Source organism: Papaver somniferum, chromosome 5 (assembly GCF_003573695.1).
Source record: "Papaver somniferum cultivar HN1 chromosome 5, ASM357369v1, whole genome shotgun sequence".
In the NCBI taxonomy this organism is placed as follows: Eukaryota; Viridiplantae; Streptophyta; class Magnoliopsida; order Ranunculales; family Papaveraceae; genus Papaver; species Papaver somniferum.
The window spans coordinates 129,794,473-129,866,561 of record NC_039362.1 but is presented as its reverse complement, the minus strand read 5'-3'; the positions used below and the strand labels follow the sequence as shown (position 1 = coordinate 129,866,561).

The window sequence follows — 72,089 nt, the reverse complement described above, 5'->3', positions numbered from 1 at the left end:
AGTGCAACCAAAAATGCATAATAACACAAATGTCAGGCTTAAATTCAGTTACCAACTGGTACGCAAAAAAAGGTTGACTAATATTGGGTTCTAAAACGAATTAAGTAAAGATGCGCGTAATATTGCATGTCCCCAAAGAAATAAAAGGTAGGTTGGTACGCATAGCCTATTCCTTAGACACCATCTGTAACCTTTGATGATAGCCTCTGCGAGACCATATTGGGTATAAGATGTTCTATATTGATCTTATTAAACATGCAATATTCATCAAGTCTTTTGATGTAAATTCTCTAGAATCAAGGGGTGGTGAGACTTTGCACTTTGCTTTGTGTAATATGTGTTAGGAATTCTACAAAAATTAAACGCATCGTTTGTTATGAACAACAACTGATTCAATGAGTCGAATCATCCATCAGAGCCATAAATCACTTTGAATGGTCCGCATTATGCGTGTTATATGTTAATTAACAACACTTTATTTCTTTGGAGAATGAGCTATTTATCATTTGCATCTAAGTAAAACAGAATGGTCTCAATCATGTTTCACTAAAGAGAGACTTTGTAAGATGAGTGACGTGTTTTCTTACTCTAAATCATAATGCGGAGAGATAGTTCAAATCTAGTAACTTTAGAAATCACTGATTATGATAGATGTCATAACTTCGCATTCTATTAGTTCATTTTCTTATACACTCAAATGAAGTGATGCTCGTGTTAGTACTTTCAAAATGGAACATCGTGTCACAACCAATGTGCCTTATGGTTATGTCACAGTCTTTATGAATCAATCTCAATCATTTCATTGTTGGGGTTAATAAGGATTCAGTAATTCAAGTTCTAGTGATCTACAATTCACTAGATTGACGCGTTAATTTTTCTAAGAATATGCTTCCTTCCACATTCATTAGAAATAATTTATAGATGCAATCAAATCCATTTTCACTATGAGGGCAGACATATGATCTAGTTCAATTAAATAGTCAATTATCCAGGAAAAGTTCTTGTTGCCATTAAAGTTGATGTGAAAATTGGTTTCTACTATGATACACATTACATTGTATATATCAACACCTATGACCAGGTGCATTTCCAACTATTTCATTTATGAAGGGAGCTAGAATTACATCTTAGCTTCATCCCATATTCAACTGATACCGGTATTTTAATGTCATTACTACTGGGAAAAAATACATTTCTGTCTCATGATATATATGTCCCTTTTCACATGCTCTATATGAGTACGACTAACCCTTATCGCTTCAGGGTTCTTTCCATTTTCAATTTTGCTACATTTAGCTTAATTTGAGAAATTTCTTTATCTCAATAGGCCAAGAGAATCTCACTACACATGTCAACCACTTACTTTAGGTTGAATATATTATTAAAAATAATTAATTCTTTTGTTGTCATATTTCAACATATACCGGTTCGTTAGTATTATGGATGAAGTAGAGAAATGAAAATTTTCTGTCTCATATCATCTTTTGCGAGTTCTTCCACAAAAATTGGAATACATGTGATTTTATTTGAACGTATGTTTTGAAACAACTGACATATTAATAGTCGAGCAAGTGGATACATTTCAAGGAACATTCAAATTTTGGGAGAAAAATATCAAGTACATAATAATGGTGCTTAGGTCCTTTTAAACCCCAAATAAATACATTGAAATAGAGTTGGTACAACCAATTGAACAAAAGACACCATTCAACTATAGCCAATATCATATTCAAAAGAACAAAATAGAATCAAGACCAAATTTCTTAATGATCGAGATCACAATCATAATTTAAACTGACTTTTAATATACCGTGGACTTATCTTAAGAAAAAAATAAACAAAGCTAGATATGTTCTAAAAACAAATAAATATGCTTAGCAAATATACAATGTAAAAACCCACGTTATAGTTACGTACCTCGAACTTTTGTTCCCACAGTATATACACAAAACCCTTGGTCGCGCACAGCCCAGAACTGGGTCGGCACAGCTGAAACAGGACAGGCTAGGTTGGTCTGGAACTGGTTGGACCGGAACTGGTTGGGCCGAAATTTGTTGGAATGGAACTGGACCGGATTGGGCTGGGCCAGTTTGGATCGGACCAGGTAGGACCGGTTTTGGCAGGACCGGGAGGGACTTCTCCTCTTTCCTAGATCTGAACATACGAGATGTCTGTGTTGGAACTTTTCTTTCACTTTTCCCCAGGTGCTGATTCCAAGATATTACCACCTAAATATAATAATGGATCACATAAACATTCGTACGCATAAACATACATACTCATATTATAATATTAATATTTCAAGAAAAAATATACAATTCCAGGGAAAAGAAAATTTTAAGTAAAACTTAGGAGAAAACAATCCCTAATTTCTGATTAGTGCATATGATTAATATACCCAACGATTAATTTAATCCCGAATTCTCATCGATTTGATACCTGATTAGTACATATGATTAATCAAACTAATCCCTAATTCCTCGCAGATTTAATATACCCATCTATATTTTCAAAATCAAAATCAAAAATAGGGGGAAAGAAAAAAAGATTATGTAGGAAAAAGTAGATGCAACTTAGCTGTGATTTGATTTCAGCGATTTTCACATTTGCTTGACGATAATTACATAGCTACGTTGATGTAAATCATCCATGTTGCAAAAAAAAAAAAAAAAACCCTTCCAAACCCAATCTAGCCAAGCGGCACAGCATCGTGCGTGATAACGTGTTGTAGTGGAAATGTAGGGAAGACAAAGAGGAAAGAGAGTTTCTAATCATTTTAGTCTCTTAGGGTTACATGGATACAATATATAATGGGGAAACACTAGGTAACTATATGGACCGCACATCCATGGGCTGTAGGCACTGTAACAAAATAAAGATCTAGGAATTACTAGGTAGTCCAGGAAACCCAGTACCGGTTACTCTCTAATCCACCCCTAGAATAAAATTATCCGCTGGTCCAAAAACATGTTTTTGGACCAGAATATTTATTCCCTAGTCCAAAACGTGCGGGTCACACAAGACAAGTTTTTCAAAAGTACCAAAATACCCTTTCTGCAACTCCACGAACAAACAATCAAATTCAGTTTCTTTCTCTTTTTTTTCATCTCAGATTTGTTTCTCTTTGGTTTTCTCTGCTCCTGCGTTTTGGTTCATCACAGTATATGGTAGCGTCTTTCAATTAGGCTCATCACATCTATTATCTCGTAAATCATTTGTGCTTCGAAATCAGATTCGAACAAGGTATTTATCTCGTAAATCATCTTCCTCTGCTGTTGTTCTTGGAATGTTGATGAATAATTAGGTTTATTCTGATCCGATTTCTATCAGAATAGTTTTCTATGATGTACATTGTTATCTTTCTTTTATGATTGCAGTTTTGTGATGATTTACATTGTTCAATTCAGTTTCCGTTCGATTTACATTGTGATTTTTGTGTGTTTCAATTAGGTATCTTAAAATCGAATTAGGTTAATCTCAGATTCGAACAAGGTATGTTACTATAATCACCTTTTCTCTGCTGCTGTTCTGTTTTAGTTTCTTTGTAATCTGATATAGGTTTGTTTTAATGTATTTTTTGATATAGGTTTGTTTTGTTAGATAGATCGTGTAGTAATTTTGTATTCTCTTTTTGATATAGCTGCAGTTATTCTATTTATAGAAGATGAAACTCAAAACATATTGATATGTTGTAAAATATATTCTACATGTTACATACCAATACGTACTGCATATAGCCTGCAAATATATCTTACTAAAATACAGTAGATGCCAATACATATCAATATGTATAACGTATATGAATTCAGAGACTTAGTTATTCTACATGTTACATACCAATACGTACTACATATAGCCTGCGCTCTTAGTATGTATCGTGCAATACAGTAGATGCCAATACATATCAATATGTATAACTTATATCCATTCAGAGACTTAGTTAATTTTTTGATCATTTACAGGGTTAACATGTCTGACGTTGCTCCCAAACCAGACTTCTCCATCTATTCTCATTTATACCATAAGCAATATCATTTTGCATATGAGGTTACATCGTTTTCAATTTTAGAGGATTTGAAATTTTGCATCTGTAATATGTGGAGCTGATTGACTCACCGACAGTATGAACTTTGCATGCAATCTTATCCGACAGTATGAACTTTCTGAAGAATGATTTTGTGTCAGGTATGTATTTCAGTCAGATACATATTAATGTCTTAATTAAGTAAGTTTGATACAATACAATGTACTTTTAAGCAAGTAGTGTTCTGATTTCTCTTTTTCTTTTATCACAGGCTTTAACGTGCAGCAGAATGTTATATCGATGATGTTGCCAGATTCCTTTTCCACAATTCTTTCCTCTAGCCCTTGTTCTATTCTACCGTTTTTCTTTTTGATTCTGTTAGTACCAACTGAATTTGGTTAATAAGCATTTCATTTACAGTACATACATTACAAGTGTACTGAAAATACTGTTTTTGTTGTTTCTTAGAACATCTTTTGGTTTTTGAAACATTATAAGTCTATCAAAATGTAGTTATTGTAGTTATTTTCGAATAATGAAATATGTTGTTAAGTCTATCAAAATGTCAGTATCTATCACCAGTAGTGAAGTATTTACATACTGAAGTATTTTCTGGTTATGCATCAGTTTTTTTAGATGCATAATACATTATGCATTATTTTTGTTTTAGCTGCATAATGTCTTATGCATTACTTTTTTTCACTTTTCTGGTTATGCGTCAGTTTTTTTTAGATGCATAAGACATTATGCATTATTTTGTTTTAGCTGCATAATGTCTTATGCATTACTTTTCTCACTTTTCTGGTTAGGCATCAGTTTTTTTTTAGATGCATAAGACATTATGCATTAATTTTTTTTTGCTGCATAATGTCTTATGCATTACTTTTCTCACTTTTTCTGGTTATGCATCAGTTTTTTTAGATGCATAAGACATTATGCATTATTTTGTTTTAGCTGCATATTGTCTTATGCATTACTTTTTTCTCTTTTCTGATTTATGGATTTTTATGCACGTGCATAATGTCTTCTGCATCATTTTGTTTAGTGCATAAGACATTATGCATTATTTTGTTTTAGCTGCATAATGTCTTATGCATTACTTTTTTTCACTCTTCTGGTTATGCATCAGTTTTTTTAGATGCATAATACATTATGCATTATTTTTGTTTTAGCTGCATAATGTCTTATGCATTACTTTTTTTTCACTTTTCTGGTTATGCATCAGTTTTTTTTAGATGCATAAGACATTATGCATTATTTTGTTTTAGCTACATAATGTCTTATGCATTACTTTTCTCACTTTTCTGGTTATGCATCAGTTTTTTTTTTAGATGCATAAGACATTATGCATTATTTTGTTTTAGCTGCATAAGACATTATGCATTATTTTGTTTTATTTTGTTCCCCTTTGCTGGTGGTGAAGGAGTAGCAGCCTTTGTCACTTTTTTTCCTTTTGCTTTAGTAGTTGCCGCAGCTGTTTTTCTTTTTCTTTTTGCTTCAGGAGCATCATCTGCTTTCTTTCCCTTGGTTTTTGCTGTTTTTGTAAACCAAAAGTTTTGTACACATTACATATCAGTATGGTACAACATATAACTTGTAAAAATGAAGTACAAATTGCAGACAACATATTGATATGTAGTACACATATAAATTGACATACTAAATTTTAGTATGTATTAGTTAAACAACAATACATTTCAATATGTAACAGTACATATTTTAGGTTTTGGGAATATTGCATGTCAATATGAAGTACATATTAGGCTTTGTTTTTGATTTGATTTACTTTTTTCCTGAGGAACCTTACTCATATAACTTGTCAAAATGAAGTACAAATTGCAGACTACATATCAAAAAGTTTTGTACACATTACATATCAGTATGGTACAACATATAACTTGTCAAAATGAAGTACAAATTGCAGACAACATATTGATATGTAGTACACATATAAATTGACATACTAAATTTTAGTATGTATTAGTTAAACAACACTACATTTCAATATGTAACAGTACATATTTTAGGTTTTGGGAATATTGCATGTCAATATGAAGTACATATTTGGCTTTGTTTTTGATTTGATTTACCTTTTTCCTGAGGAACCTTACTCATACTTCTTATTGTTGGAGATTTAGCAGTAGTGGAGGTTCCTGTTGGTGAATCATCGGTAGACTTCCTTCTTCTTTTCACTGGTGTACGAGATTTATCAGTAGGGGAGGTTTCTGTTGCTGAATCATCGACAGATTTGTTTCTTCTTTTCAATAGTGTAGGAGATTTAGCAGTAGGGGAGGTTCCTATTGGTGAATCATCGGTAGACTTCCTTCTTCTTTTCACTGGTGTACGAGATTTAGCAGTAGGGGAGGTTTCTGTTGCTGAATCATCGACAGATTTGCTTCTTCTTTTCAATAGTGTAGGAGATTTAGAAGCAGGGGACGCTTCTGTTGGTGAATCATCGTCAGATTTCTTTCTTCTTTTCACTGGTGATGGAGATACTTCAGTAATTTCTTCTGTAATCGTCCTCTTAATTTTTCTACTTGTACCCATTTCTTCTTCAATTGAATTTAATGAAAATTAGGTCAGATACTGAAAGAAGAAGCAGTTTTTGTTTCTGATAATGGTGATTTTTCGATCTTTTTCTGATAATGGTGATTAATTGAGTTAGGTTGCAGAAGAGAGACGGGAGCAGTTTTCTGAATGTGAAGAAAGACGAAGCAGTTTGCGTTTTTCAATTGAGAGTTAGGTTGCAGAAGGTAAAATAACATGTTTTTAAACTTTATTGGACTAGCCATTAATTGTTATATCCCGCTGGACCAGCCAGTAATCCGGGTCGGGTTTTCTGGACTAAATAGTAAAGATCTCAATAAAGATACCGTAGTAAAAAAAGAGAAACCAGCCGGGTTTGGACCGGTCTTCTCTACCCGTTTTGTTTGTTAAAGATGTGTATAAATATGAAAGCCAGCGGCAGGAAAGGATCCTAGGGTTTGAGGATCGTTTAGTTGTTTTACTGCTAAGACTCTCTATCTCACTCTCAACCTCGGTCGGCTGTTTTTTATCTCAGAATCAGAGTGATTTTTTCGTGTAATTGAATTTTCCTAATGAAATTTTTGTTTCTTATAAGTTTCGGGTGCAGGAGGAGATCTGTAGAGGTGAAATACCTGCTGCTTCTTTCAAATCTATACTTAATTTTTCGTAACGATGAAATTAAGGAAGTATTCGTTCTTCTTATGATCTATTAACTGATTTTGAATTCATATGTTTTTTTTGTTTGATGTTACACATTTTATATGACTCAGACCTGGCTAACTATCAAGTCTCAGATGGCAGTTATATATTATTGGGTGTGTCTTCATGATTTATTTATTTAAATAACAAATCATTTGTGGTGTCTGTGCAACAATTGCTCATAGTCTCTTCTTATCTTTTCTCTTAAATCTTCAGCAACCGTGTTTACAAATGGCCCCGTGTAGAAAAAGAAGAAGAATTGGTTGCAAGCGCTGTGGATGCTGCTAAGACTGTTTGGGAAACAGTTCAACGCCCTGCATCTTCATATGGTGTTGCTGCTGTTGGCACCGGTGCCAATGTATCTCTTGAACAAGAAACAGAAGATGATGACTGCCTTTCTACTACTAGTACTATAGAATATCATTACTCAGAAGAAGAAAAGTATTACTCAGAAGGTGAAGAAGATTCAAGGGAGAATGCTTGTGAAGATGATCATTACGACGAAGAAGATTCAAGGGAGAATGCTTGTGAAGATGATCATTACGATGAAGAAGATCCAACCAAGAATGTGGACAATAACTTGGAAGTATTAGAAATGGAAGTGAACGACCAAGGAACTATTTTCTCCGATCCATCAGATGTTGAAGAATTCTCCATGGAAGAGATCAATGAAGCCGTACCAACACCTGTGAGTAATATTAAATACTCAATTAATTTTTTTTTTCCCAATATTTTTTGATGCTATTATAAAAACAAGAGGTGTGCACGCGTCTTGCGCGTTTGTTTCCCGTTTATCTTATTCCGTTTCATATTACAACTCTTTACTGCATGATGATCCAATGGGTGTGAACAATAGTTCACACTGAATATTTCCTAGATCCAATGGTTTAATTTTATTCCCTGTTCAGATTGGTTAGCGATTTCAATTTTTCCTTTCCAGTATAGTTCTTGATGATGTAATGACAATAAAGAGGTTTGCAGGATGAGGAGTGGGACAGTAGCAGCGATGTTGAAAAGCCAAGCAAGGAGGACTGGATTGCTTCATGGAATAAGGGAGATCCTCAAAAGCATTTGACTTGGATTAATGTGTATGCTTATTATAGAAAGAAGGGAAAGGGAAAAGGCTGCGGAGGATATGGAGTTATTATACGATATGCAGATGCGAAGCCAGTCACTGCTACTGCCAAGTATTCAAAAGTTGTAATATCTTTTTTTTCATCAGTTGTTGATGGGAATAAAGGCTGGTGTCGAACTTGCTAAGGGACACAACCTTTCAGGTCGTTATGTCATCTGCAATTCTACTGATGTTGAAAGGCTCATTAAGTTGCATTGATAAATGCAGAACCTCATATAGTGAAAACGTTTTGCAAGGGGTGTAAGGATTATCTTGATTCTTGTGTGGGTTGTGATATGGGGTTGTGGCCTCTTATCCAGGACCTTAAACACGAAGAAGGACTGGATTTGGTAAAATATCCAAGGACATCTAATGAAGCTGCGCATTTTCTGGCAAAAATGGCAAAAGCAAAGCATGGTGGGAAGAAGTTAAAAGGGATTGCCCGTGATGATGAGGATCTCGGTGAGATTAAACCAGATAAATTTCCACCAAAGCTAAAAGATGTTCTCTGGAAAGATTCTATTGGTGGTATGACATGCTACAGGGCGGCATCTCGCTGAAGATATTTAAGAAATGACAGTAGAAAAGAAGCTTGAAAACTAGTTTCAGTTACTATCTTCAGCTACTATCTTCAAATTTGTAAGACCATTGCCTGTGAAAACAGTATGAGATGCAATATAAAAATGTTACTTCTCTTGACTATTTTAATATTGCACTTTGAACTTCACAGATCAGTCCAACCACAGGAGAAATTTAACCACTAAAATATATACAGACTGTGTGAGCTCACATAAGAAGCTGCAAAGATCTACATAACCAAAGTCTGGAGTCTGGACAACAGATAGGACCAATGACTATCGAACTAGAAATTGTTTAGTATAAACATGATGACGTCGTTCTCTAGCATAGATTACCCAGAAAATCAGTAGATCCATTTACTATATCGTCCTAAACCCGGACAATAATCCTTGCTGATTGTTGAGAATGTGTCCCTCACAAATGAGCAATCTTCAAGGTTAACTAGGAATGGACCGTAAGTATAAAGCCCGTAACTTACATTAACTGCTGCATTCATCTGGGTGTAGAAGTCGGGGGTTATACGGCCAACTGTCGCACAAATTCCTGTTGCTGAAATCTGGCACACATAACTCTGCCAAACCTGTATAAGATCCAATATAAAAAACATGTTACAGTGCATCTATCAGAAGAGGAGCGTGTCTTTGCTCCTAGGAAGGGTAAGAACTGGGAAGCCATTTTGGCTAAGCAGAAGTCCGCCAGTAAGGTTAGACAAAGCACCTCTCCTTACGTTGATGTCGCCTCTCTCTTGGATGATGGTTTCCTTCGTCAGATTAGTAAACCTACTTCTTTCAACCCGCCTGTTGTTGACGAAGAGGTCAGTGATTGGTTGTTGGCGGAGGAAGTCCAAGAACCGCCCCTTCTCCCAATTTCTGCCCTTTCACGCCTACGACTTTCTCATGGTGACTTCACACTTCCTAAGATAGACTTTTTTTTATCTCGGGCGAACTCTTGTCCAGAATGGCGCCCATGGGTAGAGTATATGCTTTCAATTCCTTACTGTAGAGATATAATTGTTAAACTGAACTTGATGGAGGCGCTTTCTTCGTCTCGGTATCGGTATCGGCGCCTTACTAGAAATAACAGGGATATGATTCGTTTGTTCTTGAGATGGATTCCGGTATCATACATATGTCTTTGCGTGGGGGGAGGTGTCCCCTACACTGGAGGATGTAGTATGTCTGACTGGCCTCCCTCTTTATGGAAGCCATGATTTTAAGGAGGTGTCTGGCGATCTATCTGCCAGTGACGATCTTATATTACGCTTCTTAAAGCAAGCACGCACAGACTCAAGGAAACGGGTCGTTGAGGCAGACGCGCCCTCCGAGATCCAAACTCCCATAAAATCGTCTAAGAGGGGCGCCAGAGAAGTTGCTCCTAGAAAGGGGAAAGATGCGCTTCCTGCTGAGGAAGTCGAAACCACCCCTACATCCTCCCGGGAACCTGCCAGGCGTGCGACTTTGAATCTATGGGTCAAGATGTGGGCACCTAAGTTGGTAGGTGAGTCTGGTTGGGAACGCCCTTCTCCTCCTGCTGGATCCACCGAGTGCCACGAGTTAGCCGCTTTCTTATCTTACTGGTTGTCTCATGAAGTCTTTGAACACCCCCCGCGGATGCAGTCAGGGACAAGTCGATGGTCATGGCGGTTCTCATGTCGCGCGATATTTCCTTTCCATTGGCGCCTATGTTTCTTGGCGGATTATATCATCATCTTGATTTGTTGGTGAGTGATATTCAGAAGGCCAATGACGCCTCCTTCACAATAGAGACGTATCTCCCCACCAATTTCATGCAGATGTGGGGTTGGGAGCACTACCGCCGGTATAGATCAGAAGTGAATGACTTTGAGCTTGAACGGAAACGGATTGTTGTTGATGAAGATGGCACGGAACAAGTCATCACTTGCCCTATTTCTTATCCCCTGACGGCTTTGTATGAGAAGGCTATCACCAAGTCGGTTCGTTTAGCGCCTCTACTATATCATTTGGATGAATTTAAATTCCGCCCATATGATGATAACGAGTGTGGAGAGGAGTCCCAGCGGTTTTTGTCTCTTTTTCCTGAGGATTTCGTGGATGCAGATTTAGATCCTCCTACCTTTGATGCTTGCAATTTCGTGGCCGCGGTGACGCCCGGGTATCTCCCTGGTTTTTACAAAGATGAATATTTTGCTGAAGCTTACAACTTGAACCGCGTTTCTCGTCAGGAGGGTTTCAACCAAGGGACCGACTCTTATCTCACTCCCTCCCTCGTGCGTGTCGGATCCGCAGTTAGTGGAACAGAGTTTTATGCGCTTTTTTTTAGTGACAATAAGCCACGTTTTTGTCGTCCGCCTTTCATTCCTTTGAAGGTCCCGCAACTTGGTAGGGAATTGAAGGTTACTCATGGCTGGTATATATATTGGATCAGAGAGATGGAAGATGTTCATCATGCTTTGTCGGCGGATGCTGTGATGGTTCCCCCACCAGAGCCGAGGGAGATTTATCGCTTAGAGCGCACTAGGCTACCTGCCGAGGTCATGCGCTCTCATGGGCTTGTTTCAGGCGCCAAAAGTAAGCGCCTTGAAGTCCCCCTCACCCAAGGAAAAGTTAAGGGGAAGCCGCCCTCTTCATCAAAGATCCAAGATGCTATCCGCAACCTTTGTGGGACTATACCCCAGGAGGGCGAGGTATATATACATATATATTTTTATTATTATTTATATACATTTCATTTCTTTTATATAATTTCCTTGGGTACTTTTTTTTTTTTTTTTTTGATTCACACAAATTTTATTATGAACACTAAAGAATTACAGACAACAATAAAGGAAAAAAGAAAAAAAAAAAGAAAACAACAAAAAAGAAAACCTAAAGGAGCAGGCCCAAAAGAACACTATACTGGACATGCCCAGTAAAAGCTCACTGCTAACAATTTTCCAGTTTAAAGTTCAGCTGAACCTGTAGTAGTTAATGCCTGGCATCTCAATTATAGAAAGATTAGGAGGTCTTCCCATGTGAATCTGTCTTTCACCCTCTCTAAGTTGAGCTCCCTTCTTAGCAACAGAAAAAATGGTTTCCCTATAGCAGTGAGAAAAGCTGATGGATGATAACTTCCTACTGCACTTCTACATCTCATTATGACAAACCAAGGGATATTACCAGAAGCATGACATTCTTAGAATCAGAATTGATGATTATGTTTTCTAGTTTCCAATCAACAACAAGTTCAGCAGCACAAGTAACAACAAAGACTTATGCAATGTAATTTGTAGTAATTCCTAAACCACCAGTAAGAGTGCATATTACCTGACACAGGTGATCTCTGACAACCACTCCAAAACCTGCTTGTCCTGGATTTCCATATGAAGCTCCATCACAACAGAATAATGTTGCACCAATGCTGGGAGGTAACCAATGACATATTTTAATTTCTTGGAATTTACTTCTTCTCACACCAAGATTGAAGAAAGAAATGATTTCATGATCATAATTTTGAGCCCATTTGTTAGCTTTAATTCTCAAACCACCTTCATAAACCATTTTCATAATTCTGCATTTGAATTGTTGAGCATTTGGTTTTATGTTGTCAAAGAATTTTCTATTTTTATGAAACCATAACTCCTTCAAAATAGAGCAGCTGGAAGTAATCCATACCTCTTTGACTAGAGGACTTTTGTTCTTTGCAGCCTTCCATATGTCTTCAAAAGATTTTGGACAGTTAAATCCAAAAATGTTGCAAATCCAGCTCCAAATTTCCTTGCTGAAACTGCATCTCCATAACAGATGATCCATGTTGTCTTGATCCCTTTCACAGATGCAACACATTGAAACCATTTCATAGCCCTTTTGAACCATCACTAAGTCATCCACATAAATACCCTGTATTAGCTTCCACACATTACTGGCAGTACTTGGATGAAGGAAGGAATTCCAAATTTTCTTAGGCCATTGTAATTTTGGCTTCTTAGTTCTTATGGATTCAATTGTTGAGGAGGTAGTAAACTTTCCCTTGAGATATGTTGTCAATATCAGTTCATCATTACCACCTCCTACCTCTGGCATAGTCAAAGATGCTAAAATTTGTTTGATATCATTTGACATTGTCCATTCATTATCCACACGGATATCAACAACCTTAAGTTGGATGTTATCTTTAACTAATGCAGTGAAGCCCAGAGATTCAATGAGGGGAGAAACACCAATACAATGATCAAGCCACAATGAAATTCTTTGACCATCTCCAACGCACCACCTAATGGTCTCTTTCAAAGCCTCCCAAGCCCATTTTAAACCTGTCCAGATAGAAGACATGTGCCAATTTGTGCTCCATTGTCGATTTATGTCTTGGAATTTGGCCTTGATAAAGAGAGCCCACTCCTCAGTAGAGTTAAGAATTTTCCACATCATTTTTATTAGTAAAGATCTATTGAGAATCTCTAACCTTTGAATACCCATGCCTCCTTCACAAAGAGGAGTGCAAACATTTTCCCAAGCCAGAGTAATAAATTTCCTTGTTTCACTGTCACCAGCCCATAAAAAATTCCTTATTATTCTTTCACACACTTTAATAACTGAAGATGGCCACTTATATATTGCCATGTTGTAGATGGGTATACTGCACAAAACTGACCTGACAAGCACCAACCTCTCCTGAAATGACAGCAGTTTCCCCTTCCATGCTGCTAACTTTTTCTGCATCATTTCCACCATTGGCCATATAGTAGAAGCTTTAACTCTGCCATGATGTAATATACAAGATATTTGTCAGGGAACTTACTTAGATCCATCTGCATTATTTGCTGAATTTGATTCCTCTTAACATTGGAAGTACCATCAATAAAAAGTTTACTCTTTGCTGTATTGATAAGCTGGCCTGATTCTTTTTGATAAGACTCCAATAAAATTAGAAGATTTTAGATGCTTTTCTTACCACCATTTGCAAAAGATAAACACATCATTGATAGGTGTCATAAACACCTTAATTTATTATCTATTGTTTATGCTTTCTTTGCTATTTTTCATGTGAATTATGTATCTTTTTGAGTTTATAGGTGTTTTGGAGTTATTGACATGAAATAAGAGAAATACAGGCAAAATTCATCACTCGGAGGCTGTGTGTGTTCACGGACTTGGAGCTAGCAGGACACTGGTCTCAATTGTGCCTCAAACAAGGATTGATGGAGCACCAGAACAGTTGGATCAGGGCAGCCACCTAACACCATCCAATATGCTTTGATCGAATCAGGTCGAGATTAAGGGTGCACACGGTACGGTTCGGCTCGGTTCTTGACAATACCGAGTACCTGTACCTCCCTAGCCTCGGTTCCAAAATTTTGGACCGGTACCTGTACCTTGTACCTCGGTTACGGTTCCATTCGGTACCAGGTACGGTACCGGTTCCAATCGGTTCTTTTCCAGACAGAAATATGTCTTTTTCTCTAAAAATCTAAGTACATGTTTTTTACATGTTTTTCAATATATTAAGTAATAACTCATACTTAGAACAAAGCAACAATTAATAAGTAGCTATTTTACTAGCAAACCAAACAAACAAAGTCTTGAAAACCTGAGTAGCAGTAGGCAGTAGCAGTGTAGCACACAAACTGACAATCTCACAATCACACACACTAAAGTCTGGGAAATCCGAAAAAAAAAAAAAGAAAAAAAAAAAAAACAACAATTAGCAGTAGGCAGTAGCCACAGACACACACACTGAGTCTTGAAAATGAGAGAAAATCTGAAAAAAGAACAACTAGCAGTGCAGCTAGTGATGCAGTAGTCTTGAATCTTGATCTTCTAATCCATATCAGCAGCACTTGTGGTGTCATCAGTGTTGATAGGACCAAGTAACGCTGCCAAACAAATAATAGTAGTTAGTAACTCAATATCATCTCAGCTTGCATCACAACTCATTTAACCCATCAACATACATAACAACTCTTCATTAGACTCAATTCATTAATCAGCTAAACATCCTAGAATGATCAACATCTAGAAGACCAAACTTCAATTCATAATTAAGATGAGAACTACAAAACCACCACCAAAACAAATTAACAACCTAATTTCTATCACCCTAATTTCTCAAATTAACTACACACATCAAGATACACATTACCAGATCAATAACAAAACATGAACCCTGAATTAAGACAAGTACTAGCTTGTTATTAGCAATTCAGCTAAACTTTCAATCCAAAGATTTTGCAGCTCATACTCAAAATCAAGATAACATCTGGATCTCCTCAACATCATTCAATTGATCAATTCTCATCCAAACAAATCCAAAAACAAAACCCTAACCCTAAAATCACAAATTCAGTAACATAAAACAGAGCATAGCATCACAATTCAATGAAACACACATCAATTAGATAAGATCTCAATCTTTCAAACATTAAACAACAAAACTAAAGCAAAACCCAGATTTTATTTAACACCCTAATTTCATTAACAAAAGTAATGAAAAATCAAAAGAAAAAATTAAGAAGATGGAATTCTTACCAAATCCAAGCCAAATCAATCAACTCTTGCAAATCTGATGAACAAGTCTTAATTACAAATCTGAAAAATCAAAAGATTAAAGGTAGAATTATTAGATTCAGATTCTCAGAAGATTCAGAATTATTACAAATCTCAATTACAAAACCCTAGGTTCAGTTCACTTACCCTTTGAATCAACACTTGAGATTCAAAGTAGGTTCAGTTCGCTTACAAATCTTAATTACTTACCGTTTGAATCAACACTTACCCTTTGAATCAACACGTGTAATGGAGAAGAGAAGATTGTCGCTCGTCTCTGTTAATCAACATTTGTAATGGAGAAGATTGTCGCTCGTCCCTTCTCAGACAGAGAGGAGACGGAAAAAAGAAGAAGAAGAAGAAGAAAATGAGAAGAGAAACGGAAACCCTATAATGTTCGCTTATATACCCCCTCTAATCTAACGGCTAATACTGATCCCTTATCCCCTAAATCTAACGGTTCTAATCATTTGGGACATTCGGTCCGGTACGGCACGGTACTTGTACAGGACCGTGTACCTGTATCCCCAGACCTCGGTTCCTATTTTTTAGACCGGTACCTGTACCTTGTACCTCGGTTCGGTCCAAAACCAGCTACGATTCCACCGATTCCGATTCGATCCATCGGTCCGGCTCGGTTCCTGCCCATCCTTAGTCGAGATTCAGAAAACACAAAGTTCTGTCTCGTTTCTTCTAACACAGACTTGGACGCTGTAATAAGGGTTCTCGCCGGCTATCAGATTAGGTCATGGATTCGATGTCAGAGAAAGAGGAATTGGTGCTGCCGTGAAATGAATGAATGGGTTTCTGAAGAAATATATGATTTAGGGTTTATGTGAAGAGACCTGGGTTATGATTGAATTGATGAGTTGCGTTTGCTGCTCGAAATTCAGGAGATCTGAAGCCGAGTTTGATATGGAAATTGATGAGTTCTGGTATTGTTGAAGAATTGAGGACTCGAGATGAACAAGGAAAATCAAGGGACTGGTGATGGCTGTGTGAGCTAAAATAATCGATGGGATGAAAGATTGATGAAGACCTTGATGATGTTGAATCTGTAATGGAGTTGAGGGACTGGTGCTGTGAATTAAACTCAGTTGCAGAGGAATTGCAGGTGTTGAGACATGGGTTCCGCCAGTGAGTACAGGCAGTAATTGAATTGGTTTTGAGCTGATCTGCTGGTGATTTTGGTGCTGTGGGTTTATGTTGATGCTGCTATGGGATTCCTGAGAAGAAGGTGTTGGTGGTTTGCTTGAGGAGATTGAGTATGGCAGGTGTAAGCTGGTATGGATGGTGTTGCACCTGAGGAACAAGGAATTGCTATTGGTGGTAGTTCTGGTGGTGTTGAACTGTTGCAGGAGTACATGAAGAAGGAGTTGCAGTTGTGTTGATGTGCAGCTGCAAGTATAAGCATCAGATGAAGTTGAAGCAACTGTTGCGTGCAATGCTTGGCATAGGAAATGGCGTGGACTGAGTTGGTGTTTGCTACTACAAGTTACAGGGAAGCAGTGAAGGAGATGGCTTAGTTTGAAGTGTGTAACTGCAGCTGAATTGAAGGTTGCTGCCAAGGGTATGATGGCTCCGATGTTGAGAGTGTGCAGCTGGAAGAGATGCAGGAAACGAAACTGGTGATGTGAATACAAATTATGAAATGGGCGGACTGTTGTCTTGATGAGATAGAGTAAAACAATAAGAAGATTCTGGTGCCAATATTCATGGGTAGGTCTGATTATGAAGCTCATTGAGCTGAGATGAAAACAGTAAAGATGATGGTGTTGCTGTGGCTTGTGGTTGTATGGCAGCGGCTAAGTGGTGTTCTCGACATCAACTGGAGAAGTGAAGAGAGTAAATGTTGGTTTGAATTTGTAGCTGCTAGTCATGGCTGGAGGGGAAGGATTTGTTAATTGCTAAGGTTGCAGGTCTTAACGCTGCGGCAATTGAAGTCTTGCAGATTCACGAGGAATTGGCTTTGCGGGAATGTTGCACTGCAATATTGGAGTTGTATACATGAGTCATGGAATGGATGTTGTGTTGCAGGCAGGGATGGTAGTAGGCAAGTGATGCAGAAATGAGTTTTACACTATAATGTGTGTTGCAGCTATGGGTCAGATGAGAAGAATAAGAAGCTGCTGCCAGTATTTGAGTTTTACAGCGAGACATGGGAATGATGCAGTTGATGTGCCAAGGCCAATACGATGCGGTGTAATTGCAGGTGGTGATGCTGAAGCAAAACGGTAGCTGGAGTTCATGCAGTTAGACAAGATTGTGGAGGAAATGCAGATGAACTGGGACTGGTCAGTAAATGGGAATGTTGTATTACAGGGAACCAAAGGTGATTGGTATTGCAAGAGCTGGTATTGTGCATCATTGGTTGAGTTTTGAAGCTGCGGAACGGATGTGAACTGGTAGTGCACTGGTGCTAAGAGCTTGGATGGATGTCGTTGTTGTTTTGAACTAAAATGGGTGAACGCAGGTGGAGATGATGGCTATGGTGGTGCTGCTCCTGCTGGAATGGTGTGACTGCACTAGCAGGTAATGAATGAACTCAACTGCATAAATGAATGTTGGGAATGGTGTATGAAATGAATGCGCTGCAGTTGATGAATGGCAGAGGATTGATGAATGCTAGGATTTACAGGGAAGTAACTGGTAAGAATGAACTGAATTGCCTTGTCAGTTTCACAAAACTGACAGGCATATCAAGTGGTCTATCTCATGGGCTCTGCACTATGGGCCTAATTTCTTGTGGGCTGTTTAGATGAGTTTTGCCAGAGTTTGTCTAGCCTTGGCAGAAAGTTGGAAGTCGCCTATTCACACATCAGGAGAAGATAAATAGGCATATTCACACAACAAAAAGGAGATCTTTTATCTAATCTTTACTTCTACTTTTGTTCTAGGGTTTGTGAACATGATAAATTTATTTCTTCTTTGGATGAACTCCATGAATGAGCTAGACTATTATTTTTGGTTATGGAAAAAGTTGATTTCACATAACATGAATCCTTGTTTGATATATTAGTTTTGTCTCAGTATTATCGTTTATGATTCACCATTAATATTGTTACATGATTTGAATGCTTGTTTAGTCGAGTCGCGAATCGATTGAGTTTGCTTTCATCTTTATTGCTAGACTAGAGTTTATTATACGCAAAAGTGATAAATTTCTGATTGCAAGTGGCATAATTTTGGATATTGCTTGTAGTGATACATCCTAGTAGTCACAAGTGAATCATAACCTTTATTAAATCGGATTAGTGCTTTTACACGTTCGATTGCTTTGATTGGCCTGATTTCATAGAACTTAATACATCCAGGGAAATAAACTTGATTAATGCTTTTACACGTTAGGTAGTTTTCTTAGATAGAATTCATATTCACATCTTTAATGTGTTAATTATAAGAGGAGATTTGCGGGATAAACTTGCGATCAAGGTATCCCAGGGCCTTTGATAATGAGAGATTAAATATCAATTCTAGTTATTAAGACAAGAACATATTAGTGAATGAAAACTAATCCTTAACCAATATCTTTACATCTTTGATTTATTTATTTTTCTTTGTTTGCTTTCATTTTAGTTTACTTTATTAAAAATCATAAAAAACCCCATAGTTTTATATAGAAAATCGAAACATATTGACAACCCAAGACCTCTCTGTGGGAACGATCCTTTCTTACCCTTGCTATATTATATATTTTGAGTAGTGAGAAAGTGTAATTTATTTTTGACGCATACGATAGCGATCAATCATCTGCAAAGAACAAATGTGTTGGGTAAAATACCTTTTCTAATCACCATAGGAGCAATGTCTCCATTTTGCACCAATTGAGTTAAATTCGTGCTCAAAACATCTTCCATCAAGACAAAGAGAATTGGAGACAAGGGGTCTCCTTGTCTTAATCCCCTTTCAGCTGAAAAGAATCCTTGAGGACCTCCATTGATCATCACTGAAATCTTAGCTGACTTGAGAATAGTGTATATCCACTCACACCAGGAATGAGAAAATCCATATCTGCTTAACACTTTCAACAAAAAATCCCAGTTGACAGAGTCATATGCCTGAAAAATGTCTAATTTAAGCCCAACATTCCCTCCTCTTCTTTTCTTTTTCATCTCATTTACCAATTCAGAGACCAACAAAATCTTCTCTTGAATGCATCTGCCTTTGATATATGCTACTTGTTGAGGAGAAATAAGTTTTGTCATTAAAGTGCTCATTCTTGTGGTGATGATTTTGGTAAAAATATTGAAGCTAACATTACTTAGTCCTATTGGTCTAAATTGTTTTGGAGATTTAGCTCCCTCTACTTTAGGAATTAAGACCAGAAAGTTAGAATTTAGACCTTTTGGTGTGAATTTCCTCCCCCAGCAAAATTGTACTGCTTTGACTACATCTTGATGTATGATCTGCCAACATGCCCTGTAAAAACATCCATTGAATCCATCAGGTCCAGGAGAACTGTCAGGATCCATGTTAAAAAGTGTATCTTTGATTTCTTGTTCATCTGGGATTTTATCCAGCATATTTTGATCTTCAAGAGATATAACATTTGGGATGACATCAAGTAAAGAATCCACATCCTCATTTTGCTTGAATTCAAATTTCATCTTGTAACGATTAACTAGGACTTCTGCTACTTTCTTTTGATCAGATATAACTTCACCATGCTCATCAATTATTTCACTGATGCTGTTTCTGGCCTGCCTTATTTTGAGATTAGTGTGAAAAAGTTGGTATTGGAAGCTCCTTCCTTTACCCATCTTATTCTGGATTTCTGCTTCAACAGAGTATTAAGATGCACTTCTCTGGAGTTGTATTCATTTTGAGCTTCAACTAACTTATTCAAGGCCTCAGGATCAGAAGGATTATTATCTGAAATTTTCATAGCTTCTTGAACCTGTAATTCAACATTCTTTATTTGCACATTGACATCCCCAAACACCCTCCAATTCCAATCTTGAAGAATCTTTTTAAGTTTTTTTTAGCTTGCTTTGAAAGACAAAGACAGGATCACCCTTAATATATTCTGACCATCATTGCTCCACTACATGAAGAAACTCTAGATGAGACAGCCACATCTTTTGAAATTTAAAAGGATCATTGATTGGTTTTGAAATATTAACACATCCACCCATGAGAGGGGCATGATCTGAAGCAATTCTCAATCCAACCTTATAACCCCAATCAGGAAATTTTTGAAGCCACAGATTATTAAACATAGCTCTATCAAGATTGCATAAAATTCTTTTGCTTCCATGCTGACAGTTTGACCAAGAGAATTGAGTGCCTGTTCTTGGAGCTTGCAACAGTTCACAATGATTCAAGCATTCATTAAAGTCTGTCATTGATCTTCTATTTGGACTTTTACCTCCAATCTTTTCTTCAATTGAGGTTAGAGCATTAAAATCCCCAATAATTAACCATGGAATTCACTAATTGCTTCCATCTCTGACCACTGAAATCTTCTTTGAACTAAACCAACATGAGCATGAACTCCCGAGATTAAGGCACCTCCAATGTCCACTGTAATCATTTGACTAGACATTGAAACTACAGTAGGAGTAGGTAAACTTTTATTCCAAAATAACCATATATTCCCTTTTTTATTTGAGATTGAATTGTGAATAACTATACTTTGCATTCCTGGCAAATTCAGCTTATTGCAAAAAGAAGCATTACAGAAAACCTTTGGTTCTGCTATCCAAACTACTGAGGGATTAAATTGATTAACTAGAGACCATGATTTATTTTGAGACCTTGGTCTTCTAAGGCCTCTTAAATTCCAAAATAGGACTTTCATTATTTAGGATTGAGGCCTGCAGTGCCTCATTTTCCTGGATTTTTCCTAAAATTGTATTTGATATTAGGTTTTGTGATTACCTCTTTTGTAGCTTCAACATTGCTGGCTGGATTTTGAGATTTTGAAGTTGAAGGTCTTTGGACTATTCTTGACCATGAAGTAGTTGGAACTTTCTCAGCTGACACAGTGCCATTGATGCCATTAATATATTTAAACTCACTATTATATGTAGCATTATCTTCTACCACTTTGAGTATTTTAGAAGGACTCAACTCTGCTTCTTCAGGTTCATTATCCTCTTGCAATGGACTGAATTTTCCTTTTGATATATGTATAGACCCAGTTGAGTTAAGAACAACATTTGGTACCTGAAATGCCTTTGGAGTTTGGCATATTTTAATTGGTTTCTCAATTGTATTAGGAGACTGAACAACCTGAACTGGTTCTGGCTCTTGACAAATATCAAATGGCTTCTCAAGAGTCTTAGGTGTCTGAATAACTTCTTGTTGTTTACCTTTAGAAGAATCATTCCCTTTCTCTTCATGAGCTTCAGTGAAATTCTTAGCTCTACATTCAGAATTCTGATGACCAACAATTTTGCAGTTCCAACAGAATTTGGGTAAATTAGTGAGAGTAACACTTTGAGAGAAGCATCCATACTTAGTAATAATCCATAACTTATTTGGAATTGTTTTTGCTAAATCAATTTCCACTAAAACTCTTGCATAGTACCCACTCTGATAGTTCAATGTTGCATCATCAACTTTCACAGGATTTCCAAGAGCTCTACTTATTTTGAATAATGTTTCTTCATCCCAATACTCCAAACTCAATCCTGGAAAATGAACCCATACCATAGCTTTAGATGTTCTTTGATTCTCAGGTCTAAAATTAGGAATCTAGTTTCTCACAGTTAAGAATTGATTCATAACCTCCCACTTTCCAGATTTGATGTTGTTTTTATCTATTTCATTTGCTAGTTTAATCGTAAAAAAACCTTTCCCTAAAGGAATCAATTGAACTTTACCAGTTAACTTCCATTGTTTTAGCAGGATGGTTGAAGCATCTGCAAATTTAATACGAAGTAAATCAAGTCTACCAATTAATGAATATTTCCAGATCTCATACCTTGAATTTGTTTGTTCATCAATCAAGTTGATTGAAGCTCGAGTTTCATAAGATTTTGATAGATCGACCACCAACTGATTCATCGCTGGATCTTGATTTTTTCCTTCTAAATTTATGTTCTTACCAGGATCCATTCTAATAAATGTTAATCATTGTAAGATCGATAAGAAACAATTAATACTTTCAGATTTGTAATAGAAATTTAATGTAAAAACACGAAAAACGAAGAAGAAAAAACTGAGTTGAGAGAACCGATTTGCAGACAGTCTCTCTCTTCAACTCAATCGATTTCTTCAACCCACTAAGATTGGCCCATAGATGATTTCCTTGGGTACTCATTGCGTTGGGTTATGTATTAGTCGAATGTCCCCCCGCAAGGTCAACTAAGGTACTTTGCTCATGAGTGGTTCGAAATTAATGTGAACGAATTGCCGCAGAGATTTGCTGATAGGCAGAGGCGTCGCGACGCTGATATAGTTTCTATTCCTCTTTTCCCTCGGTCTCCTCCTCGGAAGTCTCTTTTGGACAGGGCTGTAGCTTTTCTTAGGGGGCGTCATTCGAAGAGTAACTTGCCATGAAAAAATGCAGGTGCTAGTTCGAGTGCTTCCCTCGGCCCCAATGTTCCACTTAGACAGCCAGTTACTTTCGTACAAGGGCAATCTGGTATTGCATCTGTTACCTAGACACGTGTCTGTCATCGCATTAATTAGTATGTCATATTATGCGTGTATATGTATAGATGGTTTTCTGGGAGAAAAGGGTGTTGACTTCTCTTCCAAATTTTTCCTTCTCTCTTCTTGGATTTCCTCAGGGCGAAGCGAGCGACAAACTTATGGCTTAGGCGCTTCCGTCGGTAGTTCTTCTTCTTCAGCTTCTACCACAGGACATCACGGCGCCGTGCCTTCTCCTTCCGTAAGTTTTTGAATTATCATTGTACCGTTGCTTATTTTATTCGTTTCATTCATATTTTACATGTATGATTTCAGGTCATGACTAAACAGGGTCGTTTTGACGCCAAGGAGGGTCATGAGAGAGGAAAGAGGACCAAGACTCAGGGTAGTCACCAGACGACGGCCTCTCAGCGAGTTATTCAGTCGATCCACCCGACTGGTGGCGAGCGCACAACCCCTCCTACATTCCTCATTTTGAACAGGACTGTGGAACAACACCTCATTCGGGATGGAGAGAACTATATCTCCGTGTTTGGGTTCTGGGTTCCTCCTCGTTACGAGTCATTATACACCCAAGTGGTGACACAACATGGTCATATTGCCTCGGACGCGGTTTTTCCTGACGCCAACATCCTACGATTTTTCCTGACGCCACTTTGAGTCTTTTGGACGTGCTAGGTGAGATGGTGGAAGCTGTCAATCATCCTACGGCTGCGCAATTACAGAGCTGGCGTCGGACGACCACCAATGCCTCTAATATGCAGTTCAACATCGGGTGGTTGGACACTCTTTGGCAGGAGGCGGAGACGAAGGTTAATGCACGCAGGACTCAGCTGCCAGGTATCGTCGCCGGCCTTAGAGAAAAGGTTGTCTCTACAAGGGCTAACTTGGAGGAATTGATGGTGACTCATGAGCGCCTGATCAAAGAATCCGTCGAAGTCGTCAACGGGATTACCCAGGCTAAAAAGACCTTAGAAGAGCAGGAATGACTGTTGGAGGAAACCGAAGCGGAGTTGGCAGAACAGGCGGAGCCATGAGGGCCTTGGTAGTAGAGAGCTTTATTTTCATCATCGCTTTCTTCCTTATCCCCTTCTTTTCCTTCTCTCTCTTTTCTTTTCTTTTCTTTTTAAGAACTTTGAAGTTTGTGTTGCATCTCTCTCTCTTCCCTTTTTTTATTTTATCATTTGTTAAATTTGGCTCATATCTCAAGACATGGTCCTTTAAAATATTTATGGTTTCAGGATATTTCGGAATATTTCTACTATTTTATGTATTCCTACATTTCTTTGATGAATGTTTTTGGAAAGTAATGACGAGATATTTGAGTTTGGTAGTGGAGATTTCCCATTTGAGGCGTCTTGTAGGTATTTGGCCTATGATATGTCAGTATTATGAGAAGGAGCACGCGGATGCACATGGGATGTTAATGGATGTGGAATCGCAAATAGCTGGTCTTAGAAGTACTAGGGATATCATTCCAACGATTTTGTCAATGAGGCGCTCTTGGTTAAAGAGTCGCCGGGTAGCTTTTGGCTTAGATTTAGTATATATCTCAGCATCTCGTCACGCTATTGACGTGGCACTTGATCTTGCTGTGACTGAGCTTGGACACTGTACACGTGTCTGAAGGTGTTGTGGCTACTGAGTTGGTAGCTTTAGACATGTATATATATATATATATGTATATATACACACACATGTATTATGCTTAGCTTTGCTTTTGTGTTCTTATTTCTCTCTTTTTTTTGTTGTCTTCCTTTCCCCTTTGAATGTCGCATACTCGTATTGTTAGGGAATGCGTTTTGGCGCTTCCTGATCCTCGTAGATATATATGAGTGGGAGATTCAGCGCTTGCGCCAGATCAAGGATGAATGCGTGCAAGAACTGGCGAGATGTGAACAAACTCTGGACAGGGCGCGTGCGGGTTGGTCCGATTGTGCAGATACTACGTGGCGTCTTCTGGCGCTATTTCCCAAGTTGCTTTTGGTAAGGTAGAGCGTCGCTTTAGGAAAGCTGGGATTGTGCGGATGAACACGCATGAAGCAATGAAAGGGGCTCGTGGTAGCTTATCTTTATTAGAGGGAGAAATAGCCAAATACCACACAATGTTGGCCGATCTGTAATGTTGACTTTTGGGGTAACTTATAAATAAGTCTATAAGCAGCTATTAGTGACTTTTGAATATAAATATTATTATGTTTTTTTTTTTTTTTATAAGTAGTCTTTAAATACTGTGTTATTAGCTCCTTTTGTTTTTGAGCTTGCTTTGATTTCGCTGTGATGTCTCGAGAAGAATTAGTGTTGGAGGCGAATCGTCTTGAGCGCATGACAGAGGTGGCGCGTATCATGTTTGAACATTTTGTAGAAGAGAATAGGCATTGTTCACGCCTTTTGGCAGGAGCCAATCGAGAGCTACAAGAAGCTATTAACAACATCATTCCTATGGCGCCCCCTTTTCTAGAATATCGACGCCAGTGCTTGGGACGCGTGGACGTCAGTTATGATCTTTACGTGTGTGCACATACGCTCATTGGTATCTTGGAAGGAGCTATTTGCGATGTTCAGTCATTTGCTTAATGTAATCCCTTAGGACAACTTCATGTGTAGAAGTTTGTCTCATTATTAATATAAGAATATTGTTTTTAAGACTTGGTATTATGCTATTCTCTGTGTTACTGTATATGTCATTTGCATTGTTCCTCTGCATTTGATTTTGAATTATTTGGGCGCATGGCCAAGGAAGGTGCCAGGGCCATGTTAGTTGGGATAAAATTGTTCCCCCTCTCCCCCTTTTTTTTTTGGGAATCTCTCGAAGAAATTTTTTTCAAGCGCCTGGGCCAAGGAAGGCGTCAGGTCCATATTAGTTGGGACAACATTGTTCCCCCTCTTTATTTTTGTGAATCTTTTGGAGGAAAATTATTCGAGCGTCCGGACCAAGGAAGCGACAGGGTCATATTAGTAGGGACGAAACTGTTCCCCCTCTCCCTTTTTTTGTGAATCTTTTGGAGAAAAATTATTCGAGCGCAGGGCCATATTGGTTGGGACGAAATTGTTCCCCCTCATTTTGTTTTTTTTTGGAATCTCTCGAAGAAAGATTATTCGAACGCCTGGGCCAAGTAAGGCGCCAGGTCCATGTTAGTTGGACAAAAAATTTCCCCCTCTTTATTTTTTGTGAATTTTTTGGAGAAAAATTATTCGAGCGCCTGGGCTAAGGAAGCGCCAGGGCCATATTAGTAGGGACAAAATTGTTCCCCCTCTCTTTTTTTTTTTTTTTGGGAATCTCTCGAAGAAAAATTATTTGAGTGCCTGGGCCAAAGAATGCGCCAGTCGGGACAAAATTGTTCCCCCCTTTTTTTTTGTTCGTAAGTAAGGCGCCTGGGCCAAGGAAGCGCCAGGACCATGGACAAGCTTTAAGAGAGTGGACGCACTCCTCCTTTTATCGAGGCGTGGGGGATTTCTTAGGCACTCATGTCCCAAATAGTGGGAGTAAGAGGGTTCATGCACTCCTCCTTTTATCAAGGGTAAGGAGGATTTAGTCACTCGGAGCCATTTATCGAGGCGTGGGGGATTTCTTAGGCACTCATGTCCCAAAGAGTGGGCGTAAGAGGGTTCATGCACTCCTCATTTTAACAAGGGTAGGGAGGATTTCTCAGGCACTCGTGTCCCAAAGAGAGGGCCTAAGAAGATTTATGTATTTAAATAAAAAAAAGTTTATAAGAGTCTCGGCGACCCTTTGATGTAATTGCAAAATTCAGTATAAAGAGGAAGTCTTATTCACGTCGCAAACTGCTTACATGTAGAAAGTTTTTAACCACTTTCCGTTGACTTTATCATTGGGTTTTCCCTTAATAGGGTACCGTCAGCATGCTCGATTTTGTAGTAGCCTCTTTCTGCTGCTTCAGTGACCCTGAACGGTCCTTCCTAGTTGGGCGCAAATTTCCCAGCGCTTTCATTTCGATGTACATGGTGTGAGATGGTAAGGACTAGATCGCCTACACCAAAGCTTTTTGGTTTTACATTTTGATTGTACGCTCGCGCCATTCGTTCTCGATATTACTCGGCATGAGCATATGCTATGTCTCGCTTTTCTTCGAGCGTATCGAGGACTTGAAATCTCTTACTATCTTCAGCTTGAAGGCTGCTTGCCGCAATTACCCGTGCTGACGCAATGACAATCTCTGCTGGAAGAACAACATCTTCTCCGTAGACTAGGCTGTAGGGTGAGGCTCCGGTGGAGGATCTCTTAGCATTGCGATACGCCCAGAGCGCCATGGGTAACTCCTCATGCCATAGGCGTTTGTTATCGTATAAGTTTCTGCTGAGTATCCGGAGTAGAATTTTATTAGTTGCCTCGGCTTTCCCATTTCCTTTAGGATAGTAAGGAGTAGATGTCTTCCGTTTGATGTGGAAGGATGCTAGTAAGTCCTTGACTTCGTTGTTAACGAAAGGTGTTCCGTTGTCAGACACAATGCACATAGGTATCCCGAAGCGGGTGATGATGTGCTCCTTAATGAAAGCGGCGATGGTAGCCCCAGTGGTAATCTTTAGCGGGATATCTTCTACCCACTTGGTGAAGCAGTCTGTGGAGGTTATAATATATTCGTGTTGCTTAGAGGATTTTGGTGTGATTGGACCGATTATATCTAATCCCCAAGTATGGAAGGGCCAGGGTGTGGCGATGTTGTGTAGTGTTATATGCGGAGCGTGGATTAGGTTTACATGAATTTGACATTGCTCGCATTTTCGGACATACTCAGCTGAAAAATGGGGGTCTAACAACACCACCCAATATTTCGCTTAGCAATCTGTATGGACAAACTCCAATATACTTTTTATGAGAATCAACTAGACAGTTAAAATCAATCAATAAAAAGATATATCAAAGAGTTTATATCTCAATCTCTCGATTTGATCTTTACTCAAGCAAATAGAAATCTGCGAGTCTTTATCAAAGAGAGATAACTTAGACGGTACCAAAGACCAATGTCCAAGGATCAATCAATATCAATCAACAACCAAAGGTTGGATTTCCAATCGATGATCTTTAACGCACAACCTGTATTATTTCAATTATATAAAAAATATAATGCGAAAAAGAAATAACACAGACACCAGAAGTTTTGTTAACGAGGAAACCGCAAATGCAGAAAAACCCCGGGACCTAGTCCAGATTGAATACACATTGTATTAAGCCGCTACAGACACTAGCCTACTCCAAGCTAACTTCGGACTGGACTATAGTTGAACCCCAATCAGTCTCCCACTAATTCAAGGTACAGTTGTACTCCCACACCTCTGATTCTAGCAGGATACTACGCACTTGATTCCCTTAGCTGATCTCACCCAAAATTAAGAGTTGCTGCAACCCAAAATCGCATACTTGATAATAAACAAATCTGTCTCACACAGAAAAGTCTATCAAAGGATAAATCTGTCTCCCACAGAAAAACCCTAGGTTTTTGTTCCGTCTTAAGATATAAAATCAAGGTGAACAGGAACCAATTGATAATCCAGTCTTATATTCCCGAAGAACAGCCTAGATTAATCAATCACCTCTCAACAATCCTTCTTGACTACACAAGAAGTTTGTCGAGGAATCACAAACAATGAGACGAAGATGTTTGTGACTTCTTTATCTTTCCTATTGGAGAACTCTCACGATCTCAAGCCAATCAAAGATTGTACTCGTACGATAGAAGATGCAAGATCATATCACACAACTACGATAACAGTAGTATCGGTCTGGCTTCACAATCCCAATGAAGTCTTTAAGTCGTTAACCTGGTTTTAGAGAAGAAAACCAAAGGTTAAAGGAGAATCGACTCTACCAAGCGCACTAGTATCACACATACGTGTGGGGATTAGTTTTGCACAATACTAGATGTCTCCTTTATATAGCCTTCAAATCAAGGGTTTGCCTTAGTCACAAAGCAATCCATATTCACCGTTCGATGAAAACCTGATTTAGATTCAATCTAATATTTCTCAACCGTTAGATCGAAAACTTACCTTGTCACACACACACTTGGGTAGACGTTTACTGGGTTTGTGAAAACCATGCCCAAACATGTACGTGTATGTTGGTTCAACATAGTAACCCAAAAGGTTAACCATATGAGCAATTCATATTAACCTAGTTCTTCCTCACCATAACTAGTTCAATTGACTAAAATGAACTAGTTAGAGAGTTGTTCAATTGCTTTGAGATCTTATCTAGCTACACAAGACACAATTGAAACAAAGATGATTCGATTCGATGAATCGGCTCATGAATTTTATAGCCACGGTTTGCATAAAGCATTCCTTAGTAATTTAAGTTTCATGTTCAGAGAATATCTTTAAATCATAACCACTTAAGCTCACAAACAAGTTCGCGGACTTAAAGCAACCGACAGAGTTTTCCAAACTCAGCAGAAAATCTCGGCAAAGAGACTTCCGCCAATTCGCGGACTAGGTTCGCGGAATAAACACGCAAACGAGTTTTTGTAAAATCCTAGCAGAAATTCTCGGTAAGAGAACTTCCGTCAGTTCGCGGACTGGGTTCGCGGACTTGGCAAAGCCAATTCCTCCGGTTTCTCTCAATCAACAAATTTCGAAAACTTCGGATTAAGGAATACATGGTTATGTAATCTAAACTTTCATTCCAATCATTGAGACATTCTCAAAGGACGTTATATAGCCGTTATTCACAGACCGTTTCACGTCAGAGCAATTCTCAAAGTAATTGAAACTGTTCATGAATTTCGTCACTAGGTGAAGATAAACTTGATCAAAGCGAAACACTTTACCAACACACGATTTCGAGAAAAAGATAAGTAGTGAATACTCAGCTCGAAATGTCAAATGTGTATGATCCAGTCTATATATCATACGACTTTTTGTCTCATAATAAGTAGGAGATAAAATAGATAGACTTTTGAGTGATACATAAGTTCAAGTCTCCACATACCTCTTTGTTGATGTAGTTCCACGGTTCCTTGTGTAGATCTTCGTCGTTGTATGATGAATCGCCATGAAGTCCTTGAGCTCAACTACACTTTTCTATCCTAGTCCGAGACTTATCTATAATAGACTAGAAATCAAGACTCATAGTTTTGATCACTAACATTGACAAACATGCTTGATATAGCAACGTATGCGAGATCGACCGATCTATGCTCTAACAATCTCCCCCTTTGTCAATTTTAGTGACAAAACTATTAATACATATGAAATACAAAAAAGATAAACTTTAGTGGCTCCTATTCCATAGTCTACTCTTCAACGTTCCTTGAAATCTTCGTCCTTCCAAGTACTCCAATGATCCCAAAGGTTGTAAGTTTAGCACCACCGTTGTTGAAGATCCGTAGCTATAACAATGAGAGAAATCGAGATTCTCGATCATTATTATACAGTGACATTGTATCATTATGTAACATCAAAGTACAATTGCATCACGACTTTAACAACAATACTATGGTGATATGTATGACTCCCCCTTAGTCAATACTCCATCTCGATCATGGAAACCACTCCCCTTACACAATGATCCGAAAACCATATGTATTTGTAGTGTGAACTACATTATTTCTCCCCCTTTTTGTCAATAAAATTGGCAAAGTTAAAAGAACGGGATCACAATGAAATTTCCACAAGAGACATTTCATAGACTAAAAGAAAAATACATACCAACTTAATTTAGATGCAATCATAAAGCCGAAGCTAAATGCATTCATCAAGGAGTTTTAAGATACAAGATGACCCCTATAAAATTCCACAGCCCCACACCCCGCAAGATATTACCATTAAGCACAAGTTCAAAAGAACTCTCCCCCATTTGATGTCATTCCCGAAAGAACAAAAAGAGCGACCTTAATTTCGAAAGAAAAGAAGGATTTTGAAGCAGTAAAGAGATACTAAAAAGACAATAACTACAATCCTACAGAAACTGAACTGAAAAGTACCTACTGGAGTTTCATACTCAGTTTCCCAAAATATAAGGATAAGCATAGGGGCAAGAGTCAATGAAACGTTTTAATGAACCAAAACAACACCAATAGACTGCCGCAAGTGTTGAAACGTTGCAGTGTCTAAGGGTTTGGTGAGAATATCAGCCAATTGTTGTTCGGAAGGCACAAACTCCATACTGATGATACCATTTTCATAAAGATCACGAATAAAATGGTACCTTATGTCAATGTGCTTTTTTCTTGAGTGCTCACAGGATTCTCAGTAATTCGAATCGCACTGGAGTTATCACAAAAGATCTTCATTATTCCAGTATCAATTCCATAATCAGCAAGCATCTGTTTCATCCATAGGAGTTGAGTACAACATGATCCGGCGGCAATATATTTTGCTTCACATGTGGACAGGGATTGAGAGTTTTGCTTCTTGCTATGCCACGCTACAAGATTGAGACCTACATAGTAGAAGCCCCCTGATGTACTTTTTCTGTCTTCTACACATCCTGCCCAATCATCATCAGAATAAGCATAAAGGTCAACATTAGTATCAAAAGTGTACGAGAGACCATACCCAACAGTGTGATTTATATATCGTATGATTCTCTTTGCATCTGCAAGATGAGATTCTTTTGAATTCGCCTGAAACCTGGCACAACAACCAACACTGAAAGAAATGTCAGGTCTAGTAGATGTAAGATACAAAAGTCTACCTATAATGGATCGATATAATTTTTGATCCACTTTTGCTTTTTTCTCATCCCTGTGCAATTTACCAGTAGTAGGCATATGAGTCAACTTAGGAGACGACTTATCCAGACCAAATCTTGACACAAGATTACGTGCGTACTTATCTTGGGATAAGTAAATACCCTCCTTATGTTGTTGAATCTGTAATCCTAAGAAGAATTTCAATTCACCAACATTGCTCATTTCAAACTCTTTATCAAGAGAGACTTGGAAATCTTTTGCGAATTTTTTAGAAGTTGATCCATAGATGATATCATCTACATAGATTTGAGCAATGACCACATCTTTCCCACTCCATTTGTTAAACAATGTTTTATCAGCTCCTCCTCTTGAAAAACCTTTTCTAATAAGAGAGGTAGTAAGTTTCTCAAACCAGTCTCTTGGTGCTTGCTTCAATCCATATGACGCCTTTTTGAGCTTTAGCACATGATCTGGGAAATTAGGGTTTTCAAACCCCTTTGGTTGAGCGACATAGACTTCCTCTTTTAAAATTCCATTCAGGAACGCTGATTTTATGTCCATCTGAAACAACTTAATCTTGAGAAAGCAGGCATGGGCTAATAAAAGTCGAATGGACTCAAGACGCGCCACAGGTGCAAAGGTTTCGTAAAAATCGATTCCCTCAATTTGTGAATATCCTTGAATGACAAGTCTAGCTTTATTTCTGAAAATATTGCCAAATTCATCAGACTTGTTTTTGAATATCCATTTGGTACCAACAATATTCACATTTGGAGGATAAGGTACACGTTCCCAGCCATCTTGTCTTTCAAATTGATTTAACTCTTCATGCATCGCATTTACCCACAAGGGATCTTTCAGAGCTTCATCAATATTCCTTGGTTCCACTTGCGAAAGATAACAACCAAAATTGCATATATTTTGAAGTTGACCCCTTGTTTTGGGTGTAGAATCCCTTCCCCCAATGATATTGTTGGGGTCGTGATTCCTTTGAACCCAAAGATGTCTTGGAAGGACACGTTCTTGTTCATCAGGAATGGCTTGATCAATGCTCTTCTCCTCGTCACTAGAAATGTCGGGATCAGTAACAGTTGGGATAACTTCAACTGATTCTGGAATTTCTTTGACTTTCTCAATTGTCTCAGTTGGAGGCAACTCAGTAGGAGAACTATCTTGACGAAAATTACTAATGTCGTCGATAATAACATTAGAAGATTCCATCATGACTTGTGTTATGAGATTAAAAACTCGAAAACCACGACAATCAGAAGCATATCCAAGAAAGATACCTTCGTCACTTTTGGTGTCGAATTTTCCTTTCTGTTCTCAATCTTTCAGAATATAGCACTTACTTCCAAACACCCTGAGATAGTGTAGGTTGGGTTTCCTTCCATACCATAACTCATAAGGAGTGTTAAGGGTTTTAGACCGTAAATACACACGGTTGATCAAGTAACATGCTGTAAAGACTGCTTCTCCCCAATTTCTTAAAGGTAAGTTTTTCTTGTGGAGCATTACCCTGGCCATTTCCTGGATGTTCCTATTCTTTCTCTCAGCAACTCCATTAGATTGAGGAGTAATTGGTGCTGAGTATTGTTGAATGATCCCCAGTTCGTCACATAACTCAAATACCTTGGTGTCTTTGAATTCAGTGCCACGATCGCTTCTAATTTTCTTTAGTTTGCGACCTTGTTCGTTCTGGATCCTTTTAGGTTTCATTCTTATGGGATAGGAATGCAACCCAAGTAAATCTGGTGTAATCATCTACCATAACTAAAGCATACTTCTTACCGGCAACAGTGGGTTGTTGAATTGGTCCGAAGAGGTCCATATGAATTAAATCAAGTGGAGCTTTAGTGAGAATATCTCGAGATGATTTGTGGTGAACTTTCGTTTGCTTACCCTTTTGACAGGCACCACATATGCCTTCAATCTTTGCATTGATTTTGGGAATGCCTCTAACAAGTTCTTTGTTAATGATCTTAGTTAGAAGGCGATAATTGATGTGACCAAAACGCTCATGCCAAAGATGTGTATATTCCACCTTAGTCAAATTGCAACGGTTGCTGAACTGAGTATCAAGAAGATAACAGTTGTTTTTACTACGAGTTCCTTGAAAAATCACTTTCCCAGATTTGTCAACAATGTCACATCCATTCGCATTAAAGACAACTCGATGGCCCTTGTCGCAAATTTGACTAATAGAAAGAAGATTAGCAGTCATACCTTTAACTTATGCCACATCATGGATTTCTAGAACACCGGGTAGCTTGATCGTTCCCTTTTTTGCTAATGTAGCAACAACTTCCATCTCCGAATGTTATAGGACCTCCTTCATAGTCAACAGACGAAACAAACCAAGTGAGATCACCTGTCATATGTCGACTGCATCCACTATCAAGAAACCATTGAAAGGAAGATGTGGATCTTAAAGCAAAGGCACCCATACTACTAGTACTTCTCAATTTAGAGTTTCCTGGTAGTGTTGTATGAACTTTTAAAGAATCATACAGTTGTTTAGCTTTCTTACAAAGATTACTTGCAACCTTAAGACTCTTTTGAAAGGACATACAAGCTTGATGTATATGATCGGATGGATCACAACATGAGCCTATGCTTTGAAGATTGTCTGACTGGTTCCTTGTCATATCAGTTTTCTCAACATTATGTCGTTGATTACTATCTGATTTATGACTTTTCTTGAAAGAGGAACAACTGAGATTTTTCAACTTCTCAAAGGAAGTATTTCCAGATATCAAATCCTTAAGAATTGCAATTTCTGCAACAAGACCATAGTTGATCCGGATTTTTTCATCCAACCCTTTTTGAAGAGACACCAGTTTGTCAGACTTTTTCTTGCGGTTGTTTTTTAAACCTGGTGAAGCGTCTATTGAGACTTTATAGTCCATATAGTCAGATCGCTACAAAGACAAACTTATGAGGTCTTTAATGTGTTTTCCTGCTCTGATACCAATTGAAAAAGCGGGGGTCTAACAACACCACCCAATATTTCGCTTAGCAATCTGTATGGACAAACTCCAATATACTCTTTATGAGAATCAACTAGATGATAGACACATTTTTGTGTTTAATTTGATCTCAACACTATATATTGTTGGCACTCGAGTTTGTACTAATTTTGGTGTTTTATGTGTTTGTAGGCACCTTTGGAAAATAAACATTTTTTGGAAAATTCGGCTCGAAAAGTTGGTAAAAGCCTCGGAGGACACGTGTTATTCGGACTCTCACCGTTGGATAAGGGACACCTTAATTACTAAGGGCACCCCAGGTCACCCCAAAAGGCATCTGCTATTCGCACCCCAGTACAGGATTAGGGGGAGGTTATCTTCTCCATTTGAATTTTGTTTTTGGCGGGAAAATGGAGAACACTTCTGCAGATTTTTGATCGAATTGTTGAACGTGTTCTAGGGAGATTCAATGGCTGATTTTTGGTAGATAGTTGTGATATGGCCTATTAAACACACTGTGGGCGTTTGGTTCGACCAGAATTGGATAGAATCAGCTAAACAATTCACGGGTTGAAAACAGGGCAGTTCGTGTATATCACGGGTTTCACGTGATTTGGAGAAGATTCAACGTGTTTTGTGCGTGCATGGAAGACCCTCACAGCCTGTTGGAGCGTGAAGGAGTTAAATATGGTAATTTGGAGGCTTGAAAACGCGTGAGAAGATGAAACAGGAAAGAAAATATTTCCAGAAATATTTTCTTTACTGCCGAGATAAAGAGAATTATATGGAGTGAATGAGCGAGATTTGATGGGTCTGTTGGCTATAAATAGGTTGCTAGGGTTGAGTAGAAAGGGTGTCGAGAGTTTGGGGTCGATAGGAGAGCTCAGGAGTGAGAAATCAAGAGTTGATGAAACTCTGTTTCTGCTGCTGCTGATGATGAAGAACACCAAGAACACGAAGAACAGACTCGCAGGGACAGTCGTTTATCAACAGTGAAACAGACTCACAGGCGTGGGTCGTAGGTGGGGGTCTTAGAGCTACAGTAACAATAACACTTCTTCTGTGTCGTTTATTATGGACGCTTTCTGTGGGTCGCACATTCACTGTTTTATTATTTCATCTCCATTTTCATCCTTGTAAACACCCTTTGAGCAATAAAAATGAATTTTTGAGCGTGTTTTCAATATGCGGAGCTAGAACCCATCACTGGGACGACGGAGGAAGCTATTTTTCACCCATGTGGTAATTCTATTTAATTTCTTTATGACTATTTGCACTATTATAATTGATTTATGATTTTTCTTGATTATTTGTGATTTCGTTTGATGTCGCATGCTTAGTCTTAGGTACTTTTGATGCGTCATGCTTGTGATTTACATATAATTCTTTATAAAATCTACCTTGGCAAAGATTTAGAGTCGATGTTTGTTATTTTATGAGCTTTAATTGTCCGGAATTAAATATTGAACTGCATGAATGTGAGAATTGGTGGAATCCCGAGCGCCAGTAACTCTCTTCATCTTGTTAATATTTTTGTATATATAATTTATTAAATATTTAAATTTAATCTTCACAAGTCCGAGAGTTTGAACCTCATTACTACAACATCATCAAAAACATTATCATTTTGGCGCCGCCGACGCGGATTTGTGCTTAGGTAGAATTTTTAGGTTTTTATTATTTTTTATTATTCCATTTGTTCTTTTTACGTCTCTTTGGTTGTGTCTTTGTATTACAGGTTTGAAGTTGGATACTAAAGACCTTGGAATCAAATAAAAGAGAAGGAAAAAAGACAAAGCAAAAAAATAAAGAAAAAAGAGAGAAAAAATAGAGAGAGAGAGAAATATTTTTTTATTTTTTTAAGAGACTTTCCATTTTTTTTTTGTAATTATTATTATTATATTTTTTGTATTTTTTTTCATTGGACTGGACTTTGGACAATTTATTTTAATTTTAAACCCTACGGAAGGGTTATATAAAAAAAAATTAAATATAAACTGTTTGCAGGGAAGGACGACGATTACAATATCGTCTCGGCCCCTCGGGTTCGCACAATGACACCGGAGTCAGTGGCCCGAGTCGACTACAGCGGTTCTTCGCCCGTCTGGTACGGGAGGTAAACTTCTAAACACCCGCGAATCTCCTGTCAGCGGGTTTACTGTCTTCCTTAAGGTGATTATATGTTGAGGACTGAACTGGCTGCTTTAATTTCCTAGTAAAGGGCAAGAACTGGCCATATAAGATAAGGGTTCGGATTTCATCACCGTTCCCTTCTTGCCCGCCTTAGGTAAAGGAAACCTAACGCGAACCCAAGCTTAAAATTTGATTAGAACGAGATCGATAGGGTAACGAGCTTGGTAGGAAAATCTTTCGAAAAATATTGGTTACTCTTTTAAGCATACTTCAAAGTTCTTGATGGTTTCTGTAAGTTGAATGCGTGACTGCGCCGCCTTGTAATACCGGTGAGGCTTTGGGTATCAAAGCTCCACTGAGCTTCCCTCGCCTCGATTCAACTTACATTAGCTCGGATTGATTCCAGAGGGGTGTGCTCAAATTGTAACGAATTGCTTTTCGAAGGAATAGAAGCTGGTCTAGAAAACAATCTAAGTGGAGCCATCATGCTTTTTGTTTGCTAGATTCTATAAGTTTGATTTGGTCTAGTCGGCCTTGTTTGTGATTGTGTAGAATTCCCTTGCAATTAAGAATGTCGAACTGGTATGATAGAAGCCAATACAATGAGTATCGACCTGAATTTGAATATGGAAATCATCCTTTTTATGACCATGTTGGGAATAGTGGTTGGGAACGCCATCCTTTGGAAGGATATGGGTCATACCCTGGTGAGCCCAATTACTATCCACACATGCATCAGTCTTACGAGCAAGAAGATTATAGTACTAGTTCTTCGTCTCTATAGGATACAATCAAACTATTGAAAAGTAGTCCTTTTTATGATCCCTCTGTTCCTATTCCTCCTTTAGAAGAGTCCCTCAGGGAGTTAGCTGAGTCGACGCGTAAGTTAGCTGAGATGAATAGTGTAATTATAGACGAAAGAACTCCAATAATGAGTGAACTTTCTATAGAGGAATCCCTCGAGCGGATAGCTGAGACGAACGAAATAATTGCTCGAAATTACTTGAATTGCCAATATAGTGTATCCAATAATACCCTTGAGAATGAAGATAGTTATTTACATAATCAAGATAACAAGGTTAGAATTGGTAGCACTACTTGTTTTGATGAGGTTCAATCATCTTCGTACTATTATGATGAGGATAGTAGTAATGAAGAATCTGAAATGTGTAGGCATAGTGATCAGGAATCTATTAATCCAATTGAGCTTTATAATGATTCTATTATTTCTAGTTCAAATCCAAATAATTTTTATGATTATTCACCTATTCAAAAGGATGAGGATTTGATTAGGTATACCACCGTTTTAGACGATGTAGTTTTTTCTTTTGATTACGAAGTCGATAATGCTTTAGAGGAACGGGTTTATTCCGAAATTGTTGTTTTAGAGTCTAGCGACTTAGAAACAATAGTCTTAGACGAAGAAAATGAACTCGTAGAGCTATTAAATATGAGTGAGGATGCGTCACTTGAGTATAACCTCGAAGAAGCAATTGACTATTTTCAGGATTCCAATGATCTAGAAATTAAGGAAATTGTAGCTAGTCTATCTAGAGATACCCAAAAATCTAAGTTTGGGGGTGATTATCATTCTCCTTGTGCCATACCTTTATCTCTTACAGAGATCCCTCATTTTGGACTTGATATCTCTGCCTCGACCATTTTACAAGATTACCTTCATACTCGTTTTCCCGAACCTAATGATGTTCAGGAAAAAGTTCAGTCGTTAGAAACCCATCCTCTGGTTGATGTGGTTTGCCCAGGATATGATACCCAGATTGACTTTGTTTTCCCCACCAAATAGTTTTCTTCCAAATGTGGGAATGTTTATATTTCAAATGTGTCGAATATTAAGTTGTGAGACTAAACCTAAATGCTTTAGGAAATTAGAATCGACACATTTGCTTAAAAGTGACCACTACTCTCATTGTGGTCAATTTTGTAAGTCAAATCTTATTGACTTAGAGGATCCTCAGTTATTTAGGTTATTATTGTGCGCTTCTAAGATCATATTTGAGTTTTTCCAGACTCTAGGACCTAATGATTCGGATCCCACCTATGAAGAAACACAACCAATGAAAATATTTTATTTAGACCCTTTCTTAGAACCTGAACCTGAAACACAATTAGATATAAATATCTTAATCAGGAAACTAGATAAGGGCATGCTATCCTTGTTCACTTTCTTGGGTTATTGTAGTTTCCTTTGGTCAGCTCTTTTTGGTTTTGAAGACCCACAGTTATTTCGGATGTTACTTTTTGATTCTATGAGGTGACTAATTCCTTCCGATGTCTGGCTGAAGACTTTAAACTTAGCACTTCTTGGGAGGTAACCCAATCTCATGCGACACGGTAATATCTTTCCTTAACTCTTTTGCTTCAAATGGTAACAGTTTCTCCTTGTTCATATGCTTTTAATTTTATCTTTAGAACATTGAGGACAATGTTAGATTTAAGTTTGGGGGTATGGGAGAAACTTTTTAGTTGCACTTTTGAAACTTCTAGCGTCACATGGTATCCGGTTAGCTAAGTTTACATACTGTTTCTCACCGAAAAGATAGAAATTGGAATGCTAGAGATAACAACTTATTGAGACATTATAGAAAAAGGCATTGAGATCCTTGGAATTCAGGAGAGAACTTGTTCCTTTTAGAGGGTAACCGTGATGGACCTAACCATACATGATGGAAAGGCAAGTAGGTCAGGGAAATGCCAGAAAGACAAAGCAACCTCACAATGTAGTCTTAGTTACTGGATTGCGACTCTCTCTTAGTAGAAACTTATCATCATCAACAAGCGGAGAGACATCAAAATCTATGAAGAAAGTTGAAGACGTTTTAGGTTTAGAAGAAACAATAGAAGAGAATAATTCAAAAATCAAAGTTGAAGTTATAAGAGCAAATGATATAAGTTGTTACAATCCATGATACCGATACATCACAAGTTGCGAAGATCCAAGTTTTGAAAGTCCTTCTCTCATGGCCATGTAAATTTTTGTCTTGTAATTTTGTGTTTTCAAAAAAAAAAAAAAAAATGAAAAATGAAAAAAAAGAATGAAACATCATTACGTTCTTTTTGTTCAATAAGGCCATAGGGTAGAAGAAATTTATAAATCAAGCAAGAAATCGAAGAGAAGAGTTAATTTTCAAGATTCTATGAGGTTCGAGAGTTTATCATCAACAGTTGAAGACCAAAGAAGGCGTTGTTTCTACTGAGCACTGTGAGAGAGTCGAAGAAAGATGCATTTTGGTTGCTTTGTTAGTCTGCTTTCAATATGGCACAAAATCTTTCTAGCACTGGTTTAACTCATCATACGTAATTATTCCAGCTGTGTAGCAGATGTCCCTCTCATTTTTATCTCTCTCCTAATCTTATCCAGCTGTAAAGCAGCGGACGCATCTTACAATGTTTATCTAGTTATGTAGCAGATATCTCTTTATCTAGCAGTGGTGTGGATGTGTCTCCCCTTTTCTTCAGTCAGCTTTAGAGCTGACACCTTTAATTTCTCTAGCATTCTACTTACTTGGAGATAGGTTGAGAATATGTATGTCCTCATAGATATTTGGATACTTGTGACTAATTAGGAGTAAAGGTTTTGTGGGTACACCTCTGGTAAACCCTCCGGAGACAACACTCCGCCGCTAGGGCCACCTAGCGGTTTAACGGCCTGCTGCACGTGCTAAGTGTAGTCTTTTTATCTTTTCAAAAATAAATTTTGCTCGAGAACTAGCAAATAATAAGTTTGGGGGTATTTGATAGACACATTTTTGTGTTTAATTTGATCTCAACACTATATATTGTTGGCACTCGAGTTTGTACTAATTTTTGTGTTTTATGTGTTTGTAGGCACCTTTGGAAAATAAACATTTTTTTTGAAAATTCGGCTCGAAAAGTTGGTAAAAGCCCCGGAGGACACGTGTTATTCGAACTCTCACCGTTGGATAAGGGGCACCTCAATTACTAAGGGGCACCCCAGGTCACCCCAAAAGGCATCTACTATTCGCACCCCAGTACAGGATTAGGGCGAGGTGATCTTCTCCATTTGAATTTTGTTTTTGGCGGGAAAATGGAGAACACTTCTGCAGATTTTTGATCGAATTGTTGAACGTGTTCTAGGGAGATTCAATGGCTGAGTTTTGGTAGATAGTTGTGATATGGCCTATTAAACACACAGTGGGCGTTTGGTTCGACCAGAATTGGCTAGAATCATCTAAACAATTCACGGGTTGAAAACAGGGCAGTTCGTGTATATCACGGGTTTCACGTGATTTGGAGAAGATTCAACGTGTTTTGTGCGTGCATGGAAGACCCTCACAGCCTGTTGGAGCGTGAAGGAGTTAAATATGGTAATTTGGAGGCTTGAAAACGCGTGAGAAGATGAAACAGGAAAGAAAATATTTCTAGAAATATTTTCTTTACTGCCGAGTTAAAGAGAATTATATGGAGTGAATGAGCGAGATTCGATGGGTCTATTGGCTATAAATAGGTTGTTTGGGTTGAGTAGAAAGGGTGCCGAGAGTTTGGGGTCGATAGGAGAGCTCAGGAGAGAGAAATCAAGAGTTGATGAAACTCTGTTTCTGCTGCTGTTGATGATGAAGAACACCAAGAACACGAAGAACAGACTCGCAGGGACAGTCATTTATCAACAGTGAAACAGACTCACAGGCGTGCGTCGTAGGTGGGGTCTTAGAGCTACAGTAACAATTGCACTTCTTCTGTGTCGTTTATTATGGACGCTTTCTGTGGGTCGCACATTCACTGTTTTATTATTTCATCTCCATTTTCATCCTTGTAAACACCCTTTGAGCAATAAAAATGAATTTTGAGCGTGTTTTCAATATGCGGAGTTAGAACCCACCACTGGGACGACGGAGGAAGATGTTTTTCACCCATGTGGTAATTCTATTTAATTTCTTTATGACTATTTGCACTATTATAATTGATTTATGATTTTTCTTGATTATTTATGATTTCGTTTGATGTCGCATGCTTAGTCTTAGGTACTTTTGATGCGTCATGCTTGTGATTTACATATAATTCTTTATAAAATCTACCTTGGCAAAGATTTAGAGTCGATGTTTGTTATTTTATGAGCTTTAATTGTCCGGAATTAAATATTGAACTGCATGAATGTGAGAATTGGTGGAATCCGAGCGCCAGTAACTCTCTTCATCTTGTTAATATTTTTGTATATATAATTTTATTAAATCTTTAAATTTAATCTTCACAAGTCCGAGAGTTTGAACCTCATTACTACAACATCATCAAAAACATTATCACTAGACAGTTAGACTAAATCAATAAAAAGATATATCAAAGAGTTTATATCTCAAACTCTCGATTTGATCTTTACTCAAGCAAATGGAAATATGTGAGTCTTTATCAAAGAGAGATAACTTGGACGGTACCAAAGACCAATGTCCAAGTATCAATCAATATCAATTAACAAGCAAAGGTTGGATTTCCAATCGATGATCTTTAACGCACAACCTGTATTATTTCAATTATATAAAATATAATGCGGAAAAGAAATAACACAGACATCAAAATTTTTGTTAACGAGGAAACCGCAAATACAGAAAAACCCCGGGACCTAGTCCAGACTGAACACACACTGTATTAAGCCGCTACAGACACTAGCCTACTCCAAGCTAACTTCGGACTGGACTATAGTTGAACCCCAATCAGTCTCCCACTAATTCAAGGTACAGTTGTAATCCTACACCTTTGATCCCAGCAGGATACTGCGCACTTGATTCCCTTAGCTGATCTCACTCACAACTAAGAGTTGATGCAGCCCAAAATCGCAGACTTGATAATAAACAAATCTATCTCACACAGATTAGTCTATCAAAGGATAAATCTGTCTCCCACAGAAAAACCCTAGGTTTTTGTTCCGTCTTCAGATATAAAATCAAGGTGAACAAGAACCAATTGATAATCCGGTCTTATATTCCCGAAGAACAACCTAGATTAATCAATCACCTCTCAACAATCCTTCTTGACTACACAAGCGGTTTGTCGAGGAATCACAAACAGTGAGACGAAGATGTTTGTGACTTATTTATGTTGCCTATCTGAGAACTCTCACGATCTCAATCCAATCAAAGATTGTACTCGTACGATAGAAGATGCAAGATCATATCACACAACTACGATAAAAGTAGTATCGGTCTGGCTTCACAATCCCAATGAAGTCTTTAAATCATTAACCAGGTTTTAGAAAAGAAAACCAAAGGTTAAAGGAGAATCGACTCTAGCGAGCGCACTAGTATCACACAGACGTGATGGGATTAGTTTTGCACAATGCTAGATGTCTCGTTTATATAACCTTCAAATCAGGGTTTTGCCTTAGTTACAAAGCAATCCATATTCACCGTTAAAATGAAAACCTGATTTAAATTCAAGATAATATTTCTCAACCGTTATATCGAAAACTTAGCTTGTCACACACACTTGGGTAGACGTTTACTGGGTTTGTGAAAACCAAACGTGTACGTGTATGTTGGTTCGTCATAGTAACCCCAAAGGTTAACCATATGAGCAATTCATATTAACCTAGTTTTTCCTCACCATAACTAGTTCAATTGACTCAAATGAACTAGTTAGAGAGTTGTTCAATTGCTATGAGATCTTATGTAACTACACAAGACACAATTGAAACAAAGATGATTCGATTCGATGAATCGGCTCATGAACTTTATATCCACGGTTTGCATAAAGCATTCCTTAGTAATTTAAGTTTCATGTTCAGAGCATATCTTTAGATCATAACCACTTAAGCTCACAAACTAGTTCGCGGACTTAAGGCAACCGGCAGAGTTTTCCAAACTCAGCAGAAAATCTCGGCAAAGAGACTTCCGCCAGTTCGCGGACTAAGCATGAAAACGAGTTTTTGGAAAATCCCAGCAGAAATTCTCGGTAAGAGAACTTCAGTCAGTTCGCGGACTGGGTTTGCGTACTTGGCAAAGCCAATTCCTCCGGTTTCTCTCAATCAACAAAGTTCGAAAACTTCGGATTAAGGAATACATGGTTATGTAATCTAAACTCTCATTCCAATCATTGAGACATTCTCAAAGGACGTTATATAGCCGTTATTCACATACCGTTTCACGTCAGAGCAATTCTGAAAGTAATTGAAACGTTTCATGACTTTTTTCACTAGGTGAAGATAAACTTGATCAAAGCGAAACGCTTTACCAACACACGATTTCGAGAAAAAGATAGGTAGTGAATACTCAACTCGAAATGTCAAATGTGTATGATCCAATCTATATAACATACAACTTTTTGTCTCATAAGAAGTAGGAGATAAAATAGATATACTTTTGGGTGATAGATAAGTTCAAGTCTCCACATACCTCTTTGTTGATGAAGTTCCACGGTTCCTTATGTAGATCTTCGTCGTTGTATGATGAATCGCAATGAAGTCCTTGAGCTCAACTACATTTTTCTATCCTAGTCCGAGACTTAGCTATAATAGACTTGAAATCAAGACTCATAGTTTTGATCACTAACATTGACAAACATGCTTGATATAGCAACGTATGCGAGGTCGACCGAGCTATGCTCTAACATCGGCTGTGTCACTTTCCATCGTAGGCCAGAAGTAGCCTGCTTCATAGATTTGCGCAAATAATATAGCCTTCCCTTGGTGCTCACCATCATGTGTTAGATCCATGACGTGAAGAGCCTCGGTCTTATCGAGACACGTCAAGGTTTGCTGTCCGAAGATTTTGCGGAATAGCTTTTTATCAATGACGAAGTATCTGCCATATTTATTTCCTAACCTAAGAGCGGCTTTCTTGTCACTTGGTAAGGTCCCATTTGTTAGGTAGTCGATATTGGGCTCTCACCATATCCTTCATCTTCCTCGGCAACGCAGACTTCTGCTTCTTGAGGAGATCCTTAGCAAATCACGCAGTCGTCTTGGATTGCCTTTGCTTGTTCAGCCATGTCTGGCCAATAGAAACCGGCTCGTTGAATGTGCCGATGTAGCATTATGGAGGAAACATGTCCGCAAGTTAGAGAGTGTATTTCTTTCAACTTTTCCTTACCTTCACTCGGTCTGAGGCATCTACATAATCCGCCGCCAGTCGTAACGAAGTATAGGTCTCCATCAAGAAGTGTATAGGTCCTCAAGGTTTTCCATGAAAGTTTTCTTTCTTAAGGCGGTCGCTTTAGGTCCGCTTTTATCATATGGAGCCAATCCAGCTCCTCAATGGCGGCTCTCTCGTCCAGGGCCACAGGTGAAGTGTTCTTAATTATGGTAATTACTTCTTTATCTAAATGTAGCATCTGCAGCTTTGATGCCATCGTTGCCAATGCATCTGCATGTCTGTTTGCTAGGCGTCCCATGTGTTCTATTGTAATGTGGTCGAAGTGTCGCATTAACCTTTGAGCTTTGTCTCGGTAGACTGCTAGTGTTGGTTCCTTCACATGGAATTCTCCTTCCATCTGATTCACAAGGAGTCTTGAATCGCCCGTGACTTCTAGATCTGTGATGCCCATTGTTACCTCCATTTGCATTCCAATGAGAAAGATTTCGTACTCGGCGGCGTTGTTGGTGCAGGGATAATCTAGTTTGTAGGCTTATGGCTTGAGTTCGCCGTCTAGCGATTCAAAGACTATTCCAGCGCCCCCATGATCTCCGTAAGAAGATCCGTCGAAAGACATCTTCCATTTGTGAGGTAGGATTTCTTCCGTCAAGGCAACTTCACCAGGTAAGTCGGTATGAATTTCATAAGTATCTGATCCTGGGAAAGCCATTAATAGGTCTGCAATCGCTTGTCCCCTGACTCCTTGAGGTCATATTGGTGTGAAGTCGAACTCCAGCAGTTGCATTGACCAACGCGCTAGATTTCCCGATTGGATTGGCTTAGTCGTTAGGTAGACGATTGGGTTAGCCGCTGCCACTACATAGCATTTGTGCTTTAATAAATAGTGGCGTATCTTTTGCGTCGCTAAAATCAATGGCAAGCATTCGTTCTCAGCAGGCGTGTATCTCAGCTCCTCGTCTTTTAGTGTTTTGCTAAGATAATAAATGGGGATGAGATTAGCCCCTCCCATATCTTGAGCGACCAAGACCCCTATTGTGGTTTCTGTATGTGCAAGGTATAGGTAGAGGGGTTCACCCTTGATGGGTAGTCGTAATATATGCGAGTGGGTAAGCCATTTCTTGGTCGTCTCAAAGGCTTCTTGCTGCCATTCTTTCCACGCGAACTCTCCATCTTTCTTGAGCATTGGGAAGAAGTGATTTAGAGTTTGCGCCAACATTTGGATAAAGCATCTTACATAGGAAAATTTCCCTATCAACTTCTGGAGATCCTGTTTGTTCTTGGGCGACGACATCGAGATAATCGCCTCTGCTTTAGCGGCATCGAATTCAATACCCTTGCTAGTGACTTGGTATCCTAAGAATTTTCCTGTAGTGACTCCAAACACGCATTTGGATGGATTCATCTTTAGGTTGAAATTCCGACATCGCTGGAAGACTCGACGAAGATGTTGGGCGAATTCTCCTCGCTTCTTTGCTTTGACAACAATGTCGTCTACATAGATGTCGACAATCTCGTGTTTCATGTCGTAGAAGATTGACGTTATCACCCGTTGATAGGTTGGGCCAGCGTTCTTTAATCCAAAGGGCATGACAACATAATAGAAATTTCCTATAGGGGTGGAGAACGCTGTCTTGGCGGCGTCACTTTCTTTCATCCTGATTTGGTTGTAATTGCTTTGACCATCCATGAATGCCTACATCTCGTTTCCGCACGTCGCATCCACCTTCATATCTATGTTAGGGAGAGGGAATTCGTCCTTAGGGCAGGCACGATTCAGGTCTTGAAAGTCCGCACAACAACGGATTTTCCCATTCTTCTTCTCGACAGGTACGATATTTGCAAGCCACATTGGGTAGTGTATGGGCTTGATGTACCCCGCCTCTAGTAACTTCTTTACCTCATCTTTAATTTGTGCTTCGGTTTCATAATGGAACTGGCATCGAGGTTGTCTTACCGGCTTTCTACTTGGGTTGACCTTTAGCTCGTGGCAGACCAAAGCAGGATTCAAACCGGGCATGTCCTCGTATGACCAGGCGAAAACATCTTTATATTCTTTCAGAATATCATGCAACTCACAACTCTCCTCATCTGTTAGGGCCGCTCCGATTTCTATCCACTTCGGATCTTCTTCAGACCCCAAATTGACCTTTCTCGTTGCTTCTACATGTTTAGGCGGCGTATTCTGTGCCAACCTTTCCCAGAAGCGGGGAGCATCCTCGACCTTGAGTGTATCCATCGCTTCTGCGAGATTGATTTCGGTCGTCGAGGTCTCACACTGTGGTCGCCAAAATGTACACAGTAAGGAATATACAGGGTAAATAGAAGTAGGATGTAGAGACTAGCTCCAGAAAGTAGAACACAATTTCCCACAATGATATCACCTGCGTCCTTCCATTGGGAAAGACCCCTATTTATAGTTATTTCCTCAAATGGGGATGTCAGGCATGTGTCCTTTCCTATCTTTCCTTATCTTGCAACTGTCCTCTCTGGCCGTACAACTGTACTTCAGATTTTTCTAGACAACTCCTCCCATGTGATTTCCTTACACGTGTACTTAAATGCTAGGAGGAATGGAACACTCAGCAGTACTCCTTCTAGGATATGGGGAAACCAGGTGCCCTTCTTTGTGTCAGGCGCTATGTCGCATCCTTTTTAGGATATGGGGAGGCCATATCCTTGGTATTTTCCAGGTATCTACAGGAATCCCACTAAAGGCTTACGTTTTTGCGTTACTTATTGAGAATCTGAAGCCAGGAAAACATCCGAGAGGAATTTTGGACTGTTTAAAGCTGATGGGAGTGTTGCATATGACACTGGCTTCACTGAATTGAAGCCTTCATCTGCATCTCGTTCAAGCACCATGATGCTGGCATTATGTGTTTCGATGATGCTGCTTAAAACAAGTACATAATATCAAGGGGATATAAGCTGAGCATTTGTTTGAGATCGGTCTTTGTTTGGTGCCAAAGTGGCTCTGGGATACACTAAAATGTGCAGTAGGTTACAGTTGTTTTTCTTCTTTTATACTCCCTCCGTTACTTTTTAATAGGTCAGTTTCTATAAATAAATATTTCAAAAAAATAGGCCAGTTTCCTAATTGGGAAAGTCAAATGTTACTTTAATTTTCTGGGACCACTTTTCTTTTAACTTCTTTTGATGACAAGTGTTATGTGGACCATTTCACTTATTTCTTTGGCTGACAAGTGTCATAGAGACCATTTCACTTCACTTCTTTTATTGACAAGTGTCTAGAGGACCACTTTCAATAATTAGTTCTCTTAATTTCCTTAATTTTTTCAAAAAAAAAAACTGGCCTATTAAAAAATAACGGAGGGAGTAATACAGTTCTTGTAATGTGGTGACTCGATAACAAATAATAATAATACCAGTTTCATATCATATGTGCGCATAATCTACAGAGCAAACCCTCCCTTATGGAAATAGAAAATCTTTTAGTTGCACAGGAGCTCTGCTAAACGATTTAACGGAATCTCTCTTAGAAATGAAGACGGGCGCATTCCAATAGTGAATAATCAAGGGAAATTTGAAAAAGAAAAATAAGGGAGGCGGAGCCGCGGGAGAAGAGCTCTCGTCCTGAGGGAGCTCAATCTAGCGAATACTCGAACAGTCGTCTCAATCTGATATAGATGACATGCCCATACGTCTTACAATTGCGCGCGAAAGATCGCCAATAAAAAAAAAACACAAAGCGGATGGAAGGAAATTTGGTAGCCGCTGATAGCTGCCAACTAAGATGATAGTTAAGAAAAATAGGATACGCAAGCATCGGGCATCTCTAGCTGGATTGGTTGAAGAAGTAGAAATAGAATTTAATACGTCTGGAGGTAAAGTAGCACTACTAAAGTGGTAATCCAGAGGACATCTACTGCACTTGAATCAGGTTTGTCCGAGAGAGGTGGGAGAATGGCCAATTATCACCAGCATTGAAGCTAGTTGGAAAGACCACTGGTGCCGCTTGCTTCAACGAATGGGCTCAGAGCTAGCAATATTATATATAGTACAAGGAACATGTCGACATTCAGAAGTGCCCCATTTGTCTGCCAAAACGCAATGGTATTGCCATTTCCAACAGATAGAAGAGATTAAGAAGTTTACAGTTGGAGCTTGAACGGTGATGAGTTTCCACACAGAACGAACAGCCATAGGAGGAGGATGGAATTTATGGGATCCTTGATTGTGGCCCACCATATTTGTCAGGGATGATGCTATGCCATAGAGATTGAGATTCTTCACCAAATCTCCATCCCCATTTTGTTAGGAGAGCCTTGTTCATCATTCTTTAACTATTTATTCCTAGGACAAAAAAAATATTCCACCGATCCTGGCCGTTGGATCGATGAAATGGTATCAGCACTTAATAGGACTGGTATCCCCTTTATAAATCGTGGTCCACCCACTTGTGCAGTAGTGATAGTTTCACGATTGCATTTTTGATGAGATAAGTTGGGATTGAATGATGCTGGATGATCCATATCAAAATAGCTTAAAGAATTAAGGTGAGTTTATGGTTATCTAATACGAGTAGATTATACACACAATTTGCAGGTGTACTTCTGGTGGCTGATCCACATATGTGGATGAACGATACCACTGAAACATTTTGTATGTCGCCATGTTGCAAATTAGTATGCAATCTTGCTACACATCATACCAGCTATAAATAGAATCCAAATACTTAAGTAGGTAATAATAATTTAAGAGTATGTAATAGCTTTTAAAGAAACTTAACAGTTAAAACTAAATCCAAACTAAGAACTACAGATAAACTGCTGAAAAGAGTAGTAATCTCGACCCAAACTAATGATCCAAAGTTAAAAAGTTAAACTGATGAAACTCTACTTTATCACCCATACATCTTCATTCATCATCTGAATCTGATTCATCTCTTTTACGTTTACAACCCTTTGCTGTATGACCAGGCAAACCACATTTAAAGCATGCTCTTTCTGATTCCAAAACTTCTTCGTACGGGCACATTCTAGAGATATGGTCCTCTTCCCCACAGTTGACGCATCTGAATACTCTTTTCTTCAAATTGTGTCTCTTAGAGGTTGCTGCCTTCACTTCGGGGAAAAAACAGAAGCCAATCCCTGAAGGTAAATCCCGATTGATAAACTCTCTAAGTGTCCAATCATTTTTCTAACATCTCACGGTTACCAACAACATCATTGTTAATTGCCAAACTTCTTCCTTTGTGCGAGACATGGTCATCTACAAAATTAGCCTCACGTTCCACCCTCTTAAACCTTCACTTCCCCTTTCGGTATTTTGCTTTTTCAATAACTCTGATAGGTTTCATAATGTTCTTATAGTGTCGAGCATGCTTAAATCCATCATAGGGCTTTGACCCATTAAGAACGTTGATGGATAACTCGTTATCACATCGAGCCTCTAGAACCGGACATTTTCTAGGATCCACTCTCTCAATCATCTTAGAATAGGAAAAAATCTCCATAAATCCTGATGAATTTCCTTTACAAGGATCGACAGCCTTACCAAATGCAAAATCCACGAGAGTTCCTCGAAAGTTCCTAATGACATGGCCATGAGCAAATGTGTTCGTACCTGGTATGCCAGAAGCGTCAAAGTTGCCAGCAAACTCTCCCTTTTTCAGCACCTCAAAACCCCGTCTTTTAGGAGCCTTTCCATTCCTTAAGTATGTCGCTGCATTCTCCATTTCATGAGCAATATGAACACCATCATGGCCATGGTAGGCACTATCCAACTCATGCATTTCACTAATCAACGTCCTCCGGGAGCTTCCCGCCATTTGAAACTGCAAAACAGATCAATATCAGTTCAAGAAATACCTAGCAAGTTTCAAAATGGCATTTTACACAATCTTTATACCATAGACAAAATATTCAACTTCCATATGAGTTCATTGTGAATCAAGCTTTTTTTTAGAGTTGATGATATCCGAACCTTACAATAAGTGGAGTTGATGACATTTTAAATAACAAATGAATGGGGTTAAGTCTGTGGCCACACCAAAAGTACAATACTATAAATACAAAACAATAAGACAGCTTTAAACTACAAGAACTACAAGATCAGATCAGTCTAACTGTCCTGCAAGGCATGAATATCATGTCCTGCAGTCATACTGTTCAAGTAGATAACGAGCTACCCAAACAAAATCAAACAAAACCTCATGGTATAGTTAGACCTAAATCCTGAATCCATTCAAACCTGACTCAGTATGAAACCATGAATCCCACACCGTGTAACATATTTGACCCCAAAAATAATATAGTAGAAGTCACTTAATTGAAGCATACAACCAGCACAAAACCAGACTCTATAAGACACTAACACAGATTTGAAGACCTAATTGTGGACTTACTCTTCAATTTCATCTTTCTCTATTAACCAAATACCTAAGTTGCTCTGTAAGGAGTCAATTTGGGTTCTTTTCTCCTAAAATTTGCTTGGTTATGGAAGTATGCGGTGTTTCTATCATCTAATTTCATAGCTTCTTCTTTACCTCTCTGTTTCCAGTAATCATCTTCCACTTCATGCCTCTAATCCTAGCAGTGTTGTTTCTAGTTCTAGTAAGCAAAGACAGCTGGGACTCGATATAGGCAATTTGAGTTTTTATATTTCCAAAACTATTGTGATTTCAGTCCCTAAGAGCAAACTTGGCATTCTTCAGACTTCTGGCAAGTCTAAAAGCATCCGAACCATTGACCTGACAAATCCAGTTATTTTTAATAATCTTCTGATAGTTAGAGTCTCTGGACCACGCTCTGTTTACTCTAAATGGTTTCTTAGTTGGGTTGTCTAACTGAGAAGAGGTAGCCAAAAGAATGGAACAGTGATCACTGCTCATACAGGTAAGATGGTAGAGAGCAGTTTTGGAAAACTTTCCATCCACTCTATAGACGTACAGGCTCAATCAAGCCTTTCCAGAACAAAATCCTCTCCAGATTGTCTATTACGCCAGGCGAAGATGTTATCTAAGTAAGGCATACTACGAAGAAGGCCCATGCCCTGGAAGAGGATGTTGTTCATATCCAACTCACTCGGATTGAAGTACTGGGTTTACTCCATCTTTTTCATCATTTGAGAAAATGAAGCTATGGTGACCAATAGTTAAGGAACCAAGGATTACTATGTTGGTGTTATTGATTCTGGACCATTGCAAAGCATTGTCATTAGGGTTCAGAGCTCCATAGATGAAGGTAATCAGGGAGGTATTTGATCTAAAATCAAAGTGGACAAGGCAATTGATGAGATTATGATATCCACAGACATATTATGAATTCCCCAGTCAGCATGTATATAATTATAAACACTACGCATGGAAGGATAACATACTGCCAATTAACTGACAAGATACAACAATTTTTGATAGATTAGATATCATTAATTCTTCCAGTCCAGAAATCGCATAATAAAGCATACTACGAACTAAAAATACTAAGGCAACAATCAATCTCTTTCATAATCTCCAGGAATAACCATCATTCCAAGCAAATGCACCAGCTAGCACATGCTCCTGTTAGGTACTGATTCACAACTTTATAAAGCTCAAAATTTCAAATAGACATTCAAGTTAATTTTCTTAATATAGACAAATTGATTAGAGGCGTTTTCTGTATCTGTTCAAGAAATGCCCAAACGTACAATAATTCGTAAGGTCCTCATTTTATGTTGTCGAATTAATATTAACTGAAAGTATAAGAATCAATAGTACTTCACAGATACAAGATAATCATACATGATCTTTTCACAATTCACAATTCATACACATAATGCCTATCATTACACAAATGAGACCAGTTGATGATATAAAGCAACACTTGATGGTACAGACACTTAGATCCAAAACATGTTATTTTCTTTTACACAGCAAAGTTCAGCAATCCACCTAATCTACTCTTGATCGCAATTGTTATAGCATACAACAGTAACATATGTTTCCAACATGTTAATTAATCCATACAGTTCATGTTTCAAACAAGATCCCTAATTCTGAAAACCCTAAAATCAATATAACAGAAACCTTCATTCAATCTTTCAATTAAACAAAAATAAAACCACATAAAAGGTGAAATACTATGAAAACTATGCGTGGGTTTGAACAACTTACATGTTCTGACGACCAACGATCTCTATTGAAGCCTTTTCTCTAGATGGATTGAAAACACAATCAGGTCACTGAGTTATCTTCATCTTCTTTCAATTATACCAGATCATCTTCAAATCAACAGACACAATATTTTCACTCGATTTTGCTGCCTTACTGTCGATTTTTCTTATCTCCTTTCTCTCTACTTGTTTCGGGCTTCTCTCTGTTCCTTCAGCTCTTCTCGATGAGAAGGAAAGTAAATAGAGCGCATGTGGATCTCGCCTTAGACTGATAACCTTGTTGTAATTTAGAAAAGCGGAGATATATTGTCTCACGAGATTTTGACTGGTCAACATACCTTCAAAAGAAAAAGAAAAAGACTGGTCAACTTGATAGATTGACTTAAATTGACTATTCCCAATTTTAAGATACTGTTCACAGAATAAGACATATTCCTAAAAACAAAAGCGAAACAGAACGAGCGAGCAAACATCATTTAGGCTGCTTCCACAACACTATCTTTGTTCACTTGGTTGATATCAGAGAAGGCATACCTTAAAAACTAGCTCCCTTTTTGGTACCTTGTTTGCCTGTTTTTTCTTGGTCCGGCCTCCCTTCCAAGGCCATTTAAGAGACTAATTTCTAAATTACAGGAAAGAATGATTACCATTGTAGCTGCATTAAACGCTGAAGTGACAGTAAAACACTAACTCTCCTCCTCAACCCAAACCATATAAGCATCTTCGTTCACCAGAGTAGGAGGTCTATTCAATACCGCCTGTTGAAGGAAAAACCACATACTTGAGAATCCACCAAACTGTTCTTTCGGGTAAGCAGGCTTAACTGAAAAGACACCATTCTTATGACCTAATCAACCAAATCATGTCATCTTCATGATCACTTGGACAAAGCTGAATAAATTCAAGCAAACACAATATAGATAATTGTTCAATCTTGCAGCCATAAAATCCCGTCCTAGTGTTCAGACCAAGCTCCCAAGAGTAACCAGCCTCACCTAAACCTTTAGCAGCCAGGAGAGAAATGTTCTTAGGGGTTAACATAGTATACAAAGAAGCGGCCAACGATGAAAGAATACCCTCACTGCACCATTTGTCCTCCCAAGGCCTGATAGAATCTCCTATGCCAATCTTGAACTAGCCTCCACTGAATTAATATGTCTCCACGCTCACTCATAAGGATCCTTATACTCTTTAGTTCTCCAAACAGAATGAGTGTCACCATAATTTTCCTTAATAATTTTGACCTAAAAAGCGTTCCTCTCTCTACATCTCCACCACCATTCATAGTAAAGGTTTATTAAAAGGCTTTAATCTTGGAAGGCCTAATCCACCCTTGGACAGAGGTTACAAACAGAATTCCAACCACTTTGCCTCGCTAACAATAGGCTTCACTCCTGAAACAAAGTAAATTTAACAGGACACTCTCATTAGACATCATAAGCAACAAAATGCAGTGACTCGTTGTGCAGATCATGAATCAACAAAGTAATTTCACAGATTAATATATAATTACTTAGTACCAAGATTCCAATTAGCCAATGTTCAACGAAAGCGGAAACACGATTTACTTGCGCCAAAATTCTTGAATAATAGAATATACCACGGAAATAATTGACAGTAACAAAAAACTATATGGCATCTGGGTTCAAAGAACACTTTCCAAGATGATAAATATTGTATCAACTCCACATAAAATTTGAAATTACAAGATATAAAAATTACAGTGAATCAAATTTTCAATAGTTTCACAAGTCATTATGCCTTCAAGTTCATTGCATCAAGAGTATAGCATTTAGAGTATAAAACAACTAACTATTAACGACTGTCTCATTAAGCAATTATCAAAATTATATAAACAAAAACACTGACAACAATACTAAAATCCCAAAAATACTACAAATTCTTTGTGGATTCATGTACATTCGTTATTATCTAAGCAATAACACCAGGTGATCCTTTATTACCAATTACACAGGGCATAACATTTTGTTCACATGAATGATTTCATGTATAAAAGGAACAATGTGTTAATAAAACTAAAACAGTACCCTCATTGAAATTCTAACATTCAGCAATTTGGTCTGAACTTGATTTGTGTATCCAGGGTTCACATCCCTTCCTACAAGTTGTTTATCCAATGAAGAGAGATGAGCTATAGATGCAATCTTATTTTTAAGCTATCATGTCGGATCAAAGAAGATTCACCTTGACAAGAAATTAGTTCTATAACCATCTATCACAATGGCAATAGCTCAGTTGGTAGAGCAACTCGTTTACACACGCGGGAGTGTTTTCTAAGGCGACTCCAACACGCACCTGTTTGGAGCACTTAATGTATTAGTACTCGTTATAATTGGACTTAAACAGTATCATCAATAAAAAATAAATAATTTTTTTTTTGCTAAGAAACAACACCATGGCATTAACTGAGAAGAAGATTACAAACATCCGATAAAGGTTCTTTCCTCAACAAAGAGTTCAAAAAGGGAGGAATAGAAATCCAAGAAGTTTTCAACTTAAACTTTCTAGCCCGACGTGCAAGCCGGTCCGCTACCTTATTTTTGAGTCTCTTAATATGAACAACCCTAAAGCTAGTAATATTTGAAATAGAAATCCGACAATCTTCTAAAAGATCACTACAAAGCCAGTCAACAACATCCTTGCCATCTTGAATGAACTTCACCAGCTGAAGGCAGTCACTGACAAATAGGACTTTGGACAAATTCATCTCTTCTGCCCAAGAGATAGACAAAAATAGGGATGTTGCCTCAGCACCAACATCACCTGTAATTAGTCCAAAGTCTGCTCTTGCCTGGATTACTCTTCCTGCATTATCACAAAGAACAATTCCAATATCCATATTAAGATCTTTATAAGAGCCATCCAGAAAGATAACATAATCAACATTCTGCAGAGGAGTTTTAACTATCTCTTCACTCAAATAATTAACAGAGGGCGAGGGAGGAGCAATAAAGGTGTTGATCATCCTTCTAGTATCCAAAATAACCTTGTCCAAACTGATAGTAGAGTTTTTAAATATCACATCACATCTAAATTTCCATATAGACCACATTACTATAGCACCAATGCTAGGCCAATCAACAATAAAGGGAGAGGTACCCAGATTATTATCAAACCAATTCATAAAAGTATCATCCACCCAATCAAAATTCCCAGCAACCATATGTTGTAAGGAGAGCGGAAACCAAATATGGACAACCATGGGACATTTAAAGAACAGATGCATCACAGTTTCAGACTCATTCTTACAAAGAGAACAACAATCATCAGCCGCAGGATTATACAGAACAAGGAGAGAGTTAACAGGCAACATATAAGCAAAAATTTTCCACATAAAACACTTAATTTTAGGGAGACAATTTAAAGACCAAACTTTCTTCCAAAAAAAAGCATCTTCAGGAGCTATAGATTTATTCATGTACACTTTAAAAGCAGATTTAATAGTGAAACTTTCATTTCTAGTGTGAGCCCACATGATAGTGTCTTGTTTACTAGTATTTATTCGAAGAGCAAGGATTTTGTTGACTACATCATGAGAAAACAACGAGGTAATAAGACTAATATTCCATGAGTTACTCTGCACATCAATAAGATCACTAACAAAACTGTAACTTACGAAATTAGGATTCATCGAATTCGGAGGAGAATCACTAAAAGGTAACCAATTAGAAGTCCAAATTCTTGTAGTCTTATCATCATTAATTTTGTAAACAATATTAGCCTTAATGAAAGTCAAACCTTTTACAATACCCTTCCAAGTCCAAGAAGCAGAATCAACAGCTTTGTCTATCTCTAGCATATTTTGATTTGGGTAGTATTTATCCTTGAAGAATTTAGAAACTAAATGATCTGGATTTTTATACAATCTCCAACCAATTTTTGCAATAAATACTCTGTTAGTAGCAAAAGAATTTTTAATTCCTAGTCCACCATTCAATTTGGATTTACCAATATCACCCCAAGAACGATAGTAAGCAGCTCTCCTAGGGTATTTCTTCGACCACCAAAATGTTCTCTGAATAGAGTCAATCTTAGCAGTAATCATTTTAGGGAAAGGGAAACTAGAAATATGATAAACAGCTAGACTTGAAAGAAACATGTTTAGTGACTACAGTTCTGCCATCAACATTCAAGTTAGTTTTCTTGCAATTACTTATCTGCTATAGAATTTATCATTGAGGAATTGAAAAGCTTTAGTCTTATCTCTATTAATAAATAAAGGGGTACCAAGATACTTTTAAGAGGAACTTAGGAATTTAATACCAAGGGTTCTAGCTAAAAGCTTGACATGTTTGTGATGCATTTTATTGCTAGTAAAGAAACCAGATTTTTCAAAATTTATAGCCTGACCTGAAGCTTGCGCAAAAGAATCAATAATCTTCATAAGATTTCTAACATAAGTTAAGGAAGCTTTCATAAACAACATGCAGTTATCTGCGAAGAACAAGTGGGAAATTGAAGGACTATGATTCCTGAGTTTAAATCCCTGGATCAGATTGTCCTTTTCACCTTTCAGCAGAAGTTGAGACAAAGTTTCCATGCATAATATAAATATGTAGGGGGAAAGGAAATCTCCTTGCCTTATTCCTCTATAAGGATAAAAGATATCACTGGGAGATCCATTAACCAGCACCGAGTACGACACCGAACTAATACATTGAAAAATAAGATGACACCAATCTTCAGAGAAACCCAATTTTTTAAACACAACAATAATAAAAGGACACTCAAGGCGATCAAAAGCTTTTGATAAATCTAACTTAATAGCCATAAACCCATTCTTATTATTATTCCTTTTCCTAGTTTTAAAAGAGTGTAAAATTTCATGGCTTATTAGAATATTGTCTTGAATTTGTCTATTTGCTATAAAAGCAGACTGAAAAGGCGAAATAATAGTATCAAGTAAGGGTTTTAGTCTATTCGTAAGAATTTTTGAGATAATATTATAGATTGTATTTGTAAGACTAATAGGTCTGAAATCATGGGGACTTGTTGGGTTATTAACTTTAGGAATCAGCGCAATGAAGGTATGGTTCAGCTGTTTAAGAAAAAATTTGGTCCTAAAGAAAGATTGCACATGATTAATAACTTCTAAAGATACTTCATTCCAGTTTTCTCTAAAGAATCCACCAGGGAAACCATCCGGCCCCGGCGATTTCCAAGGAGCCATGTTTCTAACAGTATCAAGAATTTCACCCGAAGTAGGAATGGCAGTTAGTCTGGTATTAACATCATTTGTTATAATAGGCTGAATGTCTTTAAGAACTTCCTCAATTACGCTATTATTAGGCTGCGAAGAAGTATAAATATTTTTGAAGTGGCCAGAAATAAGAGAGACAACTTGGTATCTGCATTCCAACCAGTTACCATGACTGTCACGTAAAGTGTGTATAGTATATACATATTTCCGAGTTTAACTGTATTATGAAAGAAGTTAGTATTCTTATCATAATAGTTGAAGTAATCAATTCTTGATTTCTGTTTATAAAAAGAATTTTCAACCTCATACCAATAATCAAGTTGCTTCGAGTAATTCAGAATGAAGGACCCAATCGTTGGATTATATGGCAAAGATTGAAGCTTCTCAATTTCAGCATTTAATTTTCCTATTGTAGTTTTTATATGCCCAAAGGAATTCCGATTCCAATTACTTAAATCATGCTTAAGGTTTTTAAGCTTACTCGCAGCAATGAAACTTGATGAACCCTTAACTGACTTAGACCAAGAATTTATAAGAACATTCTTAAAATCTGGACTCATTTGCCAGCATCTAAAGAATTTATACGGAATGGAAAGTTTGTCTTTGAAATGAAAGTAGTTGAGAAGGACAGGGCAGTGGTCAGAATAGACACGACCTAGATTTGTGACCCTAGTATGCGGCAGTAAAGAAATCCATTTATCATTTATAAAACCCCTATCCAACTTTTCAAATATAAGCTCAGCATGAACTTTGAATCGTCTATTGCACCAGGTATAAGGATTTCCAAAGGAGTAAACTTCATTCAGATTTAACTCAATCATTTTGTTTCTCAGAAAGTTCGGAACAATCGAATTTTCAATATTACCACCCAGTTTTTCAGAGTCATGCATGATAAAGTTGAAATCACCTAAAAGTAACCAAGTTCTGTTTATCTCATTGTTTATACTACTAAGAAGGTTCCATTGTGTTCTCAAACCCAAGTTGTTTAAAGATCCATAAACGAAAGAAATAAGACAATTCTTAATACGCGGAGTTATGTCACACACCAAATGAATCATGTTGAAGGAAGAGTTTATAATTTCTATGTTGGATTTTTCAAAGTAACCTAAATCTAGTCCTCCAGACTTACCCACCGAGGTAATAACAAACCAAACATCAAAGGGTAAATTATGAACATATTTGCGAACAGTCTCCTCATCTACCATAGTTTCAATCAAACAGATAGCATCATATCTAAATTTCCTATATAAGTTTAAGACATGTAACCATTTTCTATCAGAGCAACATACATTTATGTTCCAACACAAGAACTTCATCTTAGAAAGAAAACCCACAAACTAATTTAAGCAGCAAGGCAAAAAACAAAACAAATAATTAAGCAGCAGAGACACAGAAAATAAGCGGTAGAGTATAAGAACTTACTAGACCATGAGCATCCGAAGGTTCCGCATACATAGAGTCAGTATCCATCATCATCAAATCCACTTCTTTTTCAAATTCTTCATCAGTGATCTCAGGTTCAGGTGGAAGCATTGATAAGGGCAAAGGCTCAAGAATCAAGGGCTCTGAAAAAACTTCCTTATGATCAGCACAATGGGAAATTTCAACATCTGAGCTTGATGGCATAACCATTTCTGAAACGTAGTTCATCTCCGAGGCAGAGCTAAAGATAAATAATTGAAGGGAAAGTATATGTAACTCGACTTTGCTAAGAAATACCATGACTACCAATTATTTCTTAGATTTCTACCATACGAAAATAAAAATAAAAGCCGATCTTACACGTTTTTAATACAATCTTGCTTTGAGAAAAATATAACAAAGGTAACGAATAAGTGCTTATTTTTTTAAAGAAAATAAAAACTATGTACATCTCTCTTTTTAATTATATAATTGCTTTAACGATCGAATGTATAAAGACAATTCTACTTGCAACCATTGTAACTCTTTCCAATACACAATTCATACACCTAGATATATATAAGTATAAAAAGCACTGAAAACCTCTCGTAATATCTTACATACTGGTTTGAGTGTCAACCGAAGGGATTATAACATAAGAAAATTCGCAGCTAAATAAATCTGAGAGATGCATGGAACCTGTAAGGGTTCTTCTCAAAAACAAAACTTTTTATAAACAGGAAAAAAAAATCGAGAACAAAAAAATAGATGGATAACGAAATAAGAAGGTGACCAGATCTAAAGAGAGGAGAAACTTTAGAGATGAACAAGAAAAGTTGCAGAAACAACTCAACAAGAAGACGAGGATGATGAAGAATATCAATGAAGAGAGAGAAGATGAAATAAGCGAAAACCTTTTAGGGTTGGGTGAAAATAACTAAAATATTATGACACACCTGACTTTCAGGCCGTTTTTACCATAAAAAGAATTGCTCACCATCAGAATGATATCCCATCAATAATCGTACCATAAAAAGAATTACTCACCATCGGAGTGATGTCCAATCAATAATCGGCAACAAATGATAATCGCATGTTAAGTGGTTGTTGGCATCCAATTGTTGTACTTTTTCCAAGTGTTTCTCTTTCTCATTATTTATTTTTTATTTTATTCAAAAAACTAGTCGAAACTAGTCGGTAGGCGAAAAACAAGGTGGGCTCCAACTCCTTTTTGAACGACCACACTTAACCTATGAAAAAGAAAATCCCGTACTTGCACATTAGCATCATGACTGGCCATGTAGTTGCGAAGGCGTTTAATAAAATCTGTCGTTTCGTCACCAAGCTCACCAAGGGTAGTAAAAGCTAAAACACCAAACCCATAGCCTTGCGATGTCCATTTTTCCAAATACTTGGCGTTTTTGCGAATAACAACATCCTTGATAGCCTGGCCCACCTCCAAAGAACGACCATTACTCCCTGCAAAGGGCGAAACAATCGTCACATCTAAGCAAACATCTTTACAATTATCCCAATTGGACACAAGAACAGTGATCACCGTTGTATGCGTCAAAAATAAATTACTTTCTCACTACTCAAAATATATAATATAGCAAGGGCAAGAAAGGATTGTTCCCATAGAGAGGTCTTGGATTTTCAATTTGCTTCGATTTCATATATAAAACAAGGGGGGATTTTCTGATTTTTATAAACTAGAATAAAATAAAAGCAAAGCAAGCAAATCAAGGATGTGAAAATATTGGATAAAGGTTTCATCTTCAATTGTCAACTAGCATTGAATGTATGATTAGAATTCGTATTTAATCTCGCTATCATCAAAAGCCTTAGAATACCTTACTGCAAGAATATTCTGTAAATTTCCTAAGATCATCACACTTCCATGTAAAACAACGCAAGTATTAATACTACCTAGAGAATAATTCGACGCCTTGCGCTAATCAAGTTCAATTCCCAAAGAGCATTAAGATTTGTGAAAGAGGCTAATCAATGCAATTGAAATACATTGCGCAAACAATTCGAACAAAGGTCAATTTCTACATATGATTACAAGGATGTATCACTATATATAAACCATAATCATATCATGCTACTCGTATGCAAGGTTATCGCTCGATGATGAACCAAAAATTAGCTATAGATATGGATGTGAGTTCAATCAATTCTAGACTTAGATAAACATACATTCAATCATATTGCAATACACCAATCATGCAATTATTATACGCAGGAGAAATTAAACGATAATATTAAGAGAAAACTAATTCATAAAATCAATAACTTGGTTGCAAAATCCAACTACATCTTTAACCAATAATAAAACTTAGTTACTTGTGTTTTTGGAAATTCATAGAAAGCAAAGACGAACTATCATGTGAAACCCTAGAAAACAAGTATATGCCTCCCTGTAAACCCTATTCTCATCAATTCAAAATCCAGTCAGTCACATAAACTTAATCGAAACCCACAAATCAGTTTCTTCCCTGAGCTTCTCCTTTCTGTATTTACAACGTCCCTCAATTTGGTTCAGCAACTTAGATGTTGCTTCTCCTCTTTTCTCTTAAATTCAGACTATCTTGAAAGCACAGGCGCACAAAATGATTGAGAAGACATTTCTCTCAATTTTAGCTTAGGTACTGATGAGAATTTCTATTGGCACCCAAAACTCCGATAAGGGCTTCCTTTAACACTTCTGTGAGAACTCCAACTGACTGATCCGTATCCACAGCTGAACTCCGTATATCACTCGCTAGTGAGATGACTAAAGTTCCCCTTTCTCGCATATTTATTCTTCTTTTGCTATGTATGACTCCAAAGTACCTAAACATTCAAAAGTAAACATAAGATACATAATTTATAAGAAAAGTAGCAAAGAAAGCATAAACAATAGATAAATATCAAGGTGTTTACTACACCTATCAAATTCCCCTACACTTAGACTTTGCTAGTCCTCGAACAAATCAAACAAAATTAGTTCTAAAACAGACAACTCCCTGTCGTTGAGGATACGGTCACACTTAGCACGTATAACAAGCCTATAAACCCCTAGGTGTCCCTAATGAACGAGTTATAGTCTCGTGAGTGTTTACAAGAGATATACCCACAAAACCTACTTTTTCAACTTACTAGTTCTCCGAAATGATAACATCCAACGCGCTGAGAAGACATAGAGATTCTGCACATTAGTAATAAGAAGTTATACATATATATGAACACAATCTCATCCTTAAAAGTTGAGAGAGAAATAACCATCCCTTATTGAAAGAAATCCAGGTTCGAGAGTGATCAAAAGTCTCGACTCTGCCTCACCAAATAGGGTTTGATGAAGCTGCTCTCAATAATAAACAGCTTTTTTATGGGTCACACATGTGTCTAGGTAGGAATGAAGAGAGAATCCCTCGACACGTTGAATGGTAGGAAGGAAAAACCCTCAGAATTGTTTTAAAAACCCACATTTTTTGTTGTTTTGAAAACCTTTTTCTGACGATCTCTAAGAAAGAAAATAAACCAATTAATGAAGGCGGGAATATGCTTACTTACCTCATTATCCGTTCGACGTGCAGTTAGCACCACTCTCAGGGCATCCATAGAAAAGTCTTCGGTCTTCAATCCTTGTCTTCAACTTCGTCTTCGGTCTTCCACTGTCGATGATGACTCTAGAATTTCGTATAATCTTGACAATATAACACTTTTCTCTAATCTCTTGTGGCTTGAAACTTCATTATGGATATTCCTTATTTTCATTGGCTTTATTGAAAGAACAAAACCAAAAACAAACCAAAATATGATACAATACATTTTTCTTGTCTCTTTAGTTTTTTTTTTCATTTTAATTGAGACAACAAAAATAAAACAAATACAAAATGAAAGAAAAACAAAACAAAATAATAAAACTAATAATGAACCTAAAAAAAATTTCTCTTGTCTCTTTTTCTTTTCTTTTTCTTTTTCATTTTATTTTGACAAGGGAACTAGCATAATGATAACCATGTCCCAAGTTTTTTTTTTGAGACAAGGACAAATAAAGATAAAATAAAAATGCCAGTACAAAGGATGTACTTTACCGATTGATTCTTCACAACTTGTATGACTCGATATCATAAACTTCTTGAATTCTCATCTTGATAATCTTCGCTCTTGTACATAAGTCTTCAACTCGTAAGAATTCTGCTACTTGTCTTATTGTTTTACTTAAATCTGAAATCTGCTCATTTCTGTACTGTTGCTTGTTAACCTTGAATGTCTTCAACTTTCCTTCGAAATTGTGATGCTCCTTTTGTTGTTGATGATGGTGTTTCTATGGACCTGTTGGTGTAGAGTAAGGGTGCACACGGTACGGTTCGACTCGGTTCTTGTCGAGGCCGAGTACCTGTACCTCCCTAGCCTCGGTTCCAAAATTTTGGACTGGTACTTGTACCTTGTACCTCGGTTCTGGTACCATCCGGTACACGTACGGTACCAGGCACGGTTCCGGTACCGGTCGATACCTGTTCCACAAACTAAATTTTTTTCTGCCATCAATGTCAACATAGCAGACATCATAGAAATGAAACCCGTAAAAAGGAAATTCCCTCATGGGTTTTCTTTCAAACAAGGAGAAGTTAAATCTTCAAAATCATCGGGTAAGATATGAATGAAACCCGTAGCTAAGATGACACCGGCATCAAACGATTTAATATAGAAAAAAATTACTATCTGGATGTAAAGCTGGAATGTTTCGTCCTAAAATTGGAAGACATACACCAATTGCACTAGCAGTAAGACTAAGCAATAGATATGAATTTGAGTTGAAGTGCTTGGATTTTGTTAACACCTTCTTCATCTTCTGGTTCGCATGTGCACTCAGCAGAAACAGAAACTGGGTAATGGAGAAACTGAACCAGAACTACTAGTAGTATTAGTAGAACTGAATTATATGAATTCTTTTTCATATTGATTAGAAAAATAAAAGAACGAGAAGTATGTTGAAAAAAGAAGATGATGTTGATTGATTCTACTGAGAAATAAGATAGGGTGAAACACTTCTGATTCTAAACCCTAACCTAATTTCTATATATACTAAAAATCTTCCACCGTCAGATTATATCAAAATCTAATAATCAATATTGATCAGTACACTCGGTACGGGACGGTACGGGATATGTTTAGGACCGTGTACATGCACCTCCCTAGCCTCGGTTCCTATTTTTTGGACCGATACCTGTACCCCCTTCCTCGGTTCAGTACAAAAACAGGTACGGTTCCAGCGGTTCCGGGACGGTCCGGCTCAGTTCCTGTGCACCCTTAGTGTAGAGAGAGATAAAGTGGATGGTTCTAACTGCGAACAAGATTACAAGTGGTATGTAAGTTAGCAATTTGATGTCACCATCATGATTGATAAAATAACACTCAAGAGATCAAAGTAGTGCTTTTATTGGTGGGAGCTTGGGTAGCTCACCATTCTGCCCGGAATTAACGTACGGTGACACACACTCTAAAAGCACTTATTTAGACATGTACAAAGAATTGAAGGTCGGTGCCTCAGATTATGTAACAATAGGTAATCTCCACTATAGGGGATCACAACTCTAATACCGAATTCATTATGTACCTCATTTGCCACGGGCATGGTTAAATCCAACTTTAACTCCCATACAAGTAAGAAATCCGATCACGTTCTCTGTTATCTTTAAGTTCAGTCACTCTTGTGAGAATTTTGATGTAACCTTAGCGACATGTATACTATGTGACTCTAAACTATCTACATGTTGGATTTTTATGCACTGATTCACAAAAAAGTTGAAAATTTATGAAAAATTTACAATGCAAATGCTTAACCACTCCCCGACACTTAAACTTTACATTGTCCTCAATGTAAATTGAATCGTCCAAAGAAAGTCAAGGTGGGAAATCTTATAATGATATGCGACAAGAAATCAGAAAAAGTAAATTCAAGACAAGAAAAAATAAGAGATGAGAGATACAAAAACAATGGGTTGCCTCCCATGCAACGCTTGGTTTAAAGTCGTCAGCCCGACTATCTCCTCGCAAGATTCACTCCCTATATACCAACAATCCAAAAAGTTGGGGATCCTTCCATGCAACCTGTTTTGCAAACACTAGATTCACACAAATATTAGTATTATAAGACAGAGATGAAGATATCAACCAATAAAAGTTTCCCCCACACTTATTCTTGTCCACACTTGGAAGTGGGTAAAGAATATAAAATTCAGGAACTTCCACGGTTTCTTGTTCCAAAACCTGCATAGTATGAGAATCAAGTATCTCTAATGGCGAAAATCAAGAAACAAAGTCATTCAACAATATTCTCGAAACACATATATTCAAACCAATAAGAGGTAAAAGAGAATAAACAATATGCAAAGGGTTACAAACCTTGCACAATCTCTTGTATCACGAAATCCTCTTTATCCTTGAAAAACTCAAGTGAATTATTCACCTCTTTTATGTCATGGTCCTCTATCAAACCTTGCAACCATTCTTCGTCCATTTCTGCCTTAACCAAAGTCTTGACATCAACATCATCATTACAATCCTTTGCAAACTCAATTGGGTATTCCGCAATCAGTCTCATTCTCAACATAAGCCTCTTCATTAGACTCAAACCTTGTAGCGGAATGGAAATTCTTTAGAACACTAGTTTCATCATACTCATCTAGCTTTTGAATAAGTGCTTGATCATTAATTATAAAGATCAAGAGTTGAATAAACTACACTAATGTCATCAAATATCTCGAAAGGTTGGTCCTTTTCAACACAATCATCTTCATTTTCAGACTCACCATAGTAAGAATCTTCATCGGTTTCATAACCTTTATCCCGACGTCGTTTAAGTTCCATATGAATGGTCCTACTAATTTCTGCAACAAGCTCTTTCGAGGTTCCATCATCTTCCAACTTGTATAATTTATGTGCAAGTTTCCTGAAGTTCACACGCTTACCACTGTTGACTAGAGTAGGTTCTCTTTCCCATGACTTTTCCCTTTGAATGGGTGAATGATCATAACTACGATCTGGAGTTGAGTAAGAAAAAGTGTTGTAGAAATCGTTTTGTGCAACGTTCTCTCTAGCACGGTCAAGTTGGTCTAGTCTTTGTTGCATGTCCTGCAATGCATTCAAAATCTGCATACAACTCGAATGAAGCCAATTAGATGTAAAATTATCCCACCTTGGTGCTTGACTTACATACCCACTACAAGGTTGTTGTTGGTAATGTATGAAAATCATCGTAAGATTGCCTAGAATATGCATCATATCCACTAAATTGGTTTTGATTGTATCCCATAGATGGTGGGCAATTGTCATAGTGTTGAGCTTGTGGAAAACCATATCCATTGCTCCAATATGCTCCGTCCGTAGAAATTGGTGCCTGAAACAAGAGTTCTCAAAACTATGTTAAAAACCAGAAAATAAGAAAAAATAAAACTAAAAACAAAAATAAGAAACCAAAAACAAATAACAACCCCGCTACCTCCCTGGCAGCGGCGCCAAAATTTTGATCGTTGTTGTATGCGTCAAAAATAAATTACTTTCTCATTACTCAAAATATATAATATAATAAGGGCAAGAAAGGATCGTTCCAACATAGAGGTCTTGGATTATCAATTTGTTTCAATTTCTTATATAAAACAATGGGTGATTTTCTGATTTTTATAAACTAAAATAAAATAAAAGCAAAGCACGCAAATCAAGGATGTGAAAATATCGGATAAAGGTTTCACCTTCAATTGTCAACAAGCATTGAATGTATGATTAGAATTCGTATTTAATCTCGCTATCATCAAAAGCCTTAGAATACCTTATTGCAAGTATACTCCGTAAATTTCCTAAGTCATCACACTTCCATGTAAAACGATGCAAGTATGAATACTACCTATAGAATAACTCGACGCCTTGCGCTAATCAAGTTCAATTCCCAAAGAGCATTAAGATTTGTGAAATAGGTTAATCAATGCAATTGAAATACATTGTACACTCAATTCGAACAAAGTTCAATTTCTACATATGATTACAATGATGTATCACTACAAACCATAATCATATCATGCTACTCATATTCAAGGTTATCGCTCGATGATGAACCATAAATTAGCTAAAGATATGGATGTGAGTTCAATCAATTCTAGACTTAACTAAGAAAACATTCAATCATATTGCAATACACCAATCATGCAATTATTATACGCATTAGAAATCAAACGATAATATTGAGAGAAAACTAATTCATAAAATCAATAACTTGGTTGCAAAATCCAACTACATCTTTAACCAATAATAAAACTTAATTAGTTACTTGTGTTTTTGGAAATCATCATAGAAAGCAAAGAAGAACTATCATGTGAAACCCTAGAAAACAAGTAGAAGCCTCCCTGTAAACCCTATTCTCATCAATTCAAAATCCAGTCAGTCACATAAACTTAATCGAAACCCACAAATCAGTTTCTTCCCCGAGCTTCTCCTTTCTGTATTTACAACGTCCCTCGATTTGGTTCAACAACTGAGATGTTGCTTCTTCTCTTTTCTCTTAAATTCAGACTATGTTGAAAGCACAGCCGCACAAAATGATTGAGAAGATATTTCTCTCAATTTTAGCTTAGGTACTGACGAGAATTGCTATTGGCACCCAAAACTCCGATAAGGGCTGCCTTTAACACTTCTGTGAGAACTCCAGCTGACTGCTCCTTATCCACAGCTGAACTCCATATATCACTCGCTAATGAGATGACCAAAGTTCCCCTTTCTCGCCTATTTATTCTTCTTTTGCTCCGCATGACTCCAAAGTACCTAAACACTCAAAAGTAAACATAAGATACATAATTTACAAGAAATGTAGCAAAGAAAGCATAAACAATAGATAAATATCAAGGTGTTTACTACACTTATCAAACAACATCTGGTCTCAGAGAAGTACCATTGTTAGCAAGAAAACCCAAGTCCACCTCTTTCTGTGCCGGCACTCCAGCCCGATAACACATGTCTGCAATCGTGTCACGCACCAAGTCATGTCGAAACTTCAACCCCACTTTTTTTTTTGACATTACACATTTAAGCATGTATATTGGACATTTCATATAGCTCAGACTTGTGCAACTATCTAGACTAAGATGTCAGTCATATTAGTGTGTATGTCTCCATGATTTTGTGGTGTCTATGCAACAATTGCTCATACTATCTTATCTTTTCTCTTAAATCAGATCCAATTGTTTTCAGAATTTGCACTATGGACCAAAAAGGTTTGTAAATCTTCTGCATCTTCTCGTGATGCTGGTGTTTCCATCAGTGTCGCTGTCAATGTTGGCGAGGTCACCAGTTGCTAATAAAGAAGAATCTCGTGAACACAAAACAAAAGAAGATGTCTATGAGTACTACTGAATATGATTACACAGAAGAAGAGATGAAGAATATCCAACTGTGAGTAATAATAACTACTCAATTGAATTTTTTTTCAAATTCTTTTATGCAATTATAAACAACAATTGAGGAGCTCGTATATGAAACCTTTGCAGCCCCAAACTTTATATTTATTTCTAGTATATTTCTAGATGATCATGTAATGACAATAAAGATGCATGTTTGCAGGATGAGGAGCTGACCAAGTCTCTCTGGCTTGGAGAGTCGATGCGGCATCAATCATTGCGTGTCTCATAATGAATGGCCAGGATGGAGAGTTGGTACGACATCAGTCATTGCGTGTCTCATAATGAATGGTCAGCAAGGATGAAAGGGTTGTGTTAGGAATCCTCGGGCCTAACTAACCTCGAAAATCGGCTTGCATGGATATGATTTCCCGAGGCTTATTAATCACACCACCTAGGTTTTCCCAGGCGATGTGGGACTATTTACCCCCCCCCCCCCACCAATGATTAGGGATACAAAAACGGATAGCACGGAAGCCACGGACGAAGTGGTACAGAAACCACAGACAAACACAGGCGAATACAGAGTGGTACGGAAACCACAAATACACGGGTAGCGTTGAGTGGGGGTCTGGATCTGATAGCATGTTAGGAATCTTCGGGCCTAACTAACCTCGAAAACCGTCTTCCAAGAATAGGATTTCCTGAGGCTTATTAAGCACACCACCTAGGTTGCCCTAGGCGATGTGAGACTATTTAACAGGTTGTTTCATGGAAAGAGTTATATAAGCTACGATGTTGGACTTGGATTAGTGTGTATGCTTATTTTAAAAGGGGGGGGGGCAAGATTATGGTGGATGGAAAAAAAATTTAAGGGGATAAAGGCTGGTGTCGACCTTGATGAGAAACATGAACGTTCTTTTCTTAATGTCTAGTGTAATTCGCATATATATAGTTCCATCTCTCTTTCGTGATGCACATCGCTGCTCTAATAATAAATGCATGCAGAGACACGTGTGATCCCAACTATATTTGCAAGAGGTGTGAGAGTGTTTTTTTCTGGCTACAAGGGTTGGAATATAAGGTTGATGGTGCCTCTTGTCGTGGAACTCAGAGGCAAAAACATGGTAGAATTGACAATTCGGTGGGTGTGAATGCATCTGCGCATTATCAGGCAAAAAGGGAAAAGCATCAAGAGGCCTGAAGTTGAGAAAAAGGAAGAAAGGATTGCCACTGATGATGATAAGCCAGGTGAGATAGAACCAGATGATTTTCCACAAGAGCTAAAAAAAATAGATGCTTTTGTTATGTCACACTTCACGGCTATTGGACCGTTGGTAGCAGAGGAGAGGACTCTACTATGTAGCTTTGTTACTCTTATTTTGATTAGTTGTTTTTTTTTTTTTTTTGAACATCTATGTATTTATGTGGGTATTGTACGGAGAAGGAGATCAACTTATGTTGTATTTTATCAACTCTCTTTTCTTTTGGGATTGTCATGACTGCATTTTAAGTAATTATTACTTTGGACTTGGCTCATGATGTCTATCATTTTCCATTGATTACTTGTCTGTACACCTTTTATCTTTCATCTTGTCCATTTCTCATGGAATACTTGCTAAATTCTTTGTAACTGTAACTTGATATCTCTTTTAATCGATAATCAGCTAATTGAACAAAATCTGCAACAGGAAACAAACTAGAAAAAGAATTAGTTTCTGCTATACGGGATCAACGTAAGACTGTAAGTATGATGCTTCTGAACTAGAATTTTAAACAAATTTTCAGTTCTTGTGGATATGTGTTGTTTATACTAATGTTTCTGCAAAAATTAACAGGATTTGAGTTCTTCTTCTGTGGATGAGAGGAGAAAATCTGGTAATAAGAAGGAGAAACGTAAGAGAAAAAAGAAACGTCAAGAGTATTCATTTGGGTCTTTATCTGATAGTGAGAGTAGTGATTCTCATGGCTCTCCAGTAGAGGGGAAAACAAGAAAACCTCCAGAAGGAGGAAAAATATGCATTCTACTAGCAGTTCAGATTCAGGAAATGAAGAGGAGGGTCGAAGGAGTAATCATGAATTTAGGAAGAATGAAAGAGGGAATAGAGCTGAGGCACAAGAAGGCGTATCAAGTATATTATGTGTACATTATGCCTATCATTTTTGGTAGGCATGTAAAACTTGGTAAGAGAAACATATCCTCAAAATATTAAATTCAAATTCATTACGATTTGGTTTTTATCCACAAAAATGACATCCAACGTGTGAGATAATGTGATAATAAAAGTGTGAAGGGATCCTTCCTTAGTGAAAAAAACCCGCAAATTCTAGATTTTTCCACCATCGTTAAGGCATATTCCAATGGGGTTTCGTATAAAATTTAGCTTTTTTTTTTTGGCTAGGAAATAAAAAATATATTGATATGGTTCATAAGTTGGCCAAATGGAGGATCATTATCCACCCATTCACCTGATACATTGAATCTTCTACTATATTTAGCTGCTTTGTCAGCCCAACCATTGTAATTTCTACTGACAAACTGGAGTTCAACAAAACTAAGATCACCTAAAAAAGAGACAAAGTAAAATAGAGTTGTTGAACCAGCTAATCTGATCCATAAAGGAGATGGCATTTTTTTCCTCCTAGCATAACCAAATATTAAAAAATAAATATATTTTTTTAATTTTTTCAGAAAAGATAAAAAATATTTAATTAGATGGTAACTTTGTCATTTCCTAACTTTAAGACACCCCATATATGTTAGTTAAAAATCTTCATCCTACACGCTGAGAGAAAGTAACAAAACCAATATCCGAAGGAGGGATAGGTATAAGGAAAAGTAGTGAACATAAGAAAGCTCTTCCCATAAAAAGAACATGGAGTTTGCGTGAACAACCAACTCCATCCGTGGAAGTCTTTGCAATGAGAAATGTCTCAAACAACAACTAATTCTACAGGGCATTGATAACATATCGTCTTCCTCCAGCGCTTAATGGAGACAGTTGCATCCTTCGTCCTACCGTGTAACAATTGATATTTCATTGTATTGGAAATGGTCTATCAACACCATTGGAAGCTAATTGGATTTTACACTTCCCAAACCTGGACCCAGCACAAT

The 72,089-nt window shown here is 37.6% G+C and overlaps 3 protein-coding genes across 6 annotated transcripts; 1 reads left to right on the top strand and 2 right to left on the bottom strand.

The window, feature by feature from the left end:
• Positions 1–7,129: 7,129 nt before the first annotated feature.
• Positions 7,130–8,535, top strand: LOC113282701. 4 transcript variants are annotated; one of them, XR_003327112.1, is made up of 4 exons: positions 7,130–7,173; positions 7,321–7,365; positions 7,466–7,937; positions 8,231–8,535. XR_003327112.1 is itself a non-coding variant. In XM_026531753.1 (3 exons), the coding sequence occupies exons 2-3, from the start codon at positions 7,845–7,847 to the stop codon at positions 8,507–8,509; spliced, it is 372 nt and encodes a 123-aa protein (XP_026387538.1). In that variant the 5' UTR covers positions 7,130–7,173; positions 7,466–7,844; the 3' UTR covers positions 8,510–8,535. The 4 variants fall into 4 exon arrangements, 3 of the variants coding, with proteins under 3 accessions (XP_026387538.1, XP_026387540.1, XP_026387537.1); XM_026531753.1 differs by lacking the exon at positions 7,321–7,365; XM_026531755.1 differs by lacking the exon at positions 7,130–7,173 and having other exon boundaries at positions 7,283–7,365.
• Positions 8,536–49,526: 40,991 nt separating this feature from the next.
• LOC113282699 lies at positions 49,527–53,231 on the bottom strand. The gene is made up of 2 exons (XM_026531751.1): positions 52,974–53,231; positions 49,527–50,654 (listed from the first exon to the last, which is right to left on the bottom strand). Exon 2 carries the CDS (start codon positions 50,646–50,648, stop codon positions 50,127–50,129), a length of 522 nt encoding a protein of 173 aa, XP_026387536.1. The 5' UTR covers positions 50,649–50,654; positions 52,974–53,231; the 3' UTR covers positions 49,527–50,126.
• On the bottom strand, positions 53,063–59,825 carry LOC113279597. The gene is made up of 6 exons (XM_026528277.1): positions 59,616–59,825; positions 58,361–59,530; positions 57,344–58,283; positions 55,527–57,073; positions 53,664–53,730; positions 53,063–53,310 (listed from the first exon to the last, which is right to left on the bottom strand). Exons 1-6 carry the CDS (start codon positions 59,823–59,825, stop codon positions 53,063–53,065), a joined length of 4,182 nt encoding a protein of 1,393 aa, XP_026384062.1.
• Between the last annotated feature and the right edge of the window lie 12,264 nt (positions 59,826–72,089).

Coding starts and splice junctions, on each gene's coding strand:
- LOC113282699 (XM_026531751.1), bottom strand. CDS start 50,648: ATGGCGGGAAGCTCCCGGAGGACGTTGATTAGTGAAATGCATGAGTTG.
- LOC113279597 (XM_026528277.1), bottom strand. CDS start 59,825: ATGGTTATGCCATCAAGCTCAGATGTTGAAATTTCCCATTGTGCTGAT. Junction 59,531..59,615: donor CTTCGGATGCTCATGGTCTA/GTAAGTTCTTAT, acceptor TGCTTAAATTAG/TTTGTGGGTTTTCTTTCTAA. Junction 58,284..58,360: donor CACTTTACGTGACAGTCATG/GTAACTGGTTGG, acceptor ACTTCTTCGCAG/CCTAATAATAGCGTAATTGA.
- LOC113282701 (XM_026531753.1), top strand. CDS start 7,845: ATGGAAGTGAACGACCAAGGAACTATTTTCTCCGATCCATCAGATGTT. Junction 7,938..8,230: donor ATGAAGCCGTACCAACACCT/GTGAGTAATATT, acceptor AGAGGTTTGCAG/GATGAGGAGTGGGACAGTAG.